At 49.8% G+C, this 71,031-nt stretch overlaps 1 protein-coding gene and 1 long non-coding RNA gene across 3 annotated transcripts; one reads left to right on the forward strand and one right to left on the reverse strand.

Moving 5' to 3' along the window:
- Nucleotides 1-5,539: 5,539 nt before the first annotated feature.
- LOC141418159 (uncharacterized) lies at nucleotides 5,540-18,158 on the reverse strand. Its single transcript, XR_012442867.1, has 3 exons — nucleotides 18,054-18,158; nucleotides 11,222-11,321; nucleotides 5,540-6,811 (listed from the first exon to the last, which is right to left on the reverse strand). It is a non-coding gene; the product is annotated as an uncharacterized lncRNA (long non-coding RNA).
- Neurl1b (neuralized E3 ubiquitin protein ligase 1B) lies at nucleotides 17,673-50,395 on the forward strand. 2 transcript variants are annotated; one of them, XM_020176932.2, is made up of 6 exons: nucleotides 17,673-17,852; nucleotides 18,093-18,276; nucleotides 34,432-34,977; nucleotides 45,552-46,271; nucleotides 48,877-49,002; nucleotides 49,365-50,395. In XM_020176932.2, the coding sequence occupies exons 2-6, from the start codon at nucleotides 18,093-18,095 to the stop codon at nucleotides 49,607-49,609; spliced, it is 1,821 nt and encodes a 606-aa protein (XP_020032521.2). In that variant the 5' UTR covers nucleotides 17,673-17,852; the 3' UTR covers nucleotides 49,610-50,395. The 2 variants fall into 2 exon arrangements, with proteins under 2 accessions (XP_020032521.2, XP_073914693.1); XM_074058592.1 differs by lacking the exon at nucleotides 18,093-18,276.
- Nucleotides 50,396-71,031: the final 20,636 nt, after the last annotated feature.

Below are 71,031 nucleotides of genomic sequence, written 5' to 3' on the forward strand. Positions count from 1 at the left end.
ATAGACTGGAGAATATCTGTCAAGGAAGGAGGGCCAGGCCCCCTGTCTTTTAAGCAACCCATGCTCGCTCCCGCTTCTCTCAGCTTGAGCATCATCTATGCATTGCCTCCATCGTTCAAATCCATCTTGAGGTCCACTCTGCCAGACATTGTTCCAAGTTCTGCCCATCATCAGGACCCCAGCAGACAGGACCCCATATTCACAAAGCTGGCAATCTCACAGGAGAGAAACACTAAAGAAACAGAAACAAAGACAGTACATCTTTACACAGCGTAGTGGGTCCAAGAGGAAGCATGAGGAAGGGGTTATAATTTCAGCTGGGGCGGGGTGGTGCAACTCCCTTCGCAGGAAGCACCACTTAATCTACAAACGAAATGATGAAAAGGAGGAGGTCAGCAGTGGGGTGAGACAAAAGCCCTCCAGACAGGGCTGCTGGAGTGGTTCAAGTGGTAGAGCACCTGACTGGCAAGAGTGAGGCTCTGAGTTCAAACCCCAGTACTGTCAAAAGGAAAAAAGAAACCCTGCAGGATGAAGGAACTGGAAAAGGCCTGAATGGAGAAATGGCTCAACCTCATTTATGGAGCATGGTAGGCAAGGGGTGGGGGAAGTGAGGGAAAGAGAACTGAAATGAAATGTGATCAGAAGGATGGGCCAGGTCCTGAAAGCCAAGAGTAAGGACGGTTGGTGCTGTGTTTTGTTTTTAATTTGCTTGAACTTAGACTCCCTGGCAAGTGCATGAATTTTAGTGATTCTGTGTTGTAAGGTGAGAAGAGACCTATCTTATTAGCTTGTTGAAAGAATGGATGGAAGGATGGGTGGGTGGGTGGACAAGATGAACGATTGTGTGGGTGGATAGATAGATGGACAAGACAGATGTTTGGGTGGATGGAAGGAAGGGAGGGAGAAAAGAAGGGAGGGAAGGAGAAAGGGAGGTTGTATGCCAAAACCATGAAAACATCTTGAGCAGGAAAACTGACTAGAAGAGAGGCAGAAACCACACCAGAACACTTGTCCCTGACAACATGCTCAAAATCACAAACAACCTAATCCTTAAAGAAGCCTGTGGCTCCACTTTGGGAAAAGCTGGGCTTGATCACATGAAAGTCAAGGAATCCAGTGGGAATCCAGTCCATTCTGGAGAAGACTGGATTTGCAACTGGACATATTAGGCCTCTCATGACCACCCTGATCCAAAGCAGAGTGAAGGAAATCTGAAGGCTGGAATGTAATGTTGTTATACTCTGTCACCCTCAGCCCACCATGCACTGTTGCCATACAATGTGATGACAATGGTAACTGTCCTTTGTTGCATACCTACCGTGTGCCAGGCCCTATGCTGAGCACCTAAGACACATTGCTCATCTAATTCCCATGGCAGGCAGTCTCACATGGCCTGCTATCATGTCTCCCATCGCCATCCCCATTTTTCATATGGGCACTGAGGTGCATAACTTGCTCAAGGTCACACAGCTGCTGAGAGCAGACAGCCTTCCACCTCTCTGGGGTATGTCCTTCGTCTACCAAGTATCTTGGATGTTCTGTGCTGCTCACTGGGCCCTTCCTGAGCACAACTCTTGGGTGGCACCATCCCATGCTGGGTGGAGGCTGTAGTATTTCCAGGTGTCTTGGCCTGAGTTAAAGGAGGAGGGTGGTGGCAGCACGGGGGGGGGGAGGGGGGCAGTTAGTAATACAGATAATACAGGCTTGAGCAACACAGCAAGGTGTCTTCTGGGAAAAGCTTCAGTGCTGTTTGGTGAGTAACTGGATCTCCGATTCTGTTTTCTCTGTGAGCAAAGCAACACACCAAAGCCAGGGTTCCCAAACTGCTCACTGGACACCCATCCCCAGGGGTGCCATGGGATGCCCTTGAAGTTGCCTGGATAGCCTTTCACTTCACAAAGGGGTTGGGTTTTGTTTGTTTGCTTGCTTGTTTAAGTTATATTCCCAAAGCAGTGTTGATTGAAAGTGGCAAGAAGCTGCTATCACTGCCCCTTCCAGACGGGCAGGTGAGAGGGAAAGGCCCTCCAAAAGCCACGTTGGAGAGGCGGGCGGGACAGGCAGGTCAGTGGGACAGCGGGCGGTGCGCCCACCCGGCTGCTGAGACATTGAAGGGGAAAGACACCATCTTTTTGGAGGGCGGGTTGGCATTGTTCACCGAAAGCCTCAGGGTTGTGTCTATGAGGCGACACAACCAACTCACTATGGAAATTGATTCCAAGGAAAGTGAACACAGTTCCTGATGCTGATGAGGGCTTGGTACTGCACTCGCAAGGACCAGGTCCTCAATGACATGTTGGAAGTCTGCCCTGGTTGGGATAGTTACACTGTGGACATTGGCAATCTTGCAAATCAGGGCTTCTCCCAGCTTCGCCTCCAATCCCCTGAGGGTTGCCAGCTTAACACCAGGTGATCACGGGGATGATGTGCAACTGATAACAGTGGAAATGTCTAAGGATTGGAAATTGGTTCCATCAAGGTAGGAGCAGCCGTCCATCAGCACATCATGTAGCCATTGCAAATCAGACCCAGGCAGGGCATTTGGGGTTGACTGGAATGGCATTCCTGAGGGAGGCCACCGGAAGAGATCACCTACAGTCGTGGGCGTGTTTTACTATCAAAGTACACGCATGTCCTCATGTGTGCATGTGTGCACACTTGGGTAAACATGGAGCCGCTCGTGGGGTACAGATGGAGGGGCGGGGAGGGGCGGGGAGGGACGGAAACTCTGCCTCCTGTCCTCCCTAGGTTCCTGTTACTCTTATTTGTACCTCCTGCCTCACCAGCTCCAGCAGAGAAGTCCAGAGGTGTGTTCTCAAATGTGAGCCAGGGCTGGCTCTGACACTGTGGAGGAGTTTGAAATGTTTGTTGATGGATTGATTGATCATCTTGAGGTTTTATATTCTTTGTGCTTTTCTGGGGTTTCTGTGAGTAAGTAACATCGAATTTCATGAAAATAGCCACCTGATTCACATGCCATGCCCTTTTTTGAAAAGGGAAAGGCAGTGTTACAAAAGAGCTAAGAGGCACAAGTGAAAATTCTCCACCTCACTAGTGATCGGAGAAGTGGACTTGAAAACCACAGTCAGAGGTCACCTCATACCTGTTAAATGTTTCTCATCAAAGAGAGGAGAAATAACAAGTGCTGGCAAGGTCAATGGTGGGAATGTAAATTAGTACAGCCACTGTGGAAAACAGTATGAAGACTCCACAGAAAATTTAAAATAAGCCAGAGGCGATGACTCACGCCTGCAACTCCAGTTACTCAAGAGGCAGAGATCAGGAGGATCTCAATTTAAGTCCAACCCAGGCAAAAAGTTAGCGAGACCCCATCTCAACCAACAGCTGGATGTGGTGGTACCCACTTGTGGTCCCAGCTACAGAGGAGGGATAGGCAGGAGGATTCAGGTCTGAGGCTGGACCTGGGAAAAAACACAGGACTCTAGTTAAAAAATAACTAAAGCAAAAAAGGCATGTTTCAACTGGTAGTGAGCCTGCCTAACAAGCATGAAGCCCTGAGTTCAAACTCCTGTATTGCAAAAAAGAAAATAAATCAAACTACAATTGCCATATATACAAAGGATATGAACTTAACATTTTTAGGAGATGTCTGCACTCCCATTTTTATTCAGTACGACTCAGAACAGCCAAGATATGGAAGTCCCCACGGATGGGTGAGTGGATGAAGAAAATATGACTCCTACACACCGTGGAATACTATTGAGCATTAAAAAGGAAGACCCGTCATGAATGGCCCCAAAGCACAGAGAGATAAATGCCACTGATCTCACTTATCTGTGAAATCTAAGAAAGCCAAATTTACAGAAGCAGAGATGTGCCTGGGGGGCTGGCGGTGCGTATAGAGCTGTGGGTCAAAGGACACAGAATCTCAGGTAGACAGGAGGAAGAAGTTTAACATACTTTGCATAACAATTAACACAGTTATTAACACATACCCTCCACTTCAAACTAGCTGAGATTTAAAATGTTCACCACAAAAAGGATAAAGACGAGAGACTCTGCATATGTCAGTGATGGATGTACATATCAAAACCTGTTGTACACCGTAAATATATGCAATCTTATCAATTAAAAATTTAAAAACAAACACCCCGCCCCAAAAAAAAACCCTAGCAATGAAGAATTCGTGTGCAAGAATCTCCAGCAATGGGTCCAGTAGCAGAAGGAAAGATGAGTGGGGGCTGGGGGTGCTTAGCACGAGGCCCCCCAAAAGCTGAGTGAACTTGAAGACATAGAAGCAGAAATTACCAAAGATAAAACACAAAGGCAATTCTGTTTCTTCAGTGCTCAGGATGGAACTCGGGGCTCACAGGGCCTAGGCAGATGCTGTACCACTGAGCTGCACCCTAGCCACAAAGACAATTTTTAAAAGTCAATAGATCGTCTCTGAGCCTGGTATACCTCAAGCATCTCAGCCCGTGTGTAACTGGAAGTCGTACACAGAAAAGGTAACTGGAGAAATAATGCCCAAACTTTCCAAAGCCACGGGGAGAAACATGGCTGGCATTATCTGTGTGCCACATACCCATCTAAGTGCTTTTTCTTATAAAGATCTGTAACTCTTGATTTGTCCCCATTTTAAAATGAAGAATCACTAATGAGTGGCTGTGCCAGGACAGGAGCCCAGAAACTTCACACCTTGGCTCTGCCATTTGTGAATGTTATCACCACCAGCAAACAGAGTTCATCCATTATTTTTCATGGCTGCATAATATTGCATTGCTGGGGTTTATTTAACAAATTGCCTGAGATTAAAATGTGGCTTCTAGTTTCTCCTGGAAGAATTTAAAAGCTGCTGCCTGATTCCTCCCTCAATTTCTAAATGTGGAGCCACCAGGTCAAAAATAGACACATTTTGAGGGCTTTTACAGTGTATTGCTACATTGTCTAACAAAAGCTTTACAGCCCCTCAGTCTACAGTGCCCCAGCACTTACGTCCTGTGCTGTTTTGGGAAGTGACTTGATCTCTCTGAGCCTCAGTGTCCTCATCAGTAACAGGAGAATGCCATTCCCTGTCTCTCAGGTCTATACTGAGGATCAACGGTGCCAAGCCATTGTGTGATGCATTGTGCAGCACAGGGGTCCTCTCTTTCTATGGTGTCACTGAAATAGCGGCAAGCGGTCTGAGCTTCCCATAGAGCTGAGCTGTGCTGAGGCGTGGGAGGAACACAGCATGAAGGCCAGCCCCCCATGTCCCCTACAGAGAGCTGGGGGCTGTTTGGAGCCTTTCCTTTCTGGTCTGCCCACTGACCCAGTGCCGTGCAAAACAACCCTCGCTGTGCTCTCTTCTATTATTATTAACTGTAGAAAATAATGAGACTCATTGTGACATTTTCACACTTGCACACTTTGTACTTGGATCATATTGACACCCCATAACCCTCTCTTGTTCCCTCCCTCCTCCTGCTGGTCCTCCCACCCCCCACAAATATCCCCCTTCTGCTTTCATGACTTTTTAAAAAAAAATCTAGACTCCACACATGAGATAAAACATGTGATATTTATTTTTCTGAGTCTGGCTTATTCCACTTAGCATAATGATCTCCATTTCCACCCATTTTCCTATAAAGTACTTGATTTAGTTCTTCTTTATGCCTGAATAGTTCTCCATTGTGCCTTTGTACCACATTTTCTTCATCCCGTAATCTGTTGACGGGCACCCAGGCTGATTTCCATAGCTTGGCTCTTGTGAGTAGTACTGCTATGAACATGGGTGCGCAGGTGTCTCTATCATACACAGACTAACATTCCTTTGGATAGATGCCCAGGAGCAGTATAACAGGATCATATGGCAGTTCCATTTTTTATTTAGTGTTTTCATGGTGGTACTGGGGTTTGAACTCAGGACCTTGTGCTTGCTAGGCAAGCACTCTACCATTTGAGCCACAACCTCAGCCCTTTGTGCTTGGTTTTCCCAACAGGATCTCATGCTTTTGCCCAGGCTGGCCTCAAACCATCACCTTAAAGACTAGGTGACAATGGGGGAGGGGCACCAACATTCTTACCACAGCAAACGGTTATGGCGATCACTGCAGGACCCACGGACTACAGGGACACAGTAGTAAGATAACTCAGGGACAAATGCACTCTTGTGCCAGGAGAGAAATGGAGGGTCTGGAGTGAAGAGAAGGGAAAGGGAGGAGAGTAAGTCGCCCTCCGCTGAGGCTGGAGGGAGCCGGCCAGGTGGGGGGTTCCAGGCAGAGGGGACATGGTGGAAGAGCAGGTGCTGGAAGGGGAAAGGCCCCCAGACAGAGCCAAAGCAGATACAAAGTGAACAGAAGCCTGGCCGTGCTCAGTGGCAGCAGGAAGGGACTAGGATGTGACCACAAGGTAATGGGGACTACCTAGCTGTCTAAGAAGCATGACGCAGTCAGATCTGTAAGAGACCAGGTGCTCTGGGAAGAAAGTTGTTTCCTGTGAGAACTTCCTGTGCTTCTGAGTTTGAGGTTCTGCCTTCATCAGTCCAGCTGGGAAGCCAGAAGGCACTGGGGCAGCAACCACACAGTGCAACCTCAAGGAAAATCATCCTCCTTCTCAGATATCCCTCTGCACCATCTGCACCTCCTTTTCATTGGGACTAATAGCAATGTCAGCTCCTCTTGCTCTTTCTGCCAGCATCCTGATGAAGTCCCCGTCCCAGGCCACTTCCCCACATTGCAAGTGTGGCTATATCTGCACCTCCATTGGGATCGCCCAAAAAACCTGAGAGGCACGCTGGAAACAGAGGTGCAAACTGTCTGGAGTCACTGGATGGAGGGATGTCCCAGGAGACAGGCTCTTTCAGCCTGGCTGTCTGTTGTGAGGATCATGAAGGAAGTAAACATGCATCAGTTAGCAGTTGGCCCCTTCTGACTTCTGCTGGGCTGTCAGCTCCTTTAGGCCTAGAGCATCCTTAATGTCCCACAGGGACACTCTGGATGCTTGGGGGGTCCTCTGGCAGCAGCCTCCCCGCTAGGACACATGCCTCTGCTCTCTGCCTCCCATCCATTTGCAGCATGCTCAGAATCCACCCGTGACTCCCCATTACCCTCAGTGTAGTAGCCACATTTCCCCGGGTTCACACCAGCCAGCTCCTGCTCGCTCTCTGGACTCATGTTTGGGGTAAGTGATGTTTGAGAAGCAGCAAGAGGTTGTCAAAATGACAGTTCAAGAGCAAAGCCTGGCCCTTTGGCTTGGGGTTTTTTTTCTTTCTCTCTTTCTTTCTTTTTTTGTGGGACTGAAGTTTGAACTCAGGGCTTCAGCACTTGCAAAGCAGGTATTCTACCACTTGAACCACACTTCCAGTCCATTTTATTCTTGTTATTTGGATGGAGGCGTTGGAGTCTCTCAAACTATTTGGTTTCCCTGGTGGTCTAGTGGTTAGGATTCGGCACTCTATCTTAAACTATTTGCTGGGGCTGGCCTCAAACCATGATCCTCCTGATTTCAGCCTCCCAAGTAGCTAGGATTACAGGAGTGAGCCACAGGCACCCAGCTTGGTTTTTCTATAAACCATCAATAGACCACCTGCTACATGCCAGGGGCTTCCACATAAGCACTGCCCACCCCTGCTCCTCCAGCAGCCACTGGCCACAGACCATCCAGCATTGAGCCACCCCCTTGCATAGGGGTGTTGCAACTTTACCTGCACCCCACACTGTCACACAGGTCACCAGGGAGGGCTAGGACATGGCAGCAGTGTATGGGGGGGTCTCCTTCTGCCACAAGTAGAACTCCAAGGGATAGGGCCACAGGAGGGCTGGAATTTGACTCAAGTGGAAAGAAAAGGCTGCGTGTTCAGGAAGATTGTACATCTGCTCACAGACGTTAAGGACAGGTCTACTAAGGAGGACAACTTTCCCATCCTCCAACCAGAAAGGCTCTGACCTGACAGACTCCCTTCCCTTGGGGCCATCCGACCTGAGGCGCTATAACTTAAAACAGGGCTGCGCAATCACAGGGTGAACAGAATGCAGACTCCGGGCCCCCTCAGAGTTCTAAGGGCAGGTCCCATTGACGTCTGACCTGAAAGGAGGACCCTCGTGTGAGTCCATCTGTGTCACCGCTGACAGAGATGAGGGAACGAGACTCAGGCACCACCCTAGATGATCTTAGGAATCCCAACCCTGGCCATGAACAAACAAGAGTCCAGGGAGAGCCGTGGGGAGCAGGAGTCTGGCTGAGGAGGCAGGCAAGCCTGTAGGTCACCGGGACTAGGGTGGGTGGCCTGGAAGGGCACTGCAGGCAGAAACAGCAGCCTGCAGAAAGGCTGGGAGCTGTGCTGAGCAGGGTGGAAGGCCTCCAGCATCTTCATCCTTCATCCATAAGATGGGGATGACTGCACCTGTCATCCATTCTCCAGGGCATGGGGCCAGAGTATATGTCACAGTGAACAGCACTGCAGGCTTAACTTGGCCAGGTAGCAGCGCCCACCTCCCATGGCCACGCATTTGCAGGGGGAGCTGAGGGGAGAAAACACCTTGTGGGGCACGGGGCACAGTAGGGCACTGTGAGCTGCCTTCCCTAGAGCTGGCAACAAATCCCTCTCCTCTTCAACCCCAAGCTTTCGTGGTGACAGTGAGGCCCTGTACATCCGACTGTACAACAAGCTCGGTGAACTGCTGGACAGAGCCCCTGACCCTTGACACAGTCGTCTTTGTGCCACCCTCCATGGACTCCAAAGGTACATCCTTGCCACACAGCACCCCTGCACTAGTTAATTAGCAACTGTGACTCAGCCTTTCCCTGCCCACCCCTAACACTGAGGCACAGTGTGAGCTCAGCACTGGATTCCTGCCTTGACCCACCCTGGACTCATGGGGGCAGAGAGGATCTTTATGTACATGCTATGTGACATTGGGCAAGTCATTTAACCTCTCTGAACCCCAGTTTTGTCATCTCTATAATAGGAAAAATGGACATCTTTGCTGAGCGCTGCTTGGAGGAATCATCTTTGGTTTAATAACCAAAGATGTTACTGCATGTAACATAGGCTCACATTGGTGGACAGGATGGATAAGATGCCTGCCCTCAGATGCTGGCCTTCAAGTGCAAAGGAAGGGGATAAATGAGTAATCCTGTCAATATAGTATCCGAAAGACTGAAGAAAACTGATGGACAGAGGGCTGAAGTGGTTGTGCCTGTGGAACAGGAAGGCTAAGTCTACCCAACTAGGATGGTCAGGGTTCAGGGCCATTCAGAGAAGGTGACACTTTAGCTGAGATCTTAGCAATAAAATGAAGTCCCTTTGAGATCTGGTGGGGGGAACACTCGATGCAGGGGGACAGGAGGTACAAAGGTCCTGAGGATGAAAAACTCAGCTCAGGCCAGTATGGTGGGAGGTGGGTGGAGAGGTCCTCAGAAACCACATCAGGGAAGACCTGTGGACAGGTGAGAAAGTGGGCTTTAACCACTGAGTAAGAGGTCACCACTGGAGAGAGTCACCAAGGGCCCTGGTGAGCAGAGTGGATTCAAGAAGCCCGCCCTGGCAGTTTCTTGCTATGATTGCTATCTCTCCCTGTAGGATCAGGAGAACCCCAGCTCCTCATGCAGAACCCCAAAATTGAGCACCCAAACCCAACACACCTTTGGAGATTACACATCTCTCCCCATTATTCTGCCACCCCAAACAGTGACTCACTAGAGACAGTCAACAGCCAATATACACGGGTTAAAATTATGCACACCACACATGTGCTATTAAAAATCCAGAGAGGTCTGGTGGGGTGGATCAAGTGGTAGAGTGCCTTAGTTCGAACCCCAGTACATCCAAAAAATAAAGCTGTTTAAAAATCCAGGGAACATATATTTCTAGCATGGGGGAGGGGGTGACAGAATTAAGCTGCTTTAGTTAAGGAAGTTATTAGGCTGGTGTGAACGAATGTTTACCAGAGTTTTCACTCCTGGTGGGGAGAAATAGGTACATGCAGCTTGGATACTAAAAATAGGGGCATCCTTAGCCTGCTTCATGTGATGGGTCCCAAATTATCACCTGCCCTTCCCACCCCCACCTCGGCTGAGCAGCGGGGCAGGAGCGCAGAGCTCCCGCCTGGTGAAGCTTTGCTGGGGAGAGTCCGAGACCACAGGGTCTGACCTTGGGGCTTAGCAGCTGCTCCATCAATTGTCACGCTCAGTGTACGGCAATAGCCAGGTCTAATGGAGGCAGGCCAGGATCTTTGGAGTCTGAATTCCTGGCTTGACTCTGGCTCCTTTGTAACTTTATGCTAAGATACTGCGTCTGAGGGCTGCTTTGGCTGCAAGTGTGGCTGCACAGAGCTGAGTGAGTCAGTGAGCAGATCCGCTCATCCCTGGGTCAAGTCAGGACTGGGGCCTTCAGAGTCTGCCAGAATGGAGCCAAAAATGAGAGTGAGGACCCTTTTCGGAAAGTCCCTTCTGGGCCCATTTTACAGATGGCCTGGAGGCCTGGGAGGCCAGGTTAGAGGCTCATGGGGTCTAGCCCTTGAGCTAGACCTCTTGCCAGCCAGCAGCCTCCCCTTGTTATAGCCACTGCCCTGCGTTCATTCAGCCTCCCTGGCAATCATTCATTCAGCCACTGAAACTCAGCAACTATTCTCCAACCATTTTATCATCCTAGGTCAAGTTCCCCACGGGGATTTCTGTGGCCAGGGAGATGAGACCAGAGAGGATTTTGGCCCTCAACTGGGCCAGGCAGGGACCTGCTGTCTTACAGTGACACAGAGTAGCTTGCTTGGTCTGAGGAGCCCAACCAGCAGTCCAACTCAGGAGAGGCCAGGCCCCTGGACAGGCAGGAGCCTGGAGGGAGGCCTCCCTGGGGCCTTCTGCTGAGGGAGGAGGCTATAGTCAGTCCCACTCGAGAGACTGCCAGGCAGCTCTTTTTGGCTGGGGACACAACAGGGTCAAGAAGTTTAGGCTTAGAAAAAACCGGCTGAAATAGCTCAGCTTGGTCCTTCAGCTCGTAGGTGACCTTGAGCCAGTTTCTTGGCCTTTCTGGGCTGCCCTATCCGTAGGTGTCACCTGTGTCATCTGCAAATGCACCTCCCAACACTTGCTCTTGTGTTCTCCTCTGCCTGTCACGCCCTTCCACAGACGTTCACCTGGCTTCCTTCCTGTCTCCCTCACCAGCCTGTCTCAGAGAGGCCCTGCCTGACCCCCTCCTGCATCCCCTGCTGACTTGTTTGCCCCCCTCCACCTGTCACCCTAATATGATGTTATATACATACACATGCACACATAGGTTTCTCACCTGTTACCCATTAGCAGGGCTCTTTCTTAGGACAGGACTTCAGTTCCTCTGAGCAGGGGAAGGCACTTTCCTTCTCGTGGGACACACACACCCCCTTCAACTGTGGAGGAGGAATGAAAGAAGAGCATCACGTTGTGGGGATCTGTGCCATTCCTAGCCCAGTTTAGCAGGTGAGGAAATGAGGCTCAGAGAGGTAAAGAATTTGTCCAATGTCACACAACAGTACCAGGGCTGGGGCACACACCTACTTTGCCAACTCTGAACCTCTGGCTATTTTCTCTTGGGGAGAATTTGACAAAACATACCAAACTAGAGTACACCACCAAGCGGCTACAATGGAGGTTATTGAGGGTACAATTTAACCTTGATCTTTCTACTAGGATAACACTATTTGATTTTATTTAAAAATATATAACTACTGTCCTTTATAGTGACAATTTTCTGAAGTGTGATGCATAGAGTGGCTGCAGCTACAGTGTGACATCTCTGCATCCGTCTCTATACCCCAGCTAGGTGGCCAGTGGGCTGCGACCTCCTCTCTGAGCCCCGTCTGTCAAGGACCAGGCCTGTGTTGCTGTTACTCCAGCATCAGTGGGGTGGGTGGTGGCAGATGGGAAGCATGGGGCCTTGTCAATGCAGCTGCTACAGTAGGGGCCTGCTTTGTTGGGTCTTTTTCAGGAGCTGTGGCCACACACAATGGGGGACCAGGGACACCCCCTTTCTTTGCTTTCTGTGTCCACACCTGCTGGGCCACCCATTCCTCCAAGGGTTCACAGCCTCTGATCTTGTGGGCCCTGCCTCCCTCCCTAAGCTTCCTGCCCCCACCCTTCCTGGGGCCATCCGGTGAGTCTTTAGAGCTCCCTGGCAGACCAGATGTACACTTCTTCCTCGCCCCCATCCTTTGCATTCAGCTGGGTTGCCAGCACTTACCCTGCTCCGGGGCCCTTCCTGACATCTATTTCACCTGCCAGAGTCTTTTGGGATCACACAACTCCTGAAGGAATTTTGAAACTACTCAGAGCACACAAATATCTGTAGTTGGATCTAAATGCTTTCGGCATACACGTAAAGCTGTGTGAAGCGTGTGATTTCCAGTGGGACTATACCCAACGTGTCCTTTACAGAAAACCTCATCAGAACTCCAGAGGGAGCAAACAATAGGATTTGATCTTTCCTCACTTGAATGAGCTAATGTTATTTTGGTGTCAACTTTCTCTTCTGAGTCTTTTGGGATCTAAAATGGACCAGTCTGCAGGCTCCTGAACAGAAGCTTCCGTGCTTTCCTTGTTTCTTGGGATATTGTCTTGCTTTGTTGTGTAAGTCCAGAACACCTGACTCTTCCAAAATGCTTTCCCCCTATCTTATTCTTTCAAACTTTTCATTGTGAAATTTAACACACAAAGAGAAGCCATCACACATGGCCAAGCTCAACTGAAAAGTAGAATACACAGCTCAATAGTTTCTGGAAAAGCAGACATTGGGGTAAAGAAAGGGACATTTCTATTTCCCCCAAAGCCCCCTTGGGCCCTAATTGATCCCCACCCTTCCCTCTTAGGAAGATGTGGTCACCAGCCTGAAATTATCAGGCATTTCCTGGTTGGCTTTCGGCATGCCTGTTGGTGAGGGTCACATGCGTGGAGTCGGGGAGTGGGCACTCTTCATACCTGGCTTCTTTCACTACACAGGACACTTGTGGGTCATCCCAGTCATTGCATGTAGCCGTATTTTGTTCTTCCTCATGATTGCATAATATTCCAGTGTGTGAGTATCTCCCAATTTACTGATCCATTCCACCGTTGGAACACTTGCCCTATCCTCAGTTTGTGGCATTTTGAATAAGACTGTTATGAGCATTTGTCAACAGGTCTCCAGGTTCATAGAAGTAGCCATTTTTATTGGGAAGGGGAATTGCTGGATCGTGTAAATATATTTAACTGTAATGATCCTGCTAAGAGTTTCCCAAAGTGGTTACACCACTTCCTTCCATCAGCAGTGTTTAAGAGTGTCTGTTGTTCCACATCTTTGTCAACTCTTGGAATTGTCAAAATTTAACATTTTAACCGATCTGGTTAGGGAACCATTGTTACTTCCTGTGACAATGATTCACATCCTTTCTTGGATTTATCAACCATTGGAACATTCCTGTTGAGAAGTGCCTGGGTTTCATCCATTTTTTTACATCGAGTGGTTAATCATTTCATACTGATTTGTAGTTGTGCTTATTTTGTAAAAAGTTAAGCTCTTTGTTGGTTATATATTTGTGAAATACCACACCCTACTCTATAATTTGCCTTTTCACTCTCCTGTTGATGTTTTTTGACAAATATAATTTTAAATTTTAATGTAAGTAAGTTGATCAATCCCTTTTTTTATGGTCAGCACGTTCTTGACATGCCAAAGAATTGTTCTCCTGCTCTAGGGGCATGAAGTCATTCTCTGTGTCACTTACCTTTTGCCTTTAATGTTGAGATCTAAACTCCCTCTGAAACCATTGCTGCGAGTGGTTCAAAATACACACCAAGCTTGTTTGCCATGTGTATCTCCAACTTGCTCAGCACTCATCACAGAAAAGATGCCTTTCCCTCCGACATCCCGCACTGCCACACTGGTCACAAAACATGTCTATTTATGTCTGGCTTCTCTCTCCCACCCCTCTGGCCTACTTGTGTGTCTTATTTACCATAGCCTTAAAATAGGCATTGACATTCAGTAAAGCAAATCCTTCCACTTCATTTTTGTTATTTTTTAAATGACTCTCTTCATCCTTTTGTTTTTACATAAATGTTTTAGAACACTAGAATCTGTTTTCCACCTCTCTCTCACACACACACAAACACCTGTTAGAAATTTCATGAGGGTTATATTCACTGTATCTATAAGTCACTCTGCAGAGTTAACTTCTTTAAAATGCTGAGTAATCCAATCCATTTTTCTTTATTTTTAGCCTTTTTGAATTTCTCTTAATAATGCTTTACAGTTTTCTGAGTTGTGTATTTTCAAGTGAATCAATTAAAAAAAAACTATTGAGTGATAATCCAGGCAGTATTTGGATCCAGCAAAATCATAAAGATGACAGTCACCAGCAACATTCTGAAAATGTCTCTTTGTGTTCCTGCTGTCCTGGTATCAAAGGAACTTCAAGCTGACCCTGTCTGCCTCTTCCTCTCGTGCCCACTCCCCTACCCATGGAGAGGCAAGGCAGAGCTTGGGCCTAGCAAATGTGCACTGAATCGAACACTTTGTGTCGCAGCCTTGCCCCATAGTGCTCAGCTCTCTGCTGGAACGCTGGGAACACTCCATGCCCACAGGCTAGGGCAGGGCAGGCAGTATTTCAACTGATCACATAAAACTGTGTTTTCAAAAGTAGTTTATTGAGTTCTCTCCCAATAGAAAAGTCTTCTAGTGCTCCTACTGAATATTTACAAGTGGGCAACAGGTAGAAAAAAAGACATCCTGTTACTGGCTTCGGTTTCCAGCATTTCCTATGCATCAGGCACCTGCTGATTGCCTGGTGCAGCCCCTCCTCCAACTGCCCTATGGAATATGGAGTCTTGTCTACCCTCTTAGCTACTGTGGTCTGCAGGGGCTCCTTGGATCTTTGCACAGGCAGGTGTGCTTCCAGAGACAGGCAATACAGGAAGCCCACAGCACCCCGCCCAGAATCATATGGCTTCTGTTTCACATCTCCTGTGCCAGGGGTCTCCCTCTTTCCCAAAGCCAGCAGCTCTACCTTTGCGGACCACCTTGGTCTTCCTTCTCCCAGAGCCAAAGTGGCCACTGGAATGCTCTAGTTGGCAGCATTCCCTGATCCTCCCCTCCTCCAACTTTGTTCTGAAGACTGTATTTCTGTCCACACATCAAAGTTGTTTATTTTCCGTGCATGTGTCACTCTTGATTATACCACAGTCTAGAAGAGCTACTATCAACTCATGCCTTCACAGTTCATTTCTTCCTCTTCCTTCTTCTCTTCCTGTCTTCTCCCAGCTCAGAGAAATGCATCTCTGTAGACAATTTATTCAAATGAGTACTGAGCCAAGGTCAGCCCTATGTGGGCACTGGGAGTGGGCACTGGGGAGTCCCAGATAAATGTCACCTGCATCCTGAGCATCCAGTCTGGCACAAGGGAGGACAGAAACAGAACAGCTACAGCACCTGCCTTAAGGTCCTGAGGTACAGGACCAAGTGCAGGGAGACCTCAGATGAGGGGTCAATTACTGTATATTCCCAAATACAAGGCAATCCAGATAAAGGTAAAATGCAGCCCTCATTCTCCCCAGGAGAAGATACACAATAAAGTTGAGTAATATAAACTTTAAGCAGTGAAGATTAAAAAGCAGATGTCTACTAATAATATTTAAACTATTCCCTTAGTGAGACATCCATATTTAAAATTGTTTTATATAAAACACTTTTAGGGGGGATGAGTTGAAGTCAAGGCCTTACACTTCCTAGGTAGGCAAGCTTACCACTCAAGCCACTCTGCCAGCCCTTTCTTGTAATGTTTTGTTTTTTTTTTCCAAGATAGGGTCTTATAAACTATTTTCCCAGGGTCTTATAATCCTGATCCTCCTGATCTCTGCCTCATGAGGAACTAAGATTACAGGCATGAGCCATGGAGGCCCAGTTTAAAATACTAATTTGGAAAGATTGCTTTTGTCCCACCTTATAACTTCAAGAAGTTGTTTGATCCCAATTCTTCAGCTTAACAATAGAGTCACCATCATAGGAGTGGGAGCAGTGTTTTCCAGAGCTGGTTTAGCTTCACAGGGATCTCATCCACTGGACACAGGGTCTCCACAGGTACCCCTGAATCACATCAGGTCAGTTGGCTGTAGGTGAGCATTTGTGACCTGCACAACAGGGCTGCCTACTGGGGTACTCTGAAACTGACCTTTAAAGGTCCAGAATGCAACAGCCTCCCATTCTCATGGTCACAAAGCCCCTTTGCTCTGAATTGCTTTAGCTGAGTAAATTCCCCTAACTCCTTTTATAACAATGTAGTCCTCTGTATGCATCTCAAGTTTGCATGCACTAAAGGCGTGCTGAGCTAATGTACTCAACCACAACTTTGGGGTTAAAAATTAAATAACTGAGAGGGCACTTATAATGCAAGAGATATCAAATACAAGGCACCTCATTCTCCGACAGGGGATTGGCAGGGTTTCCTGGAAGTGAAGGCTCTGAGCTGACCTTGAAGAATAAGAATCCTCTGGGATGGGTCAAGTTCAACAAGCAGGTGGCAGGAGATGGCAGGTTATTCAAGTAGCTCCAGGCCAGTCTTTCCCCTTCCCAGCTGGGAGATAGATTTTGACACCTCTCTTTGACTCTCTGAGCCTCAGTTTCTCTATCTGCAAAGTGCAAATAATAAGCCCTATTTCATGAGTTTTAAAGTAAGAAAGTCAGGGGGAAAAAAACTGTTTTGGAAGCTGATGTTCCTGGCCAAGTCATTGCATCTCCTGAGTCTCAGTGTTTCAGTCTGTGAAATGGAGCCCAGGGAGGCTCCATGGACTAGTAGGCTTCACTTCTGAGTGTGGCCCAGAGCCTCCCCACCCCTTCCAGACAGGAGAGGTGCTCAGAAAAGACCTGTGGGATGTCCATTACCCACTCCACCAGAAACACTCTCCACTCTTCCTTGCTTCAGATTCTTCACTCTTCCTTATCCATCAGACCAGATTACATAACACCCACTCCCTAAAGCCTCCAAACAATGTGACACTGTCACTCCCAATCTTGTTTTATTTTCATCCTGGCTTTGATCACTATAGTATGTGATCTTAATTGCTCGTGTTTCTGTCTCCACCACTAGCATGTCCCTTCCATGCGTGGGGACCTTGTCTGTATCTTCCCGACCCACCACAGCACCTGCTCAGTAAGGATTTTAATGAACAAGCGACTCAGTGAATTTATGCATATGGACTTCCCTGCTCCCGAACTTTAAACATGGCCTAAGTCTTACTCCCAGGCTGGGATCTCGGGAATAGTGAGGTCTCCACCTCTATCCTGGTTACCCTGGTTGGACTACCTTCAAGCCCTTTACAGTCCCCAACGACCTTCTGCCTGAGTGCACGTCCCCGCTCCCACCCCCATCACACTTTCAGCACTTGGCATACAGTCCCCTGCGCTAGGGTTGGCCCCAATGGCCCTGCGCCGTGGAGAGGCCTTGGTACACCGTGGGCTTCTCTCTCGTGTTGGAATGAATGAGGGAAAGGGCCAACACACCACGAACCTGGCACCCGAAGCACCCGGCTGCCCCGCGCGCCTTCCGGGCCCGGGCGCGGGAGAGGCTAGGGCGGGAGGCTCCGCCGAGCCTCTCCCGCCGCCCGGTGCAAACTTTCAAAAGACGCGGCGGCGGCGGCCCCGCCCCTGCACGGTTGGCGGCGGTGGAGGCGGGGGCGGGGCCGGCGGGCCCGGGCCGGTGGCTCCGCCTCCTCCGCCCGCAGCCACCGCTGCCGCCGCTTCCCTCCCGCGCGCGCCCAGCTGCCGCCGCCGGCTCGCCGGTGCAGCGGCGATGCCCCGGAGCCCCATCCTGGCCACGGCCCCCGGCCCGCCGCGGAATTAGCCTCGGTGCGCGCCGCCGCTGACCTCGCTTCCGCCGCAGCGATGGGCAACACGGTGCACAGGACCTTGCCAGGTACGCCCGGAGCCCAGCCCGGGAGGCGGGCTCTCCTCTCCTCCGGGGATCCGCGGGTGACTCCCAGAGAGCCACCCCACGCCCGATGGAGCCCGCGACGAGGATCGGGCTGGAGTCTCCCTTGCCTCCCCGAGCCCCGCTCAGCGCGCGCCTGGCACTGGGCTTCGCGCTCCGGGAGGGCGGGTACCGCGTCCTGGTTACCTTGGGGACCCCCGTCCTCATTCTCCTTGCTTTAACCAGATGCGCCAAAGGGCCGCCAGGGCGATGCCGCTAGCCCCCTCGCCTTTGTTCCAGCCTGAGGGCGCTGATGAGCGAGCCTGGGGCGACCTGGGGGGTGACTGGAGCCGGGCTCGCCAGGGCTTCCGACGGTCAGGAGCCGCCCGGGTGCAGTGCCGAGTCGCCGCCAGTGTGCCCATCGCAGTTGGTAAGGAGGGAGGGTGTTCACAGGGGTCCCCCAGTTTGCAGCCCGCCAGCGCCCCGCCACTCATGCTGCCTTGTCTTGGCAGCATTCCCACGAGCACCCCGGCTGCGCCCCCCTCTGGTGTCCATTCGTCTGGGAGCTCTTTAGCCCCGTCGGAGTCGCTGCTGCGGAGCGCATCGCCCTCTAGTTAAAACCACCCTAGAATTCCGAGACCAGAAAGGGGATCCAGAGGGGGGAAATAGGGTGGAGCGGGGGAGGCACAGGAGGCCTTTACTGAGACATACCCGGTAATGGTGGGAACAGATCCGCACACCTGAAGGAGATAGGCATTGTAGTTTTACGTGGGGAAAAAAATGGAAGCGAAGAGGGAGAAATGACTCACCCAAGGTCACGCAGCCAGTAGTGGGAGAAACTGACGGGGCCGATCTGTCTGCTTGCCCTACCCCACTCCAGGTTTTGGAGGATTGTGGTTCAAGGTTAGGCCTTTATAGCATCCTTAGGGCAAAAGGTGTTGGCTGAGTGTGTGTGTGTACCTGTGATATGGTACAAAGGCTAGAGTCAGCTGTGGGTCAAATTTTGTGTGAGGTTTTAGGACAAGAACTAATCACCCCATCTCCATTCTAATACTCCCTGTAGCCCCCTTCAGCCATTATTTGCAAATCCTTTTTGCAGTGGCCTGTGCTGAGCCCCAGAATCCATAAAACAGCTTATAAGCAAGCCTCTGGGCAACTTTAAGGCAATTGTTCTGGAACCTTCCAATTCTCAGGGAGGTGGGGGTCACCAGCTGGCCAGCCGCAGAGGTGGCATTGGAACCTGGGTCTGCTCACTGGCTGCTGGCCTCTGTTTCCTATGCACAGGACTAGCAGGGGTGGGGTAGGGTGGGATGGGGAGACCCACTCATCCACCCCATCAGGAGGAATCTGGGATGGAAGCCCGCCATTTTCTAGCAACAAAAGACCTTGGCCAGAGGCACCTCGGCACAACCCCTTACTCATTTGCTTAATTAAGAAATGTTTGCGTTATTCTAGTAAAGAAGCTATTCTGCCACCTGTGGGCCAGCCTTGGAGTGAGTGAAGGGACAGACACCAGCCAGGCAGCTGCCTGTGGCTGCATTCCTCTAGGCCCTTGACTGGGGGCGGGGCTCCCTAGGCTGGGAGTGGGTTCCAGGCTGGTTACCCCTAGCTAGCTATGGCTAAGTTGGGAGATTTCTGCTCTCCTGTGGGGCTGGAAGCTGTGCATTGGGTATGAGAAGGGGAGCAGAACTGGAATCCTTAAGTCACATCAGATAGCAAGTGCCAAAAATACAGGCTGGTCTAGCTGTTACTAGTTTCTTGCACACACTGTGCTGTTTTTCGCGCCTCTGTGCTCAGCAGGGGATGCCCCTCGCACCTGGGATATCCATCTTTCAATATCCAGCTCAGTGGTCACGTTTCCAGAAAGCCACTCTGCCCACCTATGGCCCCTTGCTTTGCTCTGCTGCCTGGATGCCTGCTGAGATCCTTCACGTGTTCACCCAACCACATGGCATTGCTGTCTCCATCTCCACGGCTCTCCTTGGGTTCCCTGAGGACAAAACCCATGTCTTGATCAGCTGGTACCCTGGGTTGCCCATTCCAGAGATTGGTGCCTGGCAGGAGTTCAAAGCCTGATGGTAGAGCTCAAATGTTGCCTGATTCTCCGCTGAAAGAACACTTGGCTCAGTCTTGCCCTGAAGAATCTTGTGCTTTCGTTCTCAGGAAGGGACACATGCGTGGGGTTCGTTCTACAGGACTTGAAATAGAGCACTGGCATTTGCTGAGCACCTGGATTCCATGCCAGACTCCCCGCATATGTGGCTTCATTTACACGCCAAGCACGCTTCTCCTTAAGGCTCCCGACTTGATGCTCCCTCTGCACATGGCTCCCCCACCCAGCCTCTATCCTTCAGGTCTGTGCTCCCATGTGGGGGGCCTGCCATTGCCCCTGTCCCTTTCTCTCCCCACTCCCTGCTTTGTGTTTCTGATTAGTGCACCGCCATGGGACCTGCTGTCTGTGTGGCCAGCTGTTTATTGTCTGTCTCCCTAGGTAGAGTTTTGTCTGTTTTGTTCACTGCTGTTTGTTGAGTACCTGGAACAGGGGCTGATGCATAAGGATGTTCAGTAAATTGATGGTGAGCCAGTGAATTTAGTTCTCCCAATATCCCCACGGGGTAGGGATAATTGTCCCCATTTTCTGGATGACAAATCAAGGCTCTGAGAGTTGAAATGACTTGTCCCAGCCCATACAACTCACCAGTTGGCAGGGCCAGGATTGAAATCCAGGTTTGTTTAGTTCCAAAGTCCTATATTCTTCCTCTGACAGGCAGTATTCTCCTGCCCATGTTGCAAATGACATTTATTGGGTGTCCCACCTTGCACAGAATGTGTTACAGTATATAATAAGGAAGTGCCAAAGAGAGAGAAGTGCCCTAGTGGTTGATGGTGGGGAAGGCCCCTAGCAGTTGTTGCAAAACACAGCAGCATATCAGACCAATGCCCTTGTCACAGGAGTGTATGGGGGGGTCAGCAGGGGACCTCTCATTTGCTAAACTCCTCTCTTTCCCATTGTAATTTAATCCTGCAAAGTAAGGCACCTTTCTGTTTTTCAGCTATAGAAGCACAGAGAGGTTAAGACACTTGACCCTATTCACACAGGCAGCAGCAAAGCTGACTGAGATCTGTCTGGTTCCTAATACCACCTGCTCCTTTTACCCTTTACTTGGGTTTTGTAAGGGGAAAATAAATGTGTAGACACGTAGAATGGGGAAGGGCAGCATTTCAGCTGCACCAGCACATTCTAGTCCTTTCCCTGCTGCCTCTGGGGCTCACTTGCAGTGCTGGTTGGAGAATTCAAATTCGAGCAGAAAATTAAGTTTAATTATTAAGTTGGTCCACACTTGATCAAGCCAATGGTTTCTCAATATTGGCTCAATGACCAGGCACCCTAGAGCTGTGGGTGAGGATAAGGTGCTGACTGCTCTGTGCCAAACCAGACCTACATTGTCTATTTTCAATCTTAGAACAACTCTTTAGAGGGGCCATGCTTGTCCCCACTTTACAGGGCAGCAAATGAAGACTCAAAGAAGTTAAAGACAGAGATACTCAAAGTATGGGGAGGGAGAGCCAGTCATCCTCATCTGGATAGAAGGGGTGCCTTTGCACCTGCCCTGACACCCCCTTCAGAGTCATTGGACTGTGCCCTGGACAAGGGCCCTGGGGCTGCCTGGCTACCTTCTGAGCTGTGGGTGGTGAGGTCCCAGGGCCAGCAACCACTAGTTCCTGAGCTTCCTCAGTCCTTGCAAAGACAGTGGCCTTGGCCACTGTGCAGACTTGGCAATGGCAACACAAAGGGCCAGTGAGTGGCACTCTTCTTTCTCTTCATGCCTCTCTTCCTCCTTCACCTGGCCCCAGTTTAACGTTAAGCCACACTCTCTTTGCCCTATGGTGCCCCATCTGCCTCCCTCACCCAGGTCATGAAGAATCACATTTATAGCTAAGCTGAGCCTCTCAAAGTGACAGTGGCTCCTCCATCTGCCCTACCAACATGGCCTGGGTGGCTAAGGCCCCTGGGTGATGACCTTCAAGGATGCTGAGGGCTGTGGCTGAGCCATCAGTGGGAGCTGGGAGATGGAATGGGTGTGTCCAATGTGCAGGAAGGTAGAGAAGTGGCCTGGGGCAGGTCTGAACCAGGAGAAGCTGGAGTGCCTTCTGTTTTCACTGCATTTGGTTGCCACCTCTGCTCCCTTCCCCCCACACCCTTCCTGTGGTAGAAAGCAGGAGAGGCCTCCTGGAAGAGGCAACCTCTGAAGGGAAGGCTAGCTAAGTGCCTACCCCATCTGAATGTCATCTCCTGTGGCATTTAGGTTTCCTAAGTCACCCATGGCCACCAACACCTGTTGGGTAGCAGGCATGGGGGTGTGGGCCTAAATGTGCTAGGCAGCCAGCTTGCCTGCAGTGAAAGGACAATAGTCTCTCTCAGAGAATGGACAACCATCTGGGTGCATTGCTGGGAAGTACAGCCCTGCTACCCTGTCCCAGGGGGAGAGGTGGGCACCCAGTGCTCCCCACAAGCCTGGGTCACCGGAGTGGCCTGTCTCCTGTGGGTCAGGATCTGCTTTAACAACTCTTTAAGGACAAAGAATAGATGGAGGGATTGGAATGTGCTCAGGTAACACGAGGGCTCTGCTTCCTGCCTTGCTTCAGGATGTGATGCCTGTGTTGTGTGTCACAGTTGAGCTGCTTCTTCCAGTAGACGCTGCCTGAGTGAATGTGCTGAGTGCAGGTCCACCCGGCCACTGCCAGGAGTGCTGGTACCCAGGCCTTGTAGTCAGGCTTCTAGGGTTCAAATCTCAGCTAGGCCATTTCCCCAGGGTGCGACCTCCCTGTGGTCCCTGTTTTCTTAGCATGACACTGGGAAGCGAGGGGCGGTTCCCTCAAGGTTGGCAGGGGTGAACACTGAGTAGACTGGAGCTGGGAGTGTGTTCCCTATGTGGATCCATCTGTTACTGGTGCCACTAGGGAAAGGCAGGCCCAGTCCTGCCCTAGGGTCCCTGTAGAGACTGACTGATAGGTGCCCCGGTGACCAATGACCAAGCCTCGAGCCCAGAGGCTGGATTGGGAGGCTCCCTTTCATGCTTACTGACAGCAGTTCCAAGGAGTACTTAGATCCCTTTGAACACCTGATCTGTGATGAGAAGACTGTGCTCATTGTCTGCAGTGTGCAATCCTCACATGTAGACCAGACTTCAAGGCCAAAATCTTCACTGGGCCAGGGACCGCAGCCAGTGCTTAGGCAGAGACCATCAAGGACACAGCAATGACAGTAAGGGAAAGATGCAGGGAAGGCTTCCTGGAGGAGGCAGAAAGAAGAGATGTCAATTAAGAAAAGGGAAGGGGAAAGTCTGCTGGAGGCAAATGGCTCTAGGGTCAAAGGCCCCAGGAGAGAGAGCAGGACTCGGGCAGGGAGCTGCAGGGTTCTAGGGGTCCATGGAAATGGGGGTGGATGGGAGGTGGGGAGAGCTTTGCAGGTGGAACTAATGTGCCGTGTGTTTGAGGCAGGAGCACAGCTGGGCTCCCCAACCAGGGCTGTTTAATGTTCCCCACTGATTTTGAACCAAAGTGCCTTCTGTATTTAGTGTCGCTCTGAGGGCTTAAAATAGAAGCCCAGAGGCCAGCCATGTGGTTAGAATTAAAAGCAGAGTAGGATGGTGACCTGGCAGCATAGCTGGGTGGCCAGAGCCTCGGCGCACTGGCCCCACACCAAGTTCTTTATCTGTTTCATCCCTCCAGAGGTCATCTCCCCACGTCACAGACTAGGAGAGTGAGGCTGAGTGATCATGAAATCCGCCCTGGGTCAGGTTCCTGGAAGAGGCAGATCTCAGTGTGATCCCTCTAGAAACTGTCCCTTCACCTAGAGGGCTCAGGGGCTCCTCCTGATGATTGCTGCTACCCCTCATTCTCATCCTCTGCCCTCTAACAGTGAATCACCCTGTCCTCTGCAGCCCAAGCAAAGCCCTCCTCACCCCCAGCCCTATAGCTTCTGCAGCCAGAAAGGTGGGATGAGGCCTCTGAGAGGTCTTATCCCAGTCCTGGAGAGGAGGTTCCACACTCTTCCTCTTGGGGGACTGGTACTCAGGCCCTAGCAAGCCTGCCCACTTGTACCCCACAGCAGACATCACAGTGCACTTAAAGCTCCTGGCAGCCCCCCAATCCATGGGTTAGGGTACAGGCAAGGGTGCAAGCCTTTGTCATCCTGAGCCGTGGGCAGCAGGAGACAGCCTAAATTCACACTGTGTCATCATGGTCAGCTGACTGGGTACCTGCACAGGCTGGGTCCTGAGTCACGCCCCTTATTAGCCAGAGAAGCAACTTGACCTCTGTACCTTGGTTTCCTCTTCTGCAGAAAGGGATTAATGATGCTACCTCTTGGGCCTTCGTGCACCAAGCACAGAAAGTGTTCACACATGCTGCCTGCTAGGATTATGCATTCACTGGGCGCACAGCTCCTGTCCCATGCTGAGCCTGGGGTCAGGCACTCCAGACGGAGACAGACGCAAAAGAATAATAATAACCACTAACCGTATCACACGGCCTATCTGTGCCAGACAGTGTTCTAAGCAGGTACACACATGCAACCATCAGGGCAAGCCCTCTGAGACAGCTATTATTAGTCCCCCACAACTGCTGAGCCAACAGAGGCACAGAGGGGGAAAGGAACCTGCTCAAGGGCACACAGCTCAGGGGGTCCAGCACGACTCCTGCTACAGGAAAGGATTGTTCGTGAGGGCAGAGGCGTCAGGTGGGGGTTATTTCCCATTTGCACTGGAATCCTTCAGAAATCCTGGCAGATTGATTTTTAGTCGTTCCCCTAGTTCTTTGGTTGTGTGTGTCACATCCCACCTCTAGGTTTGGCAGGGTAGAATGCTGTCCATGTGGCCAGTGGGCTCGCTGTGGGGAATCCTACGTTTCTTGTGTGCAGGTCTCCAACCCCTTGCAGAGCAGCTCAGGGGAGAGCTGATGTCCTAAGGGCTTTCTGGACAATAAAGCAAGAACCATGCCACCCCTAGAGGAGCAAAGAGTCCCCAGCAACCTATCCTGGGGATGGATGGGGCCTGAGAGCTGCCAGCAGAATGGACAGAGAAGGGCAAGTGGGCTGAGTGCAGACATGGCCACTGTGTGGAGGAGGATTCCAGTTCAGTTTCTAGCTTTGGGAGCTGCCTGGAAGTGGAAAGTAGGGAGGGAGTGCCTATTGCCCAAGTGGCATTTACCCTAACTACCCCAAGGGAAGTCCCTGCAGCCTCCCTTGGTTCCTGGATGGACTGTTTGTTCAGGAGCCTTTTGACCCTGGGATCCCTGGGAAATGCTGACCAGAGCTCATTCATACAACTCTCCTTCATGGGGGCTTAGTCCCAGTGTATAGATCAGGATACTGAGGCACAGATGGTGAAGCCACCTGCCTCAGACCAGTCCCTTCTGCCCTCCTGACCTCCCAGGCTCAGCCTATTTCAGCTCCAGGGTCAGGGGTCTCTGAGCAGGGTTGGGAAGACCTTGGCTGGCAGCCCAGCACCACCATTCCTTCTCCTTTCACTCTTCGTCTCACTGGAGTCCCAAGGGCCCAAACCCTGTCTGCTGCCTTGCCTCGGGCAGGGGAAGGTTCCTTAATGAGTAAGCCATTTGGGGAAGTGGGGGGTCTTGGGCTGTAGGGCACTGGGCACAATGCCCACAGCTATGAAACAATGCATTTGTTTACACATCCTCATTACATACTACATATAACACAGTGATGTCCCTTGAGCACGTGGTTTCTTCCCTGCCCCGGGGATGATGGATTTATGAGATGGGTGCACACACACATCCCCAGTGTCTCCAAAGCCAGTCAGCCTGGTAACTTTCCATCCAGACCACAGATCCTCAGGCCTCCAAGGAGCTTCCTTCCCTCAAGGTCTGAGCCGGCCAAGGGCAGGAGATGACACCATGGAATTTCCTTGTGTCCAAGATATGGCATAGGACTTCCTCTCCACAGACAGGTCAGCCAGGGTGACCCAATTACACTGCTCTCACCACCTTCTCCCACCTCCCATTTGGATGATTGGGACACTGAGGACCACCACCTAGCACAGGGTCGACAGCAATTATAGATTGGGTCTTCAGCTGGAATCCCAAGAGAGGTAGTGGAAAGAGCATTGGTTTTGGAGGCAGACCTGAGTTCAAACCTCAATCCCACCATCTCTAAGCTGTGACCCTGGGCAAGTCAGTTACCCTCTCTGAGCCTCCATTTGGGGATATGGTAACAAATAAATAGGAGATTGTGGGAGAAGTAGGAGCCCAGCACAAGGTGGGAACCCCGTGAGTGACCTTCTTCCTCTGGGGTGAGGAATCCACACTTCCAAAATTGATGAAAATGAGAGGTAGGCAGTAGGACCAAAGTGTCCACTATGTTGCCAGCTCAAGTCTCAGTGACCAATCATGGATGTGGCTGCGGGCTGGATAGGAAGCAGTTCCATCAGGAAGCTGGGCAGGAAGGGTAGGGGAGAGGAGTTCAAATAGCCACGTCTGGTAGAGGCACTCCTCGGAGTCACTTCCTGGGGGCTTCAGAACCAAACGTGACAGGACAGGGCAGAACTTCAGCAGACCTACTAACTGCTGGAGGCTGCTCTGTCCCCTCCCTGCCTTTTATTCTTTGCCTGTGCAGCCTTAGCACCTTCGTCCAGAACTTGAGTCCACATGCAACTCCACCACTTTCTGGCTGTGTGGCCTTGGGTAGCTCTTCCAGTGTCTCTGAGCCCCCTTCATGGGCAGGGGCAGCCACAGTCGCCTGTCAGAGTGCACAGGCCTCGCTGGTTGGTGGTGAGTCACTCCCTTGGAAGTCAGTCTCCCATCATGCCTATCTTGCTCCCCCTCCAATTCTTTCCAGACCTCAGGGGCACCAAGCACTGGGGCTCCAGGCCCCAGTAATCACCTGCCCACTTACCTTTTTAGAGGCTTTACTTACTGTTTATCCCAAGTTCCAACAAGTCATGGCTTCACAGCTCCAAACAGGCTGATGGATGACATTCCATTATCCCTGCCCACCCAGCCAGAGTCTCCTTCCTGTACCCTTTTTGCCAAAAGGTGGCTCGGCTGCTTGTTCTCCTGTCCTGAGCTTTTCCTTGTAGATCAGCAGGTAAGAGAGGTGTGGAGCCAGCAACCATTCTGCCCAGTGTTGGGCTGGGGGTGGCAGGGGCCTGCTCTGGGGAGCTCCCTCTTCCCTGGTACTGCCTTGCATCCTGGAAAGTGGGAACAGTAGATGTGTGGTTCCTCAGAAGTCCCTGCCTCTGGGGCACTGCAGGTGCTCAACTGGGACAGAGCTTTGGAGCAGCCAGGCTCTGGGCACTTCCCAGGCTGGGGTGTGTCTGTCCTCAAGGCAGAGAGGCAGAAATGCAAGCCGATGCAGCCAGCTCATCAGTGAGCAGTTTCCAGGCCTACCTGGAGAAGCAGGCACTCAGGCCAGCTGTTGGAAGCGTTCAAAACCTGAGCTGCTTTTCTCACTCCTGTTCTGCTGGGTCATTTTAACAGGCAGGGAAAAAAGGAAGGCCTAGGATTTGTATCTGATTCTTCAAAGAAGCCCACCGGGCTTCCTTCCCAGATCAAACCCTTCAGCAACCTCCAGAGCCTTCATGAGAACTCTTAACTTCCTCTGCCTAGGCTTTAAGAACCTTTGTGATGCAGCCCCTGACCCCTCTGCACCCTCAGCACTCCCTCTGTCCTGCTGCCTTGAGCAGGCTCCCAACCTTTCCTGTGCAGTCTGTGTGTCCATCCCCACTGCCAGCTCTCAGCTCTGGAGCAAGGCCTGTGTGTAAGGTGTTGGCACACACACCCTACAACCCGCATGGGCCCTGGCACGAAGCACATGCTCTCTCTCCAGTTGTCAGATGAAGGAGGAAGTGATGTGCTGGGGAAGGAATGAAGGACATTTCTGCCACCCTGACAGCGTGGAGCCCTGAGCCTGAGAGCCTGGGAGCTGGCGCCTGGGAGGCTGGAGTTTCCTGGGCCCCTTTAGCAAAGGGTGGAGGGTTCCAGCCCGCTGGGGGAAAGTGGAGTGACCTCCCCATGGGGAACTCAGAGTCCACTCAACTGTGGCCCAGACCGAGTGGCTTTCCTCCCCTGCAGCACTGCTGACCTCCAGCCTCTGCAGCTGGGGATGGCTGGTGTTTGCAAAGCAAAGGGGAGGGAGTCCTGGTAGTTTCCAGTGGGGCGGCCCCTTCTGTCCAGGGTGCCAGGCCTGCAGACAAAGAACAAAGTCCCCGCAGCCAGTGGCTGTTCCCTGGGCGCCTGTCCCTGCACTGCCTTGGCAGAGGCGAGGGAGGACGGTCAGTCCTTTCTTTACCCACTTCAAACCTGCCAACGGAAAGATCCCCTGTTGCAAAGAACACCCAGGTCCGCCCTTCTCTGTGTGGCGGGAAACTTTGAAAGTTCTTCTCCTCAAAGGACACCCAACACACCTGATGTACACCCACACACATGACACACATACAGACATCACACACACAGAAAACACCCAACATACACCCACACACATGACACACAGATAGACATGATACCCATGTCTATCATTTGTTTTAAAGAAAGTCATAATGTGTACTAACTGTGCCACTACTTGGTGCCAGTACTATTTTAATATCATTTTATCACCCCTAAAACTGGAGGGAGAAATCCAAGTGAAAGGAGAAACTCACATAAAATTGTGGATATTCCAAAAGCATTCTGCTTTAATACAGAGGCACAAACACAATAAATATACCCCTCCACACACACAACACACCCACATGACACACAAACAAAACACACCCACACACACCCCATGCACACAAGACACACAACACATGAATGACAAACACACCACACACACAACCCATACATACACCCAACACACATGCATAACACATATGATGCACACCCCCCAACACACACACACACACACCATGTTGTTTCCTACCACACAGCACTGGTTAGCATTTGGGATTTGGGCAAATGTTGCTTGTACCCGAGCTTTCCCATTCACTGTCTGCAATTTCAGGGTGATGCGCTAAGGGTCCGGGAAGCCCCTGAACTTGACTGTTGGGCTGTGGGTATGGGGCGTGAATGTGTCTCTGTTCCTACCTGGGGGAAGGCAGGGGACAGCCTTCACTCTTAACAAGGTCCATGACTCCACCCTACCTTGACCCAGAGACTATGAGCAGCTGCCCTAAGGAAGGGCAGCTGGAGAGGATGCGAGCCTGGCCCTTGAAGATCCTTCGTATCTCATCCAGAAAGAAAGGTGGTAAAAACAGCTCTGCAGGATTCTCTGAAAGATAAAACCCAATAAATGGAAACCTGTGCCTAGCACATAAAGACTTCAGCAAAATGCCAGCTAGTGGAACCCTTTTGTTAAAAGGAATGGCAAGACTGGGCATGTTGATGCACGCCTGTAATACCAGTTACTCGGGAGGCTGAGGCAGGAGGATCATGGACTGAGACCAGCCCCAGGCAAAGTTAGCACAAGAGCCTATCTGGGAAACAAACTAAAAGCAAAAGGACTATGGGCATGACTCAAATGCTAGCGTGCTTGCCTTAGTGAGCATGACATCATGAGTTCCATCCCCAGAACCAGAGGAAAAAAAAGGAGGCACAGGTTAGACCCTTTTCTGCTGGAGAGCTCCTCCCGGGGGAGGAACCCATGGCAAATTTGGACTTCATGCCACACATTGGTGCCTTTTGCACACTGTTTTCCTGTCCTCTTCAGATCAAAGAAAGGGCTGTCTGAAGAGTGGATGAGGGTCATTCAGGGGTGGCATAGTGCACATTTGGACACTGCCAGGATGGCTTTAAAATGAGCCTCTGCCCTTGGACCCCAAGGGATTTGGGGAAGCCTCTCTGGCCAAGGTCATGAGCTATCCCTGAAGAAACCTTTCAGAATGTACTGACTCAACAATAAACCTTTCTTATTTAGTCAAGAGATTAAATAAGATGTTTCAAGGAGGGGATGGACATTTCTAAACACCCACTGGGTGCTACACACTGTGATCTGATGAGTCTGCCTTCTGTAATCACAGCATCCTTGCAGGGTGGAGGTGACTTTTACTAGTTTTCCAGGTCTTCTTGAGACCCAGAGAAGTTAAACATGGAGCCAAAGCTCACACAGCAAACCAACAACAAACCTGTACGTAAGCCTGGGTCTGTCTGACTCTAAGCCTTCACTCTTTTGAATCACTTTTCAGAGTTCAGATGCAGATATCCAAAGCAATGAACAGATGAAGGCGAGGGGCATACCCACGGGCTGCCCTTTGACAGCACGGATGTTTATTGACCATCTACTATGGCCCAGGACTTCTGAGGCTATACGCCATTTACAGATGACAAAACTGCAACTGTGGGAAGTCAGAGAGTTTAAGGGCTCAGACAAATGAGTACCAAGGACAGGCTATGCCCAGAGCCCCAGAGCCAGTGAAGTAAGCCACAGAGTCACCCAGAGAGCAGTTCTTAGGTTGACTTGTCTTCCAGAAAGATTTGCTGAAGGCTGGGCAGTGGTAACAGTGACTTATCCAAAGCCACTCATCACCCACCCCCCAGAATCCAGTCATCCTAACTCTGACTAAAGGCTAGAAAGACCCCCCTCCCAACAAGCTTTGTGGGGTCAGAGCAGCCATGGTTCACCATGAGGTTTTGGCAGGGACTGTCTCTTCCGTCCCATGACTTGATAGGCCACTGCAGAAGACTGTCTGTTTCCACCACACAGAACCCCCGGCCCCAGCTAGTTCTCACAGCCCCTAGACCAGCTCCAGCTGGAGTTAGGGGTCCCTGCCATGCAAGAAGGGAAGGGACATGGGTTTGTCCCTGGTGTGGTTTGGGAGGTCTCTTCCTGGCAGAATGTTCCTTCCTCAGTGGCAGGGTGTCTGTTGGAATCTGGTGCCAGCAGCTGAGAACCTCTGTACCCACAAACACAGCTATTTGGGGGGGGGGGGCAGCTGGTATGATCACCAGGAGGGCACAGTGGGGACATTTGGACCCCTCTGCAGCCATGAGAAAGGCGCAGTGAAGTTCGGGAGCCTTGTGGGCCAGTGCTGTGTGTTAGAGGAGAGAGAGCAAGGTGAAAGAAGGACATGATCCCAAGAAAGTTAGAAAAGGCACTTGATTCTTACTGCTCAGTCCTTTGTCCTATAGCACTGTAACCAAGGAAGTCAGGTCAGGAGGGTTTGGGTGAGAAGGAGCTGGGTTCTCTCTCAATGCAGCCCCTTGGGCAGTGTCACTGCTGCCTGGCCTTATGTTTCTCCTAGAAAATAGGGATAATAATCCTACAGATGAGGAGTGTTTAAGAATTAGCTGCAGCACCGTGTGCCAGTGGCTCACACCTATAACCCTAGCTGATCAGGAGAACAGAGGTTCAAAGTCAGCCCTGGCAAGTAGTTTGCAAGACCCTGTCTCAAAAATACCCAAAAGGGCTGGCGGAGTGGCTTAAGCGGCAGAACGCCCGCCTACCAAGCGTGAGACCCTGAGCCCAAATCCCAGTACCACCAAAACAAGAAAAAAAAATTATCTGCAGGTCCGATTGAAAAACATCCAGCCCAGGGCCAGGCACATGGTGAGGTGCAGACAATGGTTCTCTGTGGGCTCAGAGTATAGACAAGACTAATTAAAACTGCAGTACCAGTTAGAGTTCAAGGTTTCTTTCTCTTTCCAACTGCCACAATGCAGTTGTCATGTTTATTGCAGCAATTTAAGTGACAAAGTTCAGGTTTGCCCTGACATCTCCACACCAGGATGATAGCAGGGTCCTTGGAGTCTACCCCTACCTTGTAGAGTCCACCTCCACCTCTACCTCTAGCTTGTGGGAACCACTTTCCCTGAGCTGAGCTGAAAGCAGGTGTTCAGTTTGCTTAATGTTGGCCTTTATATTAAGTGTCTTCAATTTGTGTAAATAACATGTCCTCTTAGAAATGTGTCCTGCCAGAGCTCTGGCCTGGGGGTGTTGCAGGGGTGGGGGGAATAAGAGTGTTTATCCCTCACTCCCTGAAGGAAGTCCGATCATGTAATCAAGATTAAACAAATATGTAAACTTCTCAGTTCCTTGGCTGCATTTTATCCTGACATATAGCTGGTTTTGCAGGAAACTTCCTCTTACAGTGAGCAGGCAGCAAGTCTCCCACCCGGAAGGGCACCCACAATTGTCAGTTGGCCCTGCAGAATGTCTGCTTAGGATCCCGGGTTCGTTTGTAAGGAAACTAACAGGAAAAGACTGGAGAACAGCCAGTGATGGGGAGGGGAGATGAGGACTTTGATCTGTGGTCTTATTTAATGTTTCCTGGAGACATCGCCAGCTGCAGGGGACCTTGGCCTTTAGGTACCAGAAGAAGCTATAGCCCTGAAGTGAAATGGCTCGTTCAAGGGCATGGATGTACACAAACCTCTACTGCCCTGTGCTGCCTCTGCTCCTGGCTAACACCTGGGCATTGCACTTGTGTGGGTTTTGTCTTCTGAAACAGCTCTGCAGCAGGCCCTTCGTCCTGCCCTTACGACTACTCCAGCCCCTCCTCCAAATGCCACTAGCCGTTATCATGCCCCGTTGGCACTGTGTATTCAGCTGTGACAGTGGGAGACTCAGATCCCTGTGAGGTCAGGATGTGCGACCTGCAGAAAGTACAAGTGAGGGAATGAATGAATGAATGAATGAATGAGCAATAGAACAAGCATTCTGCTGCTGCCCTCCTGTGCCTGCCCAGAGGCTGGCCAGCCTCCCAGGGGTGAAGGGAGCCCCTGGGAGAAACAACTCTTGCTTATCTCTCCTGTGTCGGGGAGTTTCGGCCCAGTTCTTCCACCCACCCTGTGTTCCTAAAAGGCAGAGAGTAGAGTAAAATGGTTTAAAAGACAGGTCTGGGCCTCACACAAGCCTGGCTTCAATCCTAGCTCTGCCCAGAGCTAAAATGGCTGTGTGACTTTGGGCAAGTGACTCAATCTGTCTGAAACGTCTTTTCTTTGTCCCCATGTCAGAGATGGGCAATAGCAGTCCTTACCTTGTAGGGTTGCTATGAGGATTAAGCAAGGGCATACATGGCAAACAACCTTCCAGAGTAAGTGTCCCTTATACGTTTGCTGAATGTGTGGTCACTCTGTCAGATAATCAGGACTTCGGACTTGTAAGTATTAGCAACCCAGATCACCCTGGCTTATAAGCAAAGGAGGCTCCCTGAGCTGAGAAATCTGCAACTGTCCCGCTGGCTGGGTCTGGGTTGCACCTTTTATGTTTGTTAAATGACTGGCTGGATGTTTGTTAAGTGACTGAATGACCAAAGTCCCCGAAGGTCTTTTTGTAATTTGGGACGTTGGCTTTGTTCCTTGACCTGACTTTGTCTCTCATGGATGGGTGGCTTCTGTTTGATGAGGGCCTCCCATCCACTCTGTTTCATGAGGTTTCCTACCTCAGTGTCTGCAGCTTTCTTCTCCTTGGGCTGGGGAAGGGGGCCATGGCTTGTCTGCCTCCCATCAGCCTCAGTGTTAACTTCACTTCCACCCATGAGGTACCCAGAGCACAGTATCCCTCAGGGCTGGGTGTAGGAGGTGTGGCTCTGCACTGACCTCTCATTCCCCAGCATTGCCATTCTTCTCATGTGGACCTCAGGTGGCTTGTGACTTAAGAAAATTTGCCATGAAAATGATGATCTCAGATACTGTAGCAAAGAGTGGCAGAGAAGTGGCACCTCCCAGGAATGCGCCTGGATGGGCAGAGGAACACCAGGGGGAGATAACCACTCCTTCCTGGGCCAACTCAATTCTGGGCCACTTGGGTGGCCACCACTGGCCAGGTCCTACTAAAGGAGACCACCCTAGAATTCCCTTGGGAGCAGAATTTTCTTAGAAATGAAAAGTGTGCATTCTGGAAAAGCCAACTTATTCACAATGCCTGCATTTTTTGTGGGTGAGGGAGGAGCTGCAGAGTCCTGGCTTGGAGCTGCTTGGGCACCTCAGAAAGATCGCCAGATGGTTAATGGCCTGTGACACACATTGTCTCTGAGTATCCTCTGTGTGCGTTAAATAACGCCCCTATTTTACAAGCCAGGAAGTGCCAGATCCCACTGTATGGATCTTGAGAGAGTGGGCCTTGCTTCTGAACACAAATTGCCCAGAGAGAAGCAGCCAGACCCCCTCTCCACTCCCCAAGAATCCCGGGGCAGTAGAAGGGACTCAAGCCAGAGATGGTCTGGGAGAAAGCCTGTAGCTGTGGAGGGATTTGATGGGGATGGAGGAGTCATTCGCCCCCAAGCCAGCGGGGCGATCAGCTCATTGGTGTTGGCCAGTGTGAGAGTGGGACAGCTCGAGTGCTGGATCTCTCTCTCTCTCTCTCTCTCTCTCTCTCTCTCTCTCTCTCGATCTCTCTCTCTCTCTCTCCCTCTCTCTCACACACACACACACACACACACACACACGCGCACGCGCGCGGGCAGTGACACAAAGTGGTAAGCCTCCGTTTGCTCATCTGTGACTTTGCTGTCCCCTTCGGTCTGGCGTGGAACCTTCCAAAGGCTATCTTGGACCAGACTAATTAAGATGGACCCTTAAGTGGGAATGGTTATTAAATGATGCCCAGGGCCCACAGGAGTCCCGGGACCTAACCTGCCTCTCTCTTCCGCAGACTCCAGCCCTCCAGCGCGCCTCCTGGCCACCCGGCCGTGCTGTGGCCCCGGCTCCGAGCGGCGCCCGGTCCTGGGCGAGGCGCCGCGTTTCCACGCGCAGGCCAAGGGTAAGAACGTGCGGCTGGACGGCCACTCGCGCCGGGCCACGCGGCGCAACAGCTTCTGCAATGGCGTCACGTTCACGCAGCGGCCCATCCGGCTGTATGAACAGGTGCGGCTGCGCCTGGTGGCCGTGCGCCCCGGCTGGAGCGGCGCACTGCGCTTCGGCTTCACTGCGCACGACCCGTCGCTCATGAGCGCGCAGGACATCCCCAAGTACGCCTGCCCCGACTTGGTCACGCGGCCCGGCTACTGGGCCAAGGCGCTGCCTGAGAACCTGGCGCTGCGCGACACGGTGCTGGCCTACTGGGCCGATCGCCATGGCCGCGTCTTCTACAGCGTCAACGATGGCGAGCCGGTGCTCTTCCACTGCGGCGTGGCCGTGGGCGGCCCGCTGTGGGCGCTCATCGACGTCTATGGCATCACAGACGAGGTGCAGCTCCTCGGTAGGTGGGGGCCGGGCAGAGGGCACTTCCTTAATGCCACAGCCGCTCAGGGAGGCGCCACGCGTCTCACACTCTTTAATCATTTATTTTACACAGTGAGAAAACTGCAGCACAGGGAGAGGCTAAGCTACTTGTGGTTCAGAGCCAGGCTGGGAACCCACGCGGGCTGGGCCGAGCCTGGTTCACTCGCTTTTTCCTCTGGCTACTTGCTCACTCACTCATCCATCCATCTGTCCTGTTGTTCATCCTTTCCCTCCCTTGTCCACCGCTCACTCAACCATTTGTGTCTCACTCCTTCCCGCATGTACTCACTTTTTTACCCCCGTCGCTCACTTAATATTCATCTCTTCACCTAGCAGACTTAACGCCCCAACCCAAGTACCCATCTAGGCACACAGCGCAGGCAGTGGGCAGTCACGTGTATCAGACCCATGGTTAGGGTCAGGGTCCACTGAGTGGCAGACAGGTATGAGCCCAAGAATCAGACAGGTGGCCAATAATGCTGAAGTCCTGATGGTGGGAGCGCATAAGGGATTACGTTTGCTGTCCTAATTCTGAGACAGTATTGTGTGTGTTTGTGTGTGTGTGTGTGTGTGTGTGTGTGTGTGTATTCCACCCTGCCAATGGGCATAGAGGAAGAGTAGATAGATAGATAGATAGATAGCTATAGGTATACCCTTTAAAAACTGAGGTAGAACGTACATAAGAAGGTGCATCCTCTACCCTGTTCCACAATATTGACTCACCCCAGAGGGACTCCCATCCCCCTTAAATGGCCACTCCCTACTCCCTCCTCCCCCAGCCTGGCAGTCACTTGTCTCTTTTCTGCCTGAGACCTTCATTCTTCAATCTGTAGATTGCCCTTGGACCAACCTGGTATTGATTTTGGGGTGGGGAGACAAGTAGAGGGAGTGGCAGCCTGGATGTAATTTACCTGCAATGAAGTGCCCAAGTCTAAAGGTGGGTGCATTTGGACAGGTTTATCCACCAGAAGGGTGAGCCTGGAAAGGTCCCACCTCCCCCTGAGTCTGCCCCTCTCGCCTGCAGAGGTAGCCATGGTTCTCATCCTCTGCCATAGGTTTGTTTTGCTGTTACTGGACTTCGTATAAGCGGAGTCATGCAACAGATGTGTACCTGTGTGTGGTTTTTCTCAGCATAGAGTTTTCAGACTCACCCCTGTGGTCACTGTACATATCAGTAGCTTGGTCCTTTTTATTGCTGAGTAATATTCCATGATATGGAATACACTGTTTGTATGTCTGAATATTCAGACTGTTTGTGGTTTGTTGGCCCCATACCTTTAGGGAAAACTGTGACTTGGACTTCTTGCCCTCCCCCCCACCCCTGCTCACCAAGGGAAGATTCATGTAGCCAGGCTCTGAATTCCCTTCACCCAAGAAGTAAGGTCGCAGAAGAACTTTGAGTAGCTAAGAGCAGGCAAGGGTTTGGGAGTCACCAAGTCTCTCTCTAGACCTGGCTCTCCACTTGCCAGCTGTGTGGCCGTGGCCAGGTGATCGAACGCTCTGTGCCTCAGTTTTTTCATCTATAAAACAGGTTCGTGCTAGCACCTACCTCTTGGGATTGTTGCCAGGGCTGCAAGAGGTGATTGTGAAAGGGGCACCATGCAGTGCCTAAAAAACAACAGCTAAGAAGTCAGAATCTCTGCCCATTTGCCCGGAGGCCAGAGCACCTATCTAGATCCCAGGCTGGGGCAGACTAGATTACAAATAGCTACCCACTCCAAGCGGAGGCCTCACTTGGACATTTTAACCATTCCCCCACCTGCTCTCTTTCACAAAAGAGTTTGGTATTCCAGCTCCAGAAAATGCAGGTTTCTCAAACCACATAGATCCCCATCACTGTTTCTTGTAACTCTATTTCTGAGGAGCATCAGCCGAGCCCAGTCTCCCTGAGCTGACAGCAAATCACAGCCACTCAGAAGCAGCGTGAGTGCATTAGAACTTTATAAAACTACAAATTGGAAACAGCCTTTAATGACTTAATGAGACTGAATAAATTAGCTGTGCTAATTGGCAGGATGGCCACAGCACAGTGATCACATAAATATATAATTAGGAAGAAATGAGATCAGAGGGAATTTCATATCTGAGTCATAGGATCATGGGTCAATTTCACTTCCTCCTTATATCTCTAAGACTTGCATTTAAAATACATATAATATATATGTTTTATGATATAAGTGTATGTATATATCATTTCTTGGTCTTTTGGCTAAGATTAAGTGTAATCACATAAATAAGTGTAAAGAGCTTACGTTGATTTTACAATCAGAAGGAACAATAAGATTCTGGTATGTGATTGAGGCACAATAAATATTTGCTTTCTTGTTACATCTGAGCAAAGGGATGATGGGTGATTTTTTTTTCCTCCCAAAGATGTGTCATCAGGAAGAAAAAAGTTATAACAAAGATAAGAGGAGGAGCTGCAGATGTGGCTCAGTGGTAGAGTGCTTGTCTGTCATGTGCAAGACCCTGGGTTCAGTCCTCAGTGCCACAGAGTAGACAGATAGATGGATGGATGGATGAAAGCTAAGCAGTCATAACTTTGTATAGTTAAGAACAAGTACCCCAGCTGGGACAGCAGTGGCTCACATCTGTAATCCTAATTACTTGGGAGGCAGAGATCAGAAGGATCGAAGTTCAAAGCCAGTGTAGGCAAATAATTCACAAGATCCTGTCTCAAAAATCCCCAATGAAAAAAAAAAGAAGTGGTGAAGTGATTCAAGTGGTAGAGTATCTGCCTAGCAAGCATGAAGCCCTGCGTTCAAATTCTGGTTCCACAAAAAAAAAAAAAAAACACAAGTACCTCACTGTGCCAGCACTTGATAAGCCAATGTGAGAACCTCAAAAATACCCTTCCTAGAAACCTCCCAATTCCTTACAGCTTCCTAAGAGAGTGTCTCAGGAACCCAATGGATACATCCAAGTAACCAATGTCCATGTCACCCAGGTAGTGTGGACTCCTGTCCATCACAAAGACCAAGGAGGTGACAGGTTGCTTTGGATTCCCAGTTCTGGTATTCCAGAATACAAAACCCGACTGGACTCCCTCATCCCTCCCTTGCCTCTGTCAGATGTCATTGGAAAAAGTCTGAAAACCAAAAACCAAACATGGCATCTGGTAGTGTTGTGCAAATTAGCAAATACAAATACAGGACAGTCCATGCCTGTGCAGCATTTGGAGAACATATCCCCTGACTCAGATGTACCCTGTCTTCTTGAATTTCATGTGGCACCCCTGTCTGGGAAACACCACCCCGATCGTTGGTGGGGGAGCAGCTTCTGAACTTGAGCCAAAGTTGTGTCAGAAATCCCAATGGGTCCACAGGCCACAGTTTTTTCCTGGTGTAATTGTGTGCTGTGCCCTACATCCCTGCCTGGGGGTCCAGCTGCTATAAAGGAAGCTGCATCTGGGGGTCCCGACCTGGGGTGACCTGTTTAGGTAAGAACCTGGAGTTCTGAGAAGGAAGGGGACTCAGCTTGCAAGGGGTAGAGGCAGGAAGCTCCATGAAGTCTTGATGAATGCACAGAGGCTGCATCTTTCTGTTTCATCCCTCTTCCCGGCAGCACAGAGTGGCTCATGTCATAGCCTGATGTCCTTCCTCTTCCCAGTGGTAGACTGCTTGTCAAGTTGAACAAGCAACACCAAGCCAAGACCATGGCACTAGAGACCAAACTGTCAGAAATTTGTGATTACATGTGACAGAAATCCTGTTCAACAAAAAAAGTGGGGGAGGGGAAATAATTTCTTGTGACACCTGCTGAAGAACAGCACCTGGAATATTTGTCCTCAGTCATTTCTTATTGGCTTTGTTGGCATCCTCCTTAGCCATGCTCTCCCTTTGGTACAGAGAGAAAGCCACCAGCTCCTCCAGTCCCATGTCCTCCCAGCTTAACGAATCCAGCAGGGTTGCTGCTTCCTCAAGTCTCAAGACTAACTTAGCCTTCTGCCCAGTTTGGCTCCCCTCTGTGAACCCATGCCCATGGCCAGGAGATGGGACAAAGTGACTGGCCAGGATAAGGAACTTCGACTCATCAAGATAATGGGGAGTGGGAGAGGAGTAGTTCTCCCCAAAGGAAAATTGGGTGCAGGTACCAAAGTGGGTGTGGATACCTTGCAAGGTATCATATCCCCAACTGGAAAACACCGAGACCCTTTGTTAATACAGTCATCCCTGTATCTGTCATGATTGATTGCAGACACCCCACCACCACCACCATGGACACCAAAATCCAAGGATGCTCAAATCCCTGTGTAAAATGGTTTATAGCTTGGCCAAGGTCACATAATGGTGGTTCTAGAGTGAGCATTGGTTCATTTGTGTTAGGAACAAAGAGTTTAAGACTTAAACTTAGGGCTCTAAGTGCAGGACTAGAGACCAAGTGTCCCACTTCAGGCTGCAGGGGAGGACACTGACACCAGAGAAGGGTCAAGGACTTTCCCAAGGTCACCCAACTGACCAGTGGCCTTGGTAGAAGTGTTGGCTCTGGACCCAGGGGTGCCTCAGTGACAGACCTGTGTGCACTCTCACCAGGCAGGAAGGAATAGTTAAGCTATTCCTTCAGAGCCCCAGAGGGAATAGCACAGAGTTGGTGCCACTCCCTACCTTAAAAATAAGGCACTTTTGTGGCAAGGTGGCCAAAAGGGCTGTCCTTTCCCAGTCTGGAATAAAACCTCCACTCTGCTGCTGGCCTGCCCTACTGAGGGCTCCTGAAGGCCTGTTCTGTGTCAGCATGAAGCCAGGTACCTCATTTTCTCAGTCTACTTAATCCTCCCCACAGGTCATGAGACAAGCTGAGGTCCCACTGTGCAGGTGGGAAAACTGAGCTCAGGACTTGCCAGACCCAGCTAAGGTTTGTGATCCTGGCCCAGGCTCATTTGGCTGGTGGAGGCACAGTGTCAGGAAAGTGTGGGCTTGGGGCCTGCAGACTTCTGTCCCCTCCACCATGACCCTTGTCAAAATCCACATCTCCCCTCAGGTCCCAACACCCCCTGCCTGAGTCCCCTTCTCTCTGTCCACCTATTGTTGTATGTTGCTTCTATCATACATCCAAGAGCTCTGGGACTTCGTTTTTTAAAAATTTTTTGCACTGTTGGAGATGGAACCCAAGCACGTGCTAGGCAAGTGCTCTACCCCTGAGCTACATCCTCAACAGGCTTCCATCGTTTTGAAATGTGCTTGACTGTTTCCAGCACCTGCTATCTCACTTCTCTGCTCTTCAGGGCAGATCTTTCTCAAGTATAGTCCCTGCCACTGTCTTCTTCCCCCTGCGAATTCAGCCCACAAGGCATAGGTCCCCACTCTTGCCAAACTTCAACTTGTCACACTCAGTCTTCAACCCCATGCTGCCAAACCCAAGCTCACGCCCCTCTCCTCTTTCTCAGCCTCTCACCGTCAGCATACGTGACCTCTCCCTGGCTTCTTGGATACTACTTAAGGTTGCTGAGCCTCCTGAGCTCCTGGTTTTCCTCCCACCTCCCTGCCACTCCTTCCCCTGCCACTCCTCCCCCTGCCATGATTCTATGCTAGCCATGTGGACTTTTCTTAAATGGTGTAATACAACACACATATCAAAACATATATAAAAGCAATCATAGACTTAATCAAGTTGCTTTAAAAGCAAGGCCCTTTCTCGTTATCTACCCAGTTTCTCCAGATGATCTGAGTCCATCAGCAGGCCTAGAGTGCTACCTCTAAGCTGGTTTTCTTAGTCTGTTTTTTATTGCTATAACAAAATACCTAAGGCTGGGTACTTTGTAAAGAAAAAAGGTTTGTTTAGCTCATAGTTGGGCAAGCTGAAAAATACAAGATCAGGCAGTCTCATTGATTTGGCCTCTGATGAGGGCCTCATGGTGACTGAATTGCAGTGATGGGAGCCCATACAAAAGAGATCACATGGTGAGACAGGAAGCCAGAGAGATTTGATGGGGGGGTGGCTTACACTTGCTCTTCTTATAACAACCCACTCTTGAGGGAACTAACTCACACCACAAGACCGGCATCAACCACTCCCTAAAGTAGCCTTCCCAATGACCTTGCACTAATGACCTCTCAAAAGTTCTACCACACTGGGGACCAGGCTTCCACACAGGATCCCTTTGGGTACAAACCACATGCAATCAAAGCAGTCCCCAAATGCATGCTCACAGCTCTTATGCCCCCCTAAACTCTGGCAGGTCCTTTGCCTGCCCAGCCTCTCCTGCTCTGAGCACATCCCACACTGAACACACTCAGAAGGAACTCTTGGTCCCCCACCCCCATTCCTCTGGCATCCCCATTGTCAACAAAGGGCTCTGCCCACTTGATAGGTGACTCAGATCCTCTTTCCCTCACCCCCATTCTGTCAGTGCATCCTGTCATGTCTGTGCCCAGTGCATGGTCGGAACAACAAAAAAAGTCACTGATGGATGAGTCCCTCTGCCTGCAGCTCTTCCTCCCTTTGTTTTCATCATCATGCAAAGGTCTTTTCTCCTGGGACGTAAATCCTGCTTTTCTTCTAGCACAAGACATATTCGAGCTAAGAGAGGAGAGGGAAAGAAAGGAAGACCCCGGCTCATCCCAGACCCACAGCTAGGCCCTGAAGAAAGTCCAGGGAGAGCTGGAGCCTGTCCTGCCAGGCCAGCCTCCTTGTACATGACCTAGGGGATGCTGTGTGAGATGTGCTAAGTGGATGTCCACGGGAGGAAGGGGTGCCTGTTGGACCCTCCCTTTCAGGAGCCATATTAGGAGAGTGAAACGCCAAGGAGGCTGCTTGACCTGAGGCCAAGTCATCATGCTGGCAGCTCTAAGAACTGAAGAACAGCTGGGTGGAGGCCCCTCGAGGGGACTGGTTTTGGAGCCCACTTTTGTATCCCCCCCAGCCCCCTGGTTATGAGACTCTGAGTTGCTCCAGAGCCTCCTGGCCTCCCATTGTGAAATGTACCCATTTTAGAGTGCAGAGAAGAGCTGGGGATGTAGCTCAGTGCTTGAGTGTTTGCTTAGCATGCACAAGGCTCTGGGTTCAATCCCCAATATTGTAAAAAAAAAAAAACATAATAAACTGAAGAAGACTGGGTGGGGCACTCAGCATCCACAGATCCAACAAGCAGGTGCTCAGGAAAACGACTGTGTGTGTTTTAATTGTGGCAGGGAGTGAGTCACAGGTTAGAAGCCAGCAGTCTCAGTTCATCCCTTGGGTGACCTGTGGCTGGCAGGGTTCCCATGTAGAATCTCTTGAGCAGTGGATTCTGACCTGTTAGGCCTAGTTCAGCACTGTGCTTAGCTTGGGCCTGCCTCAGTCAGAGCGGATGGCAAAGGGAGCAAAGTTCCTTACGCGGAAGTAAATCAGGAGGACCCAGCCTTTCCTGAGGGGCTACGCTGTGCCAGGTCTCAGTCTCAGGGCTGGTCCCATACACTGTAATCCAGACCCGCAAACACACTAGGCTTCCAGAGCCTCAGTTTTCACACATGCTGTTCCTCACATGGGATGCTTTGCTCCACTTTTTTTTTTTTTTTTTGTGGTACTAGGGTTTGAACTCAGGGTCTTCACATTGAGCCACTCCACCAGCCCCTTTTTGTGATGGTTTTTCGAGCTAGGGCCTTGCAAACTATTTGCCCAGGCTGGCTTTGAACTGTGATCCTCCTGATCTCTGCCTCCTGAGTATCTAGGATTATAGGCGTGAGCCCCAGTGTCTGGCTTTGCTCCACTCTCAACCAGCCGCCTCCTGCTTGACTTCAGGTCTCAGCCCCCTCCTGGCTGTCAGAGAAGCCTTTTTTGGCCCATTGCTGAGCAAGTCCCCTTTGCACACACTCTTGGAGAACCCCAGCTCTGTCCCTTCCTGGCGTGTGACCTTGAGTAGCACACAATATCTCGAGTTCCCCCAGGGAAGCATGCCCACCTTACAAAGCCACAGAAGCCGATGGGTCTTGGTGGTGCTCATTAGTTTCTTGAAGGAGAGCTCTATGGGAGTCTGTCTCACACTGGAAAGGCTATCCATGAACTCAGAGGCCATGCCTGTTTGCTCAGCAGCGTTCACCTGGCACGTGGTCAGAGCTCTGTATGTTTTGTGGAATAACTGAACAGTGATGGTCAGAACCAGTGTGCTTCGAGCAGTTAGTGCTGTGCTCTGTACGACACTCTTATAGTAACTGAATTTCCTAATGGGCGAGGGGTTTACCACTATTATTGCATTTTAAATTGAGGAAGCTGAAGCTTTAAAAGAGGAAATTACATCTAACATCACACAGCCAGGAAGAGCCAAAGCCAGGCCTTGAACCTAGGTCTTCCCATCAACATAAACCATGCTGCTAACCAGGATGCTTGCTAAGGAACAGGCTGTGGTCTGGGGCCATTAGGGACAAGAAGGGAGCATTGGGGGTGGAGGGCAGAGGTGAGGTGGTGGCAAAAGCAGAGCCAGAGCAAGCAGGACCCAAGGCGATCAGAGGCTCTGGGGAGCTGAGACCAACGCCTTTAGGCTTGGCCTGGCAGAACAACCGTGGGTGGGGCAGGGAGCCCTGGGAAAAGTGCATTACACCAAAAAGCTCCCTGCAACAACCATTTCCCTAAAATAACTCGTCAGAAAAAGTACTAGTTTTATTATACTTTTGCACATGCTTTTTGTTCTGATCACAACATCAATATATGAGAAAAATTAGAAAACTGTAAAGGGAATTTCTACCCAGAACTAACTACACTATGTATTTCCTTCCTATATTTTTCCTATGCATCCATTTCCCACTAAATTAGAATTAAACTATATACCCAGTTTTATAATTTCTTTTTCTTCTTTTTTTGGTGATACTGGGGTTTCATTGAACTCAGGATCTCATGCTTGCTAGGCAGGCTGTCTTACTGCTTAAGCCACTCCACCAGTCCTTTTCTCTAATCATTTTTTTCAAGATAGAGTCTCAGGAACTATTTGCCTGGGGATGGTTTCGAACCACAATTCTTCTGATCTCTGCCTCTTGAGTAGCTAGGATTACAGGCGTGACACTGAGAGCTAGGATGACACTGGGGCCTGGCTCTCTTTTCATTTAGTACTATATTATGGGCATTTCTCCACATTGTTAAATATTAACTGAAAACTCAATTTTTAACAATATTTATTGATGTTTTTATTTTAAAAATGTGTAGTCATACTTGTAGAAATGGATACCAAAAAAAATCTAAAGAAAAGTCTTGCACACACTTATTGCAAGAGATCATTACTGCTAGCACTTCTGTGCATTTCTAAAACTTGACTTCCTATGCATATACATAAAATGATATAAACATATTTTTTTTAAAGAACCAGTTGAAACCAATTGAACCTCTTTCCTCAAGCTGTATATGGGAAGGTGTTCTCTAAGACAAGGTGCACTGTGTGGGGAGAGGACCCACCTCTAGCCATGGAACAGGAGACCAAACCTCCTCAGGAATAGGCCAGCACAGCGGCCGCTGCTGTCAGCAGACCTCCTGGCTTTCTGAGAAGTGTAAACCCAGTCTAAGAGGAACACATCAGACTCATGGTCTGGGGCGTGAAAGCCATGTTCCTTATGATTTCAGTGCATAACTGGAAGACTAAAGAGAAAGAAACAGATTTTTCCAGGATACAAACTACAAAATAGTAACCATTGACAGTCCTGGCGGGAGGGGTCAGGTTGAAAAAGTTTGAGGAACACTTTTTCTTGTGTACTGATTACGCTTGACAAGAATATTTTATTACTAAAAACCCTTCGAGATATTTTTAATGACTGCTGTTTCCCTGATTGCTTTGTTATTCAGCGTGGCAGTGTTTTCTAGAGAGCTCATTAACTCATTCATTTATTCACTGAACTATTAACAAAGTGTCACGCTAATAGTTTGCTAAGCCCTAAGCACAGGGTGGGTTGCCGAATGGCACAGACGCTGCCCTCCCAGTAATCACATTCTAATTAGGAAGACAAAACAAGCACATATTGACCAAAGTGTGAAGCGCTGGACTATGTGAGCGATAAGCCATATTTCATCGTGTTCAGCTGTGGTCGTGCCGCGAACATTTTTCATTCCGTTACACCTTATTCAGAAACATACTCCTAACAGACTTGGAAGACTTCCCCTTGGCTTTCTGTTCTAGACTGAGTCCATCTCTTGTTAAGGCCTTGCTTATGTTACATAAGGGGACCTGCCCGGGTCTTGCCTTCTTTCCCAGGCAGCCGTCGGGTGACTTACGTGCCTTATTTCCGTTCTCTGTACAAGCACACAGCTGGCAGGGTGGCTGTGATGAAAGTTAGGTTCTGGCCGGGGAGACAGACACGCAAAGGACTTTTAAAATGCATGAAAACCTCAAATCTCGGGAGGGAAAGAGGAAGAAAGGAGGGAGGTAAGAGGAGGAGGAGGGTGGGAGAAAGGGAGGTGACCTGGAGAGAAGGAAGGAGGCGGGATTGGAAAGGGAGAGGGCTCCCCAGTCCCCCAAAGGTCAGTGTCAATCCAAACAGTACTGTGCTTAATCCATCTGCATGCTCCCGCCGCGCATTAAACAAGAATACAGCACGGAAAGCCGGGATCGGGCTGCGGGCACCCGTGCTCACTGTCGTCTGTCCCCTGTCCCTGCAGAGAGCGCCTTCGCAGACACGCTGACGCCCGCGCGCCTGGGCCAGGCCCGCTTCAGCGCCTGCCTGCCGCCCAGCAGCCACGACGCGGCCAACTTCGACAACAACGAGCTGGAGAATAGCCAGGTGGTGGCCAAGCTGGGCCACCTGGCGCTGGGGCGCAGCCCGGGCCCGCCGCCCACCGACGTGGCGGCCGCCGCCATCCCATGCGGGCCCCGCGAGCGCCCGCGGCCCGCGTCGTCGCCCGCGCTGCTCGAGGCGGATCTGCGCTTCCACGCCACGCGCGGGCCCGACGTGAGCCTGTCTGCGGACCGCAAGGTGGCGTGCGCGCCGCGGCCCGACGGCGGCCGCACGCTCGTCTTCTCCGAGCGCCCGCTGCGGCCCGGCGAGAGCCTCTTCGTGGAGGTGGGGCGTCCGGGGCTGGCGCCGCCGGGCGCACTGGCCTTCGGCATCACGTCGTGTGACCCGGGCGCGCTGCGGCCCGCCGAGCTGCCCGCCGACCCCGACGCGCTGCTGGACCGCAAGGAGTACTGGGTGGTAGCGCGCGCCGGGCCCGTGCCGAGTGGCGGCGACGCGCTCAGCTTCACGCTGCGGCCGGGCGGCGAGGTGCTGCTGGCCGTCAACGGGCGACCACGCGGCCGCCTGCTGTGCGTGGACACCACGCAGGCGCTCTGGGCCTTCTTTGCGGTGCGCGGCGGCCCCGCCGGCCAGCTACGCCTCCTTGGTGAGTCGCCCCGTCCCGTCTAGCGTGCCACGCCCCCTTTCTGGGAGGACCACGCCCCTCCTGTCAGTCACCCCGCCCAAGGCCGCCTGGCTCCACCCACTCCACACTGCCCTTCACAGTGGGGTCTGGGCGCACCTTAAGAAGATAACGTTCCCAACAGGTGCTCAGGATGCTGGCCTTGCCGCTCTCTGGACTGCGCTTTGCAGATCACCAATCTAGATAGGTAACTGGCTGGTTTCAGGGCTTGGCAGGCTGTATGCAGTCGGTAAATGGCCGGGGCAATTTTTATCTCCCTTGTTATGATTTATTGTATTAGGACTTTCAAGACTTATGTAATGCGTATTAAGTGTAGGAAACAAAGTAAATTCAATAACACATGCCAGAGGGAATGAGAATGGCACTGTCTGCAGAAAAGGGGATGGAGGCTTGAGCCATCCCGTTTTGAGAACATTCTTGCTTTCCCTCCTGCCATGAATAGAAAGAGAAGCCACAAGCTGTAGGCCAAGTCCTGGTAGCTAGGACAGTCCACCCATGTTGCATTTGAGGAGCTCACAGATGCTGGAAGGGACAGCTGTAGTGTGACATTCGCTATAGCAGGAGAGCTTCCCTCCCATCTTGGGGAAGTGAGGGCAGTGATCGGGAAAGTGTCCCTGAGAGCACAGCAACACTCTTATGTCCCAGACATCAGTCCCAACTAGGAGCAGAAACAATCAACATTCCACATGCTGCCTCTGGCACTGTGGCTCCTGGTGACCCTGTGAGACCGTCAGAACCCCCACTTATAGACAAGAGAATCAAAACACAGGTTAAGTGACATCCCAGAGTCACATAGCTGGTCAACCATGAAGGATGAACGTGTTGCACGAATCACAGACTCTCCTGAACCTCCGTGTCCTTCTGGATAGAAAAAGAGTAACACCTGCATGATGGGGTTGCCATGAGGATGAAATAGGTTCTCTGCCATCTTTAACCATCATCATTACAGGAGCAACTTGTCAGCCTGAGTTGCCCAAGTTCCTACAAGAAGTGAGCCTTGAACCCCACCCCCTCCCTTGCACCTCTGGAGGTACCAGGAGGAGCCTTGAGTGGTCAGGAGAGAAGGTAGAAAGGAAGGGACTATGTCTGAAGGCTAGGGACTTGTTCCCCTGGTCCCAGCCTCAGAGAGCCCTATGCTACATTATCTGACCATCTACCTCTTCAAATATCCTCAAGGAAGTGCATCTCTCTTCATCCTGAAAAATAACTTACCTGAATTGGCAGAGAGCTTGGGAAGAAAAACTCATCCATGTTGATTACACTAGCAGCCAAGGATCTTGTAACAAATCCCCATTCTAAGTGCCTGAAGCAAAATGGGAAATTTATTAACACACATAACTCAGAATAGATTGGGTGGATTAGATTGGGTGGAGGTTGGGTTGGTTCACGAACAACTGGATCTAGTATTGATAGGATCCATCTGTATTTCCATCTCAGAGCTCTGCTTTCCCCTACTGGCTTCACTCTAGGCAGGGTCTTGCCCCAGAGCAGCACCCAAAGTACCAGGCTTGCCTCCCAAGGGAATGAGCCCTTCCTTTCCCAGCAATAGTGGAAGTTCTAGAAGTGGGCCTCAGTGGCCTTGCTTACATTTCATGCCCTTCCTTTTTTTTTTTTTTTTTTTCTTTTGCTTTTAATTTCTTATTATTTTTTTATTCATATTTGCATACAATGTTTGGGTCATTTCTCCCTCCTTCTCCTATCCCCTCCTTTACCCCCTCCCCATCCCCTCCCTCTTCCCCCCAACCCCTCACTACCCAGCAGAAACTATTTTGCCCTTATCTCTAATTTTGTTGAAGAGAGAGTATAAGCAATAATAGGAAGGAACAAGGGTTTTTGCTAGTTGAGATAAGGATAGCTATACAGAGGAGTTGACTAGCATTGATTTCCTGTGCATATGTGTTACCTTCTAGGTTAATTCTTCTTGATCTAACCTTTCCTCTAGTACCTGGTCCCCTTCTCCTATTGGCCCCAGTTGCTTTAAGGTATCTGCCTTAGTTTCTCTGCGTTGAGGTCATGCCCTTGAACCAGCACTGGGAAGATGGAGTGGAAGTTCTTACTGGCCTCACCTGGCAGTGGAGACCCACGACACCCCAGTGCTGTTTCTGGAAGACTCAAAACATAGAGGCCAGACAGGCAAAGAACGGGTACCCATCACCCTTCTGAGAACTCATCCGTCCTCCGCAGACCCTGGGAGGTGGCTCTCCTCTCTTTAGAGAGACAGGAAAGCTGAGATGCACAATAACAAAGAACCAGGAACTTGCCGGGCACAGGTGGCTCACGCCTATAATCCAGCTACTCAGTAGGTAGAGATCAGGAGGATTGTGGTTCAAAGCCAGCCTTGGACAAATAGTACACAAGACCCTATCTTGAAAAAAACCCATCACAAAAAATGGCTGTTGGAATGGCTCAAGTGATAGAGCACCTGCCTAGCCATCAGCAAGCATGGGGCCCTGAGTTCAAAGCCAAGTGCTGCCAATAAAAGAAAAAAAAAAAAAACAAAAAAAAAGCAGGGACTAGCAGAGCATGTCCAGCCTCCCACTGCTTCTCACTGAGTCTCTTTGGGTCTCAGGTACACTGCAGTCCAGTCCTGCCACCACGACCCCATCAGGATCCTTCAGCGGCTCCCAGGATGATAGCGATTCAGATATGACCTTCAGTGTCAACCAGTCCTCCTCGGAGTCAGAGTCATCCCTGGGTAAGGAAATGCAAACCCCAGTAGGGGACAGGCCTGACTCCTTGGCCTTCTGGGCTAAACAGGGCAGCCACCTCGCCCCCTGCCTCTGCACCTGCCCTCTGCAGTATCCAGCTGGAGGGGCAGAAACCTCAAGATAGGGCATCCCAGAGGCTGATGGCAGTGGCATTTGATCTTGATGCTTGGCAGGCTAGAAGAATAGAAGAGGGAGCCAATCCCACAGGCAAGCCAAAATTGGCATCTCTCCAAGTTGCCCCCCCCCACCAAACCAGTTCCACCATAGAAGTGCTGCCTCCCTGGGGTCGCCCAGCAAAGCCCACCTGAGAACCACATCATTAATGCACATTCTATCTCCCTTTTGCCAGTGACAGCCCCCAGCTCCCCGCTGAGTCCCCCAGTGTCCCCAGCCTTCTCCCCTCCAGAACCAACAGGCAGCAAGAGTGGTGAGTGCACAGTGTGCTTCGATGGCGAGGTGGACACAGTCATCTACGCGTGTGGACACATGTGCCTGTGTTACAGCTGTGGCCTGCGGCTCAAAAGGCAGGCACGGGCCTGTTGCCCCATCTGCCGACGGCCCATCAAGGATGTCATCAAGATCTACAGGCCGTAGCCTGGCCACCATGTCACCTTTTGGAAGCCCTCCGTGTGGCTAGGCAACACGCTGACCCCCGCCAGGGAGAACAGGGGCAGCAGCCATCTCCCTTTGGCCTCTCTCCAATGGTGGGCAGTGGTAGGCAGGCCTGGAGACAAGACCCCGGGGGCTGCGCCCAGGCAAGGTTTGCTCTGGCTCAAACGTGCTTTGCCCCAAAAGGGCTGACCCAAGAGCAAGCTCAGGAACTGCCTAGTGGATCCCTGGCCGCTTTGGTGACCTTCAGCTGAAAAACAGCGCCCTCTATCTGTGCAATGCTTCTTTCTGGGGTTGAGTTGAGTGTGAGAGGGGGAGGGAGCGGGGAGGGAGACAGCACAGAGAGAATGAGTGAGAAAGAGAGACAACTCTGTAGGTATTTTACACAGGGATGTTATTTAACACTAAGGAATGTGCAATTGGAGCCCAGATGTTAGCACAACTAGAAACCATTCACTTGCTGGGGATGTGGTTTTCTGGGATAAGCTGGTTTTGAATGTACAAGGCCTGAACCTACACAGAACTCCCTTGGCTGATAAAGAAAAAGCAACACTCAGATTTTCTAAGAGGAGGCAAAAATAACATTGTTTACAGCTCTAAAGCACTCGCTTCTGGTGAGGGGGCAGATGGGTGGAGATGATCAAAGAACGACTTGCTTTTTCTGGTTCTTCTGACTGGGAGGCACGTTTTGATGGCTGCTGAGGTCAAGTGCTCTGAGCTGTGGCATCTTTCACCCCCTTCTCCCCACACAGCACAAAAACAAGCACATCATCCCTTGTCTCGGTCCCTACATGCTTTGGGCCTTTGTAATGTCCCTCCTGTTCTCCTGGGAGAAGGCAGAGGCATTTTTCCTGGGGGTGGGAACGGGCCCAGAGGCAGGTAACTCACTGGGACTTAGAAATGCCTGGTGCAGAGCACAGATAGCACTCCCTATTTCCCATGGTGGCCCCTGGACACAGCATTAACCAGGGCTGTGGGAATTCCCAGGAGCCTGCTGGGACCCTGGTCCCATCCTTACTGCACTCCTGTGCTGGTTGCTAAGCTGTTAGTTGATAAGGACGTTAGCTAGTAATTGAGACATTAACCGAAAATGCCAACATTGGGACTCATCTCCTTTCCAGGCCTTTGCAGGTGTTTCCTGGAACGTTGGCCCTACCCCCACCAACCCTCTTCTGGTCTCCACCTCTGCCCTTTCCCCAGCTATACCTTATAGGAAGCTTCTTGGCCTGTGTTCCTGCAGTCCTACGTGGAAGTCTAGTACCTGGGCACTCTGGGCAATCTCGGGGACCAGCACAGCATTCTTAAAGGCTGGGACACCTTTCACAGAGCAATCATTTTTCTTACAGTTACTAATCTGGTCATCTTTGTTCAGAGAGGGAGGGCAGGAAGGAGGGGGATCGTCCATGGAGTTTATGCATTCATATGAAAATCATTTGCCAGGCCCTCCTGGGATCAACACCCCCAAGGCCCATCAGTGCCCCTGGGATGCCTGAGGTCTTGGGCCAAGCACCCCTTCTTTGGCTGGGAGTGTTGTGGTTGTCTGTCCTGGTCTCAGCTTCAGAACCCCTCTTCCCTAGCCTCACCTGGAACCTCTGCTCACTGGCTGTTTGCTAATGAATGCAGGAAGCATCTATATTTTAACTTTATAGCTGAATCTTTTGAGAAGCTACTGGCACCCCAGTGTTTGCAGTGTAGGAGTTTGAGAACCAGCAGCCCTGGGTGTCCAGCTGAATTTGCCTAGCAGAAACATTCTGCTTCCTCATGTGCTGGGCTTGGGTAGAGCCTCAGCAGACCCTGTGTGGGAGGGCTGGCACCAGTGACTGGCTCACCTCGCTGCTATCCCCCGACCCAGCTGAGACACAGTCACAAACTCTGGTGTTCTCGGTGGCCTGGGAGGGGCCTCCTTTCTCTCTCACCCATGCTGGCTGCTCCTTGAGTTCCAGCAAGGTTCACATATGCCACCACCAGGAAACCAGCACCTGTGGGCCTGGCCCCAGGGGCAGACTAGGTGTGCTCCTGGTGATCTGTTACCTGGGCAAAAAGGAGCCAGTGGCCTGGTTAACCTGCTGTGTGTTACCCAGAGGAGCAAAGGGTCTAGAAACCAGGTGTTTCCTGATGCTCCAAACAAATGGAGCTCATGCTATGAGGTGATGCCTACATCCTCTGCTCTGTCCCCTGGAAACCGGAGCAAGAGACAGGCAAGAGAACCAGTGCCCTTTAATTCACACCTGCTATGTGCCTTGGCGCCAAGCTAGGGAGGCACCTTCGTGTATGAATCCTGTGAGGCAGGTCTTAGTGACATCAGGTCCCATATACGACCCCACTGACTCTAAACCACACTTTATGGATCATGAGAAAACACTGCCAATCTTAACTGTAGGGCACCATGCCATATATCCCAGTGCGCCCCCACCAGAGGTGTTCTGCTATGAAAGATCATGCTACTTAGAATCCCTGAAATACGGAATTGTCCCATGTGGCAGGTGAGAACTAAGGTCCTGTGAGTGAAGTGGCTTAAGGGTCACACAGCAGGAAGTGACTTGGCTGGGATCCAAGCCCCAGAGTGCCTGCTCTGGGCTTTACTGCCTGCTCCTGGCTCCCAGCACAGCACTGAGTCTGCCTTGAGACTCACCTGGAAAAAGCCAGGGCTCAGGTGCCTCTGTGAAAGGTGCCAGGACACAGCCCTTGTGCTGCCCACACCCTGGAAGGACAAATGTCCTTGACAGGCTCCTGTGCTTACCGCCCTCAGGGCTGAGCTATGTGAAACTGTGGCTCCAACCCAAGGTCTTCTGTTACCGGAGGGTCATGGCAGGGTGGAGGAAATACTCAGAAGGGGCCCAGGGCCTCATGGCCACCACTCCTGCCTGCCTTCCAGAACCATTGCCCATTGTGAATCCTTCCGAGCCACAGCAACCGGAGCCCCAGGGGCAAGTTGGAAGAACACCAGAAGACACCCCATTTATTGTGGCCTTATCCCCGCCCACTTGGGGCCTTCTGGAAAACTGCTGTTTCCAAGGCATGGTATGTTCCTTTTTCTAGTGCATTCCCAGAGCAGGGATTTTAGCTACTAGGGCTGTGACCCCTGCCCAGGCTATAGCATACTTTTTTAGTCATTTGACACCCACTCATCAGCATGGCCTGTGATCTGGACACAAAGTTAAGCGCACAAAACTATAAGGAGTCATGATCTGAGGAGACAGCCAGATCTGTAAATTCACTTGATCGCTCTGATGTCAGGTCCTATGCTAGCATACAATAGATACTCAGTAAAGGATTGCAGAATAAATCAGATTGATGTTCATGGGGTTGGTGAAATGGCACCATATACACACTCACACTAAGTCATTCAACAAACATTTGCTGAGTGCCCACTGAATGTGGGCTGCTGGGAGGATGGAGAAAGGATGTGCCCCAGTTCTCACAACAGAGGTAGTGACATTTAAGAGGGTAATGAGACATAGGCTGGAACCCACTGAGCTTTGTTGACCATTCTGTTGCCTTGGGTCCATCTAAGTAAGTGCCCAAAGGCCACTTTCCTGGCCCAGAGTCTTCCCCCATGCTTCAAAGACCTTCCTCCACATTAGCCATGCAGGGCCAAGTGGTTGGTGGGCTGCAGCCTTCGGCCGAGCCTCCAAGGCTCCACCAATGAGAAGCCACCTTCAGCGTGCCAGGGAGGCATGCGGAGCAGACTACCTGCTCCTTGCAGGTTCTGTAATCATCCCTGAGGCCCTGGAGAGCTTGAGGAAGTCAGTTCGGGTTGAGAACAGGTTGTGCAAAGCCTTGGTGATATCTTCAGACTGCTCCACCTGTCCCGCCCCAGTTCTGGCCGGGACACTGGCTCGGGAACATTTGGCTTCCCAGCATCCTCAGTGTCTAAGTGTGTCACTGTCCCTAGTGAAGTGACCTGTGCAACAATCTGTCTGTGCCTTACGAAAGTGTCTGTGCACTTTTTATCCTTTTTAAAAGCAACTTTTCCAAGTGGATACGGGACTTAGCAGGCCGGTAGGTTCTAAAACCTGAGATGACCACTGAAATTCTTTTGCATCGTTTTGCTGTTGGAATGGTAACATGTCCATCGTCACTACCTGTGTACAGACCTTTTTATTAAGTGTGTCTCTTCTCGTTTTTCTGATTCAATACTGTGACATCTCCAGTACAGTCTAATCTTTGGGGAACTGTAATAAGGGTTTTAAAACTTGGGGGAGTGGGTTGAGAAGGATTTCCACTGGTCTTTGCGTGTTGTGTGTTCTGATTTTTGTCTGTTTTTATCTGTTTTATATTAACATAATTTTCCTGTTTGAAAACCAAATACAATTTTGGCTTGTTTAAAAAAAAATTCTGTTCGGAACTCAATTTTTTGAAATCGGGCTATCATACAATGTTGAGAGTGGAAGAGTGAGATGTCCAAATCCTTTGGAGCCCTAAAACAAATGACAGTGATCACAGAGCCATGACCGTGCCTGGCCCTTTGCCAAGTCATTCACTTCTGCTAAAATGGTTCAGGAAATGATTGAGATCAAGGATGCACTCTGAGTGTAGAGATGTTTGTGCAGGCAAAAATTGAAAGCAACCCTAATGTTCAACAAACGGTTACTCGCCCTAACTCTTGGTCACAAGTGACAGAAAAACAGCCCAGGCAGTTCCAAGGGAAAACAGGTTTAAGGGTTAACTGACAAGTCCAGCAGAGCCCACTTGTGGTGCAAGGTCCCGTGTTGGAAGACTGCGTGGGACTTGGTCTGTCCCCTTGCTCTGCTCCTGTTCTGGTCCCATTCGCAGGCAGGTTCTTCAGATTCCACCTGCATCCTCCCTCTCATCATGCCTGCATGGACCAAGCAGGATCACACTTCTTTCCTGAACCAAAAGAGCCCTGATTGGCCAGACCCTGATTGGATGCTCACCTGCATCCAATAGCTGCCCCCATCTGAGCACCAAGGTCTGGAATTGGGCAGTCCCCTCTCCCAGGGGAAAGATGTGTGCAGGGCAGGTGAAAACAACAGACATCCCTGTAGGGAGAGAGTGAGTGAACCATCATGATACAAATACATAGCACTGTGTAGTTACGGGTATGAAGTCGGACAGCCTGAGCATGATCATCACATGGGTGACATTCTTAACCTCTTTTCGCCTCCGTGTCCTCATCTGCACAGCAAAAGTCATAACAGCCCTTGGTTTTGGGGTGGATGTGAGCATTATTGAGACCATGATGGTGAGGGGTGCTAGGCACAGCATGTGACACGTGTGACAAGTAGCAATCGTTGGAAGAGTTTATAACATGGGACCATGTTGATGTTAAAATATGGCGGTTACAATTATACACACAGTCTGATCTCATGGATGTGAAAAGGCAGCCAACAGCCCAAAAGCCTTGACCATGCATCAGAAAGAGCCTCAGAAAAGCAGCAAGATGTCATGAGGGCTGTGTGACTGTGGCAGGTGACTTTCTGATCCCACCTTTTCTGTAATAAGCAAGTATGATTGTTCATTTAAATTGTGCCTTGGGGAAAAATTATCTCCCTACTCTGCAAAAACAAATGAGAACCGTTGGCCCTGGCTGGAATTTGTCAGGAATTCCCAGGCAGATTGTCCGTGGGCTTAACATCCAAATTTAGTCATAGCAGAGATAAGGGCCGTTAGTGTCATTAGTGTCAACAGAGGCCAGGCTGACCAGTTTGGTTGGACTTCCTCCAGGCAGGATTTAGAGCCCAGATTCCTGGGATAAAGCCTCATGGGGGAGGGAGGGAGAGGGTAAAGGAACAGCCTGAGCCTGTTCTTCCTGGCTGCTCACATTAGCCAGGCTTGGTGGCACTGAGTGTTAGGAGCAGTGGGACAGAAGTTGAAACCATAATTTTCACCCATTCTCACCATGAGTCTTCACAAAAGTGTTCTCACTTGTAAGTGAAGAAACCAAGTGTCCCCCCCCAAGGCAGAAGGCAGAAGGCCCAAGCAGGCCTGCTCCAGAATCAAGAGAAAGTCATTAGGAGGCATGTTTTGATGGGTTTTTTGTGGGGAGGGGGGTGGGGGAAGAGGGAAGGGTTTGGTGGCACTGGGTTTTTAACTCAGGGCCTCACACTTGCAAGGCAGGCACTCTTACCAGTTGTACCTCTCCGCCAAATTTTCTTTGTGATGGGTGTTTTCAAGATAAGTTCTTGTAAAGTATTTGCCCAAGCTGGCTTAGAACAGTGCCTCCTGATCTCTGCCTCCTGGATGGCTAGGATTACAGGTGTGAGGCAATGGTACCAGGCCAGAGGCACATTTTGCATTCCCTCCCCAAGACCTGGTTAGGGGCAGAATTCACCCACAACCAAGACTCCTTTCTCCCTCCCAGGAGGTGTCCTCTCCGTGATCCTACCCACTTCTGCTGAGGCAGGGGACATTTTTATAGATGTCATCTAATAACCACAATGTTTTTCAAAATAAAGAAAAAATGACCATATTAATCTAGGTTCTTTGAATGATAAGAGACAGAAACTTGATTCAGGAAAAGCCTAACTGCTGGGTGCTGGTGGCTGACACTGTAATCCTAATTACTTGGGAGGCTGAGATATGAAGGTTCAAGGCTAACATAGGCAAGTCATTCATGAGACCCCCATCTCCAAAGTGGGAGAGCACCTGCTTTGCAAGTGTGAAACCCTAAGTTCAAACCCCAATCCCACCAAAAGAAAAAAGAAGGAAAGCCTAATTCAGCCAGACATCACTAGGCCCAGAAGTTGAGATGGGATGTGCAGTGAAATCCTGTCTCCAAACAGAAAAGCCCAGCTTAAGGGAAAAGGTAATCAACTTATTGACTCACAACCAAATTGGTCAGTTCTTCCCTCTTCAGGAATGGCTGGACCCAGGTGTTCAAATGATAACGTGGTGCATGTGCCTGTGTCTCTTGGTACTGCTTTCCTCCAGGTTGATGCCACTGTTAGGCAGGTTCGCCCAGATGGCCCGAGGGCTCCTAACTTATGCCATGCCAATGTAGTAAGTCTTTAGAGAAGTTTCAGGAAAAGTTCCAGGGATGGCTGTCTTTCCTTTGACCCCTGTACCAAAAGCTCAATCTGTGAACCAATCTTTGTCAGATGCCCTACCTGATATAAAACCAAGTGTGACATGGCCCTTGCCCTCAACAGCCAATCAGTCTGGAGGGGAAGGCAGACCCCTAAACAGACATGTCCACAGCAGCACAGATCTGAGGCTGCTGGGAGAGGTCCAATCCTGGCATAAAGGCTGTCAGCCATCAGCGATGCAATGACCATGCTCTCTCGTGCTCATTTGCATTCTTACTAATGCCTGGTCCCCTCACCTGTTCTGCACAAGGCTGTGTCCACAGCATATGCACACAGACTTTTCCTTCCCTCATTCCCTGAGGAAAGCCAAACAATCCACTAATATAATAACAAGCCATTTAATGAGCACTTGCTAAGCAGGAAACCTGTGTGGTACATCACTAAGTCCTTCACTGCAGTAGGCCCCATCATCACTTGCATTCAGCACTCAGGAGCGTGAGGCAGGAAGATTGCAAGTTCAAGGCCAACCTGGGAGACAAATTTAAGCCCTAGAGAGATTCAGGAACTCTGTCCCATTCTGCATGGCCTCTCAAAGACCAAAGGATTTCTCTTTCTGTTGATAATTATTTTCTAGAGTCGGAACCCTGCAGTTTTCAAAAGCAAATGGACCTGCAGTATTTGCATCTGAGTTTCATTACAAGTCACCTCAATAGGCTTTATTGTCCCATTTTACAGATAAGGGAAGGGAGGTTCAGGAAGGGTAGTGACCTGCTCTAAACCACATTACTCTATGAATTGTAGGACCAGAATTTGGACCAGGTCTGGCCCCTTCACTGCAGAACAGCTTGTGGGAAAATTGTTGGTAGAGAGGAAGAGGGAGAGGAAGGAGGGGAAAGAAGAGGAGGAGGAGGGGGAGAGGAAGAGGGGAATGAAGAAGATAAAGAAGGAGAAGAAGAAACCCAAGCGAGATTGAACACAGGATGGGCAGAACACAGCAGTCCGCTAGGCCCTGAACTCATACGAAGTCCATTCGTTAATCCCAGGGACAGGGGCTCTTGGCTTTTTCCTTGGGCTCAGCTCTCCTAGCTGTTGGAAGCTGGTTTTGGCTCCTACACAGGGATGTGGAAAACATGAATTTTCCAGCATCCAGTTATGGGAACAGAACCTGACCTTGGCCTTTAAATACACCCAGGGAGAAGCCTCCAGAGCCTAAGGGAGGTTGTGTCAACACAGAATGCCACAACAGCCTGGTCCCCTTTCCCAGCCTTCTCTCCTAGCTCTGGCCTGCCCAGATCTAAACTTTTCTTCCCACACTGAGCACCTCAGAGTCCTCTCCTGCCTTGCTCACTGTCAGGAGGCCTGGGGAGCACAAAAGGCAGGCTCGGGAGTTGGCTGGACCCAGCCTAAATTCATGTGTATGTCCACCCTAGGAAGCAGGGGGACTTGGCCTTCCCAGAGGCCAACAGGGCACTGCTTGTGACTGTGTCCCTGGGGCTGTGTAAGAAGGAGACCCTGCCATGAGGCTCACTCTGCTTATATTTCAGTGGGCCCAGAAAACAGACCAACTCCCTCAGGCTGCCTCTTGGAGGCTCAGATCCAAGTAGGTACTTCCAGAGTCTGGTGGAGGCTAGCACCATGGATGAGTGTCCTCTGCTGGGGCAGACAAGCTGGGGTCCAGGCTTGCCTCTGTGTGGGATCTTGGGCAAGTTGCTTCCTCTTTCTGAGTCTTAGTTTCTCTATCTCTGAGGTCAGAGGGGTATCAGCCACCTCATGGATTATATCAGGCTGAACAGCGTCAGTAAGCAGCTGACATTTAGTGGGTGCTAAATACAGGAGTCTTTCCTTAACCTCAGTTTCACTTTCTATGGTTTCAGTTACCCATGGTTGATCTTGGTCCCAATATTAAATGGAAAATTTCATTACCAGTGTATCCACACTCTATATGCTACCCCACCTGGAGTGGCCATCTGGTTTATCAGGTCCACTGCTATAATACCTCAGTGCTGTGCTTAAATAACCCTGTTTTACTTCATGGTGGCCCCAAAGTGAAAGAGGAGTGATGCAAAGGAGGCACCAGGCATCCACCATGCAAGGACAGCTTGACTCTGGTGCAACGTGGCCATGCTGCAGGCACAGAGGAAAAGCACAGCATATAGTCCAAGGTTTCTGACATCCACTGAAGGTCTAGAAGCATACCCCTCATGGCTAATGGGAGGCTAGGTGGTTATTGTTTACTATGCCCCTTGCTTCCCTTCCCTCACACACCCTCCTCTGTCTCAGCTGGGCCAGGAGCTGCTTCTCTTCCATAGCCCTCTGGGCTTCCCTTGGACAAGGCCCCAGTGGCCCTCTGTTGCCTCAGTGACTCTGCCCCAAGCCTGTCCTAGCAGTATCTGCAGACAACTACGTCTGTATCACTAGCCCCAGTACAGGCTCCTCCGAACAGTGGAACTTGATAGTTTCACCCCATCCCCACCCCCTCCAATGTGAATTGCTGGCACTGGCCAACCTCGCAAAGCACGAAAACGGGATAATCAGGAGGCAGGGGCTTGCCTGCCCAGACCCTGGCCCCTTGTTTGTTTTGGCTCCTGGTCAAGAATGCTGGTCCAGGCCTGGGAGGCTGAGCGAACTCCAACTCCAGAGAGAAAGTCACACTTTCACTCAACTCCCAGGAGCACCCTGCATTCTAGGAGCGGCGGCATGGGAAGGGCCAGGCCTTCCCCAGCTAAGGCAAACAGGGAGGTGCCTGCAGCCCAGCCGTACCCCCACAGTCGCAGGCTGCCTCAAACCCACCCCAGGACCCCCAGGGAGACCCGCCCCACCACTCACTGACTCACCTCTCCCTCTGCGTGCCCCCTGCCCTCCACAAAAAGAGTGTCCCATGATTCTGAGCAATTTCAGCCTCCCTTCCTCCTCTGTGCCCTCTGACAAGTGGCCAACTGCAGAGCTGTATCTGACTCCAGGGCCATCTCTCCTGGCCTGGCCTTGCCACCTTTCTACCCTGGGTTGTTTCAGCTGTGGTGGCAGTTAACAGAGGTCCTGAGCTGTCCCCGAGGCCACACCAGAACTGGACCTTGGAAGTCTGGCAGCCATGGGCCTGCAGAGAAGATAGGTGACTACTTTCAGTGGGGGGCGGGGGGGGGGGCGGGGGTTAGGGTTACTACTTTCAGTGGGCGGGGGTTTTGCCAGCTGGGGAGGGACTGACCACTCCTTTCTAGAAGACAGAACATTGTTTCCCTCTAGTGGCCCTGGGGAGAAGTGGCAAAGACCTGAACAGCAGTCCAGGTCCAAGGGCTAGGGATAGAGGTGTGGCTCAAGTGGTAGAGCACTTGGCTAGCAAGTGCAAGGCCCTGAGTTCAAATCCCAAGATCACCAAAAGTAAAAAACACTGAAGAAATTTAACTGTCTCAGTCCACAGGTCCAAGGGCTAGATGGCCTTCCTGCTAACCACTCCCGTTACATGTCCCCAGATAATCAAGGAAGCCAGGATCCTGTGAGTGGCCTTGTGGGTCTGAGTAGGCTTAAGGAGGAAATACCAGGGTCACACTGGGGCTGAAGTTACATCTGTGCTCGGGATTGCCTATACTGGAGTAGGGACCAAGTTGGAGTGATCTGGGGCTGGGGCCAGGACAGGACAGGATGGGGGAAGCTCCAGCGCTGATGTCACAAGCTCAGTTAAACCATACATCCAACCCTGTGCCAGGTGCATCAGAACAAAGCAGAGGCAGAGAGTATGGATGTGACACAAAACTGCATCCTCAGCCGTCAGAAAAAAGTGTCCCCAGGAGCTGATGTACCTGTGCTCCAGCTGGCTCAGGAAGTCTGCCCTCAGTGTGTAAGATGCTCTGGAGGTTGTAAGGTCAACCATGTCTCCAGGTGACAGTAATTGGAGCTCAGCATGACTGGCTCACATCTTGGTGGCAAGGAGGACATTTATCAGCTGGGGTGGGGCTGGGATAGGTCAGGTTGGATGGGGTTTAAACAATGACAACAATGTCCTACTTTCTCACTGCCACTGCACATGGTGGTTCTTGCACGCCAGGGTCATGTCCTTCCAGCCTTAGGTCCCTGGCTTCCCTTTCCATCCTTCGCAACAAAAGATGTGGGATTGAGGCCCAATGTGGTGATCCGTGCCTGTAATCACAGCACTTGAGAGGTGGAGGCAGGACAATCATGCGTTCCAGCCCACGCTGGGCTAAACAGCAAGACCCTTTCTAAAAGAGAAGAAAAAACATCTGGAAATGGATCTCACGGGGCTAATTGTATTGTAAGATGACAGCCCCTGCCAACTTGTTTTTTTTTTTAATTTGGGTTTTGTGTGTGTGTGTGTATGTGTGTGTGGTACCAAGGTTTGAATTGGGGCCCTTATACCTACCTCCTAGGCAGGTGCTTCTACTGCTCGAGCCACTCCACCAGCCCTATTTTGTGGTGGGTATTTTTTCAAGACAGGGACTCTCAAACTGTTTGCTCAGGGCTGGCTTTGACCTCTGATCCTCCCGATCTCTGCCTCCTGAGTAGCTAGGATTACAGGCGTGAGCCACCGGCACCATCCCTGACAAGTTTTTAACTAAAAAAAAATTACAAATCATATACTCAAAATAATTCCATCAAAGTGAATATTATATTTATAAAATATAAAAGAAAATAAATAGGATGTAGCTCGGAGGTAGAATGAATCCTTAGCATGCTTGAGACCCTGGGTTGAATCCCCAGCACCACAAAAATAGACAGATAGATAGATGGTAGATAGGTAGGTAGGTAAGTAGGTAGGTAGATAGATACACAGACAGAAAGATAGATGGTAGATGATAGACTGATAGACAGATGGTAGATGATAGATTAGATAGATAAATGATAGATGACAGATAGATGATAGATAGATAGATAGACAGATAGATAAATAGACATGAATAATGGGGAAAGCTGAAGGAATACACCAAAGTATAACAAGGTGGTCTTAATGGAGGGAGGGTGGAAGTGAATTAGGGGTGGTTTTATTTTATCTTCTACTTCTCTTTATGTAGTATAATAAGAAGAAATTCACAGTTCTGTAAAGACAGTGTATTGCTGTCACCCTAAGAACTGCTATTATCACTTAATGGACCTAACACAACTTGATCTTTGCGTACCCCCCAACCTCATTGTCGGGGGCAGGGACAGAAATGGAGGTATATGTTACAACAGAGAGGCCATTGTGGCAGTGATAAGCCTAGGACATTGGTGGAGCCCCAGCCTAACCTGAGTGGGTCAAAGGAGGCTTCCAGAGGAGAGAACCTTAAGGAATATCTTGAAGTGTGGAGAGATGGTCTCTGGGTGGAGATAAGGAAGAAGGCAGGAGGAACAGCATATGCAAAGGCCCTGAGGCAGCTTCTCCCGTACTGGGTGACCTATCAAGCCATACTGGGTTTTAAAAAAAAAGTATAGGAGGGGCAGATTAGTCCACCTTGAAAATAGCTTTTGAATATTTCTTTTTTAAATAGTTCCCTTTAATTTCCCTTCCTCCTCCACCTAAAATGGAAAACAGTTCAACTCTGATCACCTGCTAGTCCTCTCCCCAGAGTTGTGGCTTGCCTGAAAAATTGCAAACTTGACCTGCTAATGCTAAGTCAAATTAAATCAGAAGAGAGGGTCTCCAAGGGCTGTTTATCATTCCCTGCTTGTCTGCAAGAGAAGAAAGGGTGTGCTCCTGCCTGTGGAAAAAAAGCAGGCTCTGAAAGGGCCATGATCCAGGCAGAATCACTGGATTCTCCAGCAACAGAACAGCAAACTGCCTACAACACCTGTCACTGTATGACATGGCCACTGCGAAACTGTGAAACGTCCAGGTGGTGGTAAAGAGTCCACGTCTGCTGGAGAGAACAGCCCACCCCCTGCTTCATGGATGAAAAAGAGGACAGCCAAGAGATGCAAAACATGTTACTTAGGGTTCACCATGTTCGGAATATCTTTAAGATATTGGGGTGTCACAAGAGGGATGACACTACTCAGAAGTCAACAGGCAAGACAAAATTTACTTCTGCAGAAGGGAGCACCACAGCAGGAAGTCTGGGAGGCAAGCACACCTGGCGGGAAGTCCACAGGGGTTTTATCTGACACCATGCTGTCCCTCTCCTGCCCCTGGATTGGGCAGGTTTGGGACTCACAGTCTACGCGGTTAACAACCTTTTGTTCCTAACAGAAACTTTTATCATATTAAGCTGAGTCCATGAAGCAAGAGTATGGGAAGTGAGTTAGTAAGGCTGTTATTACTGATTAAATTCTTTGACAGAAAAGACCTGACCTAAGCTTTTTCTTACAACAGTAACCTTTGAAGTCAATGTCAAGTCCAGACTCCTGGGCACAGGACTTTCAAGTTCTGCAGCTTGATTCCTTGACTCCTCCCACCTCTCCTGCTCCTCCTCTGTTCCTACCACCGTGGTGCACCTCACTATACCCCAGCCAGAAAGAGCCACCTCTGCAGTTGTGGAGCCATTTCTACAAATATTTTTTCAAGGTTTATTTTTTTTTTTAATATTAACTGAATCTCTTTGACCCCTGGCATTTCCTTCCCTTAAATGGAATCTCTCCCTTCCTCTCAACTCCACCAAAAAATATCTCAGAAAGGAAAGGAGGACTCAGTACAATTGATGCTCCAGACCAGTCTGGGTTACCATGGTGACAAATGGAATGAAGAATGGGCTCCTGTGTTCTATACCTACTTTCCATCAACACTTAGGTACTATCCAAGCACTGAAACCTGGCCATGACCTTGAGGAAAGTGAGGAAACCTCAGTGGAATGGAGACGCAAAGTGGAAATTAATTGTTGGGAAAACAAGTTCACACCACGCATGACTGGATTTATGGAATAGGACTCATACCTGCTGTCCACATGCTTCTTCCTCAGTCTAGAAGGTCACTCTCACCTGCCACATGCACACGGCACTCTCACACACCCACTTGCCATTCAAACCAGTTTCCATAGGACTTCCCCCAGAAAGCTTTCCTTGGCAGGCCCCACCCACCCAACTGCACCTGTCCAGCAGGGTTAGTCTGTAGTCATGTAATTTCTTCTGTCCATTCAGGAAGCCATCAGCCCCTCGAGGACAAGGATAGTATCTAGTGCACTGTTGACTCCCGACCATCCAGAACAGTGCCTGGCGTTGGTAGACACCGCGCACACATTTCTTCACTTAAACAGATGACCACTGGTGGGTGAGGAAGACCAGACTCCTCTTCTAAGAGGGGGTTATTTCCCACAGTTACAGATTATTCATACATGCGTGCTGTGTTCTGCCTTTCTCCCTCCTCCTCCTGCATTGAGGTTGCACTTCTCTCCCTGCTTTTTTGGGAACGTTCCAGGGAGAAAAGCAGAGGGCGCATTGAGCAGGAGGCCTGCCTGCTGGGGCTGGGGAAGGACTGGAATTTGGATGGTGGGAAGAGGGGTAGGATGCCACACTGCTTTATGCTGGCTGAGAAATGCAGGTAGAGGAGTTGTGCTGTCCTCATTGCTTTTATCTTGTCTGCTGGACGGCGTTCCTGATTCTAAGGTCTTTTCTAGACAGCTTTAGACAATAATAGTTCCTGCCTCTTACTGCATACTGCTCCTGAATCCAGAAAAGGAAGGGAAATTTTATTTCTACGTCAGCTGTCACCGAGTGGAGCCCCCATAAGTGTAGAAGGTCCCTTCTTTTGTTTTTGTTTTGTTTTTTTGGTGGTACTCTGGGTTGAACTCAGGGCCTCGTGCTTGCTAGGTTAGGAGAGTTACCACTTGATCCACTCCCCCAGTCCTCTCTGTGTTGGTTGTTTTTGAGATAGGGTCTCACTTTATGCCTACCACATTCTTGACCTCCTGCATAGCTGGGCTGATAGGCATGTATCACAATTCCCAGCCATTGGTTGAGATGGGAGTTTCTTGAACTTTTTGCCCAGGTTGGCCTCCAACCAATATCCTCCCAAATAGCTAGGATTACAGGCTTGAGCTACCTAAGGTCTTTTTTTAAATGTTCTTCATCTGCATAACACAGGCATACTTCTGTATTCATGAGGATTGGCTCCAGGACCCCTGTGGGTCCTCAAGTCCCTTACATGGCATGTGAGTGTTTGCATGTGGCCTGTGCACATCCTGTGCACACTTTAAGTCAACTCTGGGCTACTTGGATAGAAGCCCCTCTCTGCAGTTTTGCTCTGCATAGTCTCAGTTGCCCATGCTAAACCAAGTACAAAGTAGTAAATGGAGAATTCCAGAAGTAGGTAATTCATAAGTTTTAAATTGCACACCTTTCTGAGTGGTGTAATGAAGTCTCGAGCTATCCCCTCCCTCATTCTGGATGTGTGTCCTCCCTTTGTGCACAGTATCCATGCTGTATTCGCTACCCTCCTGCCCACTTATTAGCCAACTCTGGCGGTATGGCGGTTATATTCAGGTTACCTTTATTTTACTTCATAGTGGCCTTGAAACAAGGGTAGTGATGGAAAGGAGGCACCAGGGCATCAACCATGGACGGACAGAGTGATTCTGGCGCTCTGTGGCTGTACTGCAGAACACATAAGAAAAGCAGTCTATGTAGGGTTTAGTACCATGCTCAGTTTCAGGTGTCCAGTGGGGACCATGGCACATATTCCCCTGTGGATAATAACAGCTCGTGTGATATAAACAGTTGTTATAGAGGATAAATGTAAGAAAAAAGTCTGTATGATACAAATACCTTTTAAAAAATATGATTTTGACCCTCCGTTGGTTGAACTCAACTATGTGGATACAGAAGGTCACCTGAAGCCAACACCAGTGGCTCACATCATCATCCCTAGCTACTTACACCAGAAGCTGAGATCAGGGGGATTGTGGTCCCAGGCCAAACTGGGCAAAAAAGTTTGCAAGTCCCCATCTCAATGGAAAAAGCCAAGCATGGTGGCACGTGCCTGTCATCCCACTGGCCACAAGTGTAAAATAGGAGGATTGTAATCCAGGCTGGCCTGGATACAAAACAAGACCCAATCTCCAAAACAACCAGAGCAAAAAGACTAGAAGCATGGCTCAAGCAGTAAAGCACCTGCCTTGCTTAGAACTCGAAGCCCTGAATTCAAACCCAAGTAGCACCAAAAAGAAAAAGGCGTCCAACTCTGCTCCCTTTGCTACATTCACCTGAAGCGGACAGCTATTGGTTTTTCCTGCCTAGCCATCATTCTCCTTCTGTGGAAACCAGCACCTCAACTTTCCTCAGGGAGCCACCCACCCTACCCTGCTCCCATCTCGTTGGGTCACATGGGCAGAACCCATTCCCTGGGCTGTCATCATGAATGGGCAATCAGGGCTTCTACCTCCACTTAGCCCTACCCTCTCCTTAGGCAATTGTCCACACGGCAGCTGGAGGGATTTTTGTCACCTGTAAATAAGATTATATAATTCCTGGGTTTAGGATCTTTTAAAGATTCTTCTATTAAACTCAGAGCTCCTTCCCAGGGCCTGCCAAGCCTGTGTGATTGCTGTTAAAGTCTCAGAAACATTCTGCATGACTGTGCCAGGCAGCCTTTGTCAATTTCAACATACTGTTTGTTTTCTTCATAGCATTTATCACATTTCATAGGGCAGGACAGGTCTGTCTCATTAGTTTTTTGACCCCACACCTGAAGGTGTTCCTCAGTCTTTGTAGAAGGCTTTTGAAGTGTCCAGGACAGAGGTGGAGGTAGAACCACAGACACAAGCAGACAGAGGGAGTGTTAGCTGGGTTTTGGCTGCTATGGCACAATACAGTTGACCCTCCTCCACATACATGGGTTCTACCTCCATGAACTCAACCAAACCACAGATTGAAAATTTTTTTTTTTAAATTGCAGGCTGGGAGTGTGTCTCGTGGGTAGAGCTCCTGCCCAGCAAGCACAAGGCCCTGAGTTCAAACCCCAGTACCGCCAAAACAAAAACAAAACAAAAAAATTGCATCTGTTCTGAACATGTACAGACATTTCCCTTGTCAGCATTCCCTAAGAAATACAGTGAAACAATTCTTGCCACAGCATTTGCCTTGTATTAAAGATTATAAGTAATGTAGAGATGACTTGAAGTATACCAGAGGGTGTGTAGGTTAAATGCAAACACACTGCCATCTATTTTCTATAAAGAACTTAATTATCCTTGATCTTTTTTTTTGAGATGCATATTTTTATTTGCATTGTTCTTTTTTTTTTTTTATTGTGCTAGGTGGGAGTACACCGTAGCATTTACGAAGGTATCCCCTGATCTTGATATCCTCCAGGGTCTGGAGCCAGTCCCCCATGGACTGAGGGGAGAATGTCTTATGGCCTAGGTGGCTTATCAACAACAGAGTTTGTTTCAAACAGCTCTGGACCCTTGGAAGTCCAAGGTTGAGGCACCAGCAAATGCAGGATCTAGTGAAAGCACATTTCTTATACATTACAACTTGTCACTGTGCCCTCACAGGGTAGAAGGGACAAGGGAGCTCTCTCTCAAGCCCCTTTAGTAAGGGCACTAATTCCATTCATGAAGGCTCCACCTTCCAAAGGGCTACCTCCTAATACCGCCATCTTGGATTAGCATTTCAGTTTATGAACTTGGAGGAGGGTACAGGCGTTCAAACCATTGCTGGGAAGATGTGCTTTGGGGAAGAGCTAAGAACGTGCTGGATGCTGGGTATGGGGGTAGAGTCAAGGCAAAAGCTGGTAAATTCCGAATGGTTGGGGATTTTGGAGGAAGGCCCATGCTTCAAGTCTAGGATCGATTCTTGCTGAGACATCTGTGAGACATTCATGAGCCCAGGGGGTGTTCTGATTCAAGATATTAATGTGGAGATCGACAGCATCTAGAAGGTATTTAAAATCACAGATCGTCCGAGATCCACTGGGGGAACTCAGGACCACCCCTGAGGGACCTCAAGATTGTGAGTTCAAGTAGAGAAAGGTTAGCTACAAAGAAACCCGGGCCAGTTGGTGTCCCTGAGCTGAGAGAGGAGTTTCTCAGCAACACAGAAGTCCACAGAATTGGGCAACACAGCAATGGCCAGCGACAGAAAGGGCTCTGGGGCACAGTGTGGGACATGGATGTCTGAAGCAGTGTGTTGGAGGGGAGGGCACAGGCACTCAGACCATTGCTGGGAAGATGTGCTTTTGGGAAGAGCTAAGAACATGCTGGGAGGGTAACTGGGGAAGCAGAGATGAAAGTCTTTCTACAAGTTTGCTATACGGGACAGCAGAGAACTGGCGTGGTGGCTAGGGATGTAGAGTTTGTGAAAGGTTTTCCTGTAGGATTGGCTGATGGAGGAGTTATATATATACAATATGTATATTATTAGGATATATTCATTATACAGGGGGATTCATAGCAGCAATTCGGATTAAGCTTATGTTGTACATTAGTTACATTGCCCCCCATTAGCTCCCCCCCGTGAATGAGTTTTGATGGTGGCAGAATAGGCATTTGGGTAAGAGAGTCCTTTAAAACACAAGACTGTGCCATGTATTTCCTGATGCTTAACATCTGTCGCTCCTCCCAGTAAAAGCAGAGAAAGACCCCTGAATATAATGACAAGTGAAAACTCTTCCCCAACCCCCAACCACCACTAAAAGACAATACCAAAATGCAACAGAGAGCTAAGGCCCCAGTTCAGAAGCCAATAAACTGCTCTGTAAAGAACCAGAGTAAACTTGTTATGTTTTTATTACTGTGTATCAATTGCACAAAATCATGGATTCATTATGACATCTCATATGTGCACATAGCATGCTCTGATTATACATACCCCCATTGCCCTCAGCTATCCCCCCTTCCCCTCCCACTGCTCCCCTTTCTCTTCCCTGTAGTCTGCTTCCTACATTCATTTATTCTTTTCTGGTTTTTTTAGATTCCACATATGAGAGGGATGAGAGGGGCTCTCATAACAACCCCTCCTGGGGTTCCACAAGAACTGCCTCAGTCTCTTCTGAGGCCACCATCCTCAGTGGCCTCCCCTGAGACTCCACCTCTTCAAGGCTCTGCCACCTCTTTACTTCACCATGCTGAGAACCAAACCAACCTCACGTGAACCTTTAGTGACAAACCGCCACCACACTCAACCATAGTGCACCCCTCTTTCCACATGTGCACCCTGTGCATTTGCGGCTTTGTGTCCCTTACCTGGGTATTCATCCCCAACCCCTCCCCCTTCCATTCCCCACCCCACCCCGTTCAAAACCTTTTGGGTCTGGTTTATTTCACTTAACATGGTAAACTCCAGTTCCATCCTGCAAATGACATGATGTCAGCCTTCTTTGTGGCTGAATTAAGTATCATGTATTTCTTTTATTCATTCATCATTTGTCAGCACCTAGGCTGATCCCATAGCTTGGCTGTTATGGGGAATTCTGCAATTAGCACGAGCATTCGGGTACCTCTATGGTTAAGCTGATTTTGAGTCCTGCAGGTGTATGTACAATACAGTATAGATGGATCATATGGCAGTTCTATTTTTAGTTTTTTGAGGAACCTCCATACTGATTTCCACAACAGCTGAACTAATTTTCATTCCCAGCAAAGAGTGTTTGAGGGTTCTTTTTCCCCCAAAATCCCTGCCACCATTGTTTCTTTTTTCTCTTTTATTAACATAAAATATTATTAACATAAAATATCATTGTGATATTTCCATCCATGTACATAATGTACTTTGATCATATTGGCCCTGCTCATACTCTCCTTTACCCCTCCCCCCATCTTGCTGGTTGCTACCACCCAAACACACACCCCTCTTTTACAATCATGTCAAGCTTTTTTATACTCTACATAAGAGCAAAAACATGCAAAATTTTTCTTCCTGAGCTTGGCTTATCTCACTCAACATGATGATATCCAGTTCCATCCATTCCTGAAAGCAACATAATTCCATTCTTCTTTATGGCTGAATAATATTCCATCATATATATGTACCATGTTTTATCCATTCATCAACCATTGGGCACTAGGCTGATTCCATAGTGTGGCTAGTGTGAATAGTGCTACTGTAAACGTAGGTGTGAAGATAACTCTACTGAATGCAGACTTATATTCTTTCATATATATGCCTGAGTGGGATAGCCAGGTCATAAGGCAGGTCTATTTTCTGCTGTTTGAGGAACCTCCACACTGATTTCCACAGTGGTTGCACTAATTTACTTTCCCACCAACAGTGTGTAAGGAATCTTTTTCCCAGCATCTTCGCCAGCATTTTTTTTTTTTTGCGTTCTTGATGACAGCCATCCTGCCTGGGGTGAGATGAAATCTCAACATAGTTTTGATTTAATTTCCCTGATGGCAAGGGATGGTGAACATTTCTCCATGAATTTATTGGCCATTTGCATTTCTTCTTTTGAAGAGTCTGTTCAGTTCATCTGCTCATTTATGGATTAGATTATTTATTCCTTTGACATTTAATTTTCTGAATTCTTTTGATATAGTAGATATGAACCGTCTGTTGGATGAATAGTTGCAAGTTTTTCTCCCATTCTGTAGGCTCTCTACAGTCACAGGGTTTTTTTTGTTGTTGTTGTTTTCCTTTGCTGTGCAGAAGCTCTTTAATTTGATGAGATCCCATTTGTCAGTTCTTGCTGTTATTTCCTGAGCTATTGGAGTTCTAGGCACAAAGTAACTTCCTCTCCTATGTCTCCCTTTTGTCATTTCAATTTCAGGTCTTCTATTAAGGTTTTTGACTGATCCATTTTGAGTTGATTTTTATGCAGCATGAGAGATGGGGATCTAATTTCAGGCTTCTACATGTGGATATCCAGTTTTTTCAACACCACTTGTTAAAGAGGCTCTCTTTTCCCCAAGGTATGCTTTTGCAGCCCTTGTTAAAAGTCACCCGGCTGCAGCTCTGTGGGTTTACCTCTGGGTCCTCCATTCTACTCCATTGGTCTTCACGACTGTTTTCATGCCAGTACCAGGGTTTTATTGCTCTGTAGTATAGTTTGAAGTCAGGTATTGTGATACTCCAGCATTGCTTTTTTTTGCTCGATATTGTTTTGGCTATTCGGAGTCTTTTGTGCTTCCTTATGAATTTTAGGATTTTTTTTTCTAGTTCTATGAGTAATGTCATTAGAATTTTGATGAAGATTGTATTGAATCTATAGACTGCTTTTGATAATTTGACCATTTTCACAATATTAATTCTGCTGATCTGTGAACACCGAAGATGTTTCCATCTTCTAGTGTCATCTTCCATTTATTTCTCTGTGCTTTATAATTTTCAAGATAGAAGCTTCCACATCTCTGGTTAGCTTACCTCTAGTTCGTTTTTGTTTGTTTGTTTGTTTTTTGGTTTTGTTTTGTTTTTGTTTTTGTTTTTTGAGGCTATTGTGAATGGGATTGTTTCCCTAATTGCTTTCTCAATAAATTTGTTGTTCGTATCTAAAGATTATATTGATTTTTGTGTGTTTATTTTGTATCCTGATACTTTGCTGAAAGTGTTTACTAGATCTAAGAG

Source organism: Castor canadensis, chromosome 16 (assembly GCF_047511655.1).
Source record: "Castor canadensis chromosome 16, mCasCan1.hap1v2, whole genome shotgun sequence".
Lineage (NCBI taxonomy): Eukaryota > Metazoa > Chordata > Mammalia > Rodentia > Castoridae > Castor > Castor canadensis.

Excerpts from the sequence above, each read along its gene's own strand:
- Neurl1b (XM_020176932.2), top strand. The coding sequence starts at position 18,093 with ATGCGCCAAAGGGCCGCCAGGGCGATGCCGCTAGCCCCCTCGCCTTTG. Across the intron at positions 18,277-34,431 it reads CAGTGTGCCCATCGCAGTTG|ACTCCAGCCCTCCAGCGCGC; the intron begins GTAAGGAGGGAG and ends TCTCTTCCGCAG. Across the intron at positions 49,003-49,364 it reads GGAGTCAGAGTCATCCCTGG|TGACAGCCCCCAGCTCCCCG; the intron begins GTAAGGAAATGC and ends CCCTTTTGCCAG.